Source organism: Motacilla alba, chromosome 2, assembly GCF_015832195.1.
Source record: "Motacilla alba alba isolate MOTALB_02 chromosome 2, Motacilla_alba_V1.0_pri, whole genome shotgun sequence".
NCBI lineage: Eukaryota > Metazoa > Chordata > Aves > Passeriformes > Motacillidae > Motacilla > Motacilla alba.
This window is the reverse complement of record NC_052017.1, coordinates 56829253-56891994: the sequence shown is the minus strand read 5'-3', so window position 1 is coordinate 56891994 and position 62742 is coordinate 56829253. Positions and strand designations below refer to the sequence as shown.

Here is a 62742-nt window from a genome sequence, read left to right as displayed (position 1 = left end):
GATGAAAGTGTTCAAATTGTAGGTATTGAGCAAAGGCCTCTATACTAAAGTAAGCAGATGTTAAAGTAGCTGTAATCCTGTTAGAAGTTTGAACAGAGAAGGAGAGAAGAGTGATGAAGATCCTGTGACCCCAGGAAGAGAAGTTCTCTGTTCCTAGAGATGAAAATGATTTCAGAGATTGATAATGAGAACCTTTGCTTTTAAACAATTAATCTATAAAACTGTACCACATAAGCTGGCATGGCCCATAAACACAGCTGTGGGAGATGCTGTGAAAATAGGAGGGATTTCACAATTGCAGATTTCCTCAGGCAGTTGTTATTCATGGAAATTAAAAGCCATGAAAGAACTGTTTTATTGTGGAGAAGTCTCCATGACATTAATAAGAGGGACTTCTCTCCCTAAGTGAACTGAAGAAAGAGTATTCTAGAGGTGGTAAACTGACTGAAAATTTTAGGTTTTGTTTCTTGTCAGTGGGAAAGAAAAGGTTGTAGGGGGAGGAGAAGTGTTCTGAAGGTTGTGCTCTGATTCTTACAACTCTTTCTTTTAGTTGCTGTTAATAAATTTTTCTTTATATCCTTTTAAAGTTTTGACCCTGCTTTGCCTCTCTCCTAATCCTATCTCACAGCAAGAAATAAGTAAGTACATTCTAGTGAGTGCACTAATAATTGGTCAGGACTGAACCCACACTGATTAGTACATTAGCCAAGAAATCTCAAATTAGCAAACCAAAACCACTACAGATATTAAGCTTACAATTTAGAATTAGTTTCTTACCTAAAAAAAGATAATGAGGATATTCCACTGGTTATTTGGGGTTTTTAAAAACATATCCAGATAAGCAGTCTCAGTAGGAAATTATTTGGCAAGTTACTTGAATTTTTGGTAATTAGCGGATAAAAATGACTTTTACCCAAATGTATATAGAACTTTACATTCTGTGAGTCACTCCATATGACTTTAAAGAATAAGAATTTCGAAGTGAAGTCATTGACTAAGAATTATTGAGAAACTAATGGGAAAATCTTGCAGAAAAAGTAAACCTTGCCTGAGATTCATGTGACAAGTGGTTCAAGTTAGGAGTCAACAGTGGGAAAGCCTAAAAATTACCATCAAAAGTCTTCAGTAAACACAACTTTACATCATTAATGTTTTTAACATCCTTTCTCTTATCTGCTTGTGTTCTTTAAAGAAATGTCAGGGTCAGAGATGGAGATTGGTAGATGAGTTGTAGTATTACATCAGAGTCTACATAAACATGTACACTACTTTTACTTCATTGATGTCCCATGGCCTATACGAAAGCATTGTCTGGTTGATTGACACTGTCCTAAGTTATCATAACCTGTTCTAACATATGTTCATTACATAAATGAAATAGGAAGGGGCTGATTTTTATGGGTCTACCTTTTGTACAGAAGAACATCTCACAAAATCTGCTTTGGCAGATTTTTAGGTTTCCTCAATTGGATTTCACTAAAGATAGCGAGTGAAAAAAGGGCTGGGCCATGATTTCAAGTGCACCTGGAACCATGAAGGAAACAGACCAAAAACACTTTCAAAAACACTTTTCACTTTGTGGGGAGGAGTGTTGTTTATCTTTTGTTTCTCTTACTGACTACACTGAAAAAAATCTGACTTGTAAAAAGCTGTAAGTTCTTAGGAATTGCCTGAGCAGTTCAGATACTGCCAGCTGCCTGACAGCAAGGAAGAATGTGCCGAACACCTGAAAACATGATGGTGCATGGGAAGAATGAGATTTTTTTGAAAGTAACAGTAGTTTTTTTTTCTGTAGGCCTGTACTTCAGAAAAGCATGCTCTTCTTGCATTGTGTCTTTATCTCGTTACTTAAAAATTATGGTGATGAGTTAAAAAATCCTTTTTAAAAATCATTTCACTTATGTCATTAAAAGCTGTTTACTCTCAGTTCACCTCAGTTTTTTTAGACAGAAGAACTGCAGGCAGGACAGTGGCAGGCTGGAGTACAATAATTTCAGAGGCCAGTAGCTTATGTTAAGCAGTCAGTCAATGATCCTCAATTCAGTTCATAAAAAGCTGTCTAAACAGCAAAATCCATAGATAAGTCGATTAACACAAACATACACATATACAAATGCCTATGAGTTCTTTGGGTCTTTGTCATTTTACAACTTGGTCTACTTTCCATTCTTTTTTTTTTTTTCATGTTTCTTCATGAAAGAGACTTTGTTTTGCATCGTTTCCTTTTTCTCTTTGGGAGAGGAAATAGACATATTCCTGTATATTTTTCACTTCATTTTGAATGGTAAGAGAGTCGTAGTTTTTCAAGACAGATGCACAAGAAAAAGTAGAAATGAAAGTGGGAAAATAGTTTGAGAAGTCTAATTGCAATTGTTGTGCCCTACATTTTTAGCCAAAATTTACTCCCAGTCAGACATGAGAAGTCTGCCAAATTATTCTAAAATCTGTAAAATTAGGTTTCTTTAAAGTACTTTAAAATACTAATCAGTTTCAACTTTGGTGTATTGAGATAGAGATGCCTGAAAGTATATGAATTTTTAAAAAAAGTAGTTAAGTGAAAATGTTTCAAGTCTGTAATCAATGAGAATGCTTTTGAGAATTGACTCATGAATATAGAGGGGTAAGAAATCACTACATTATAAATAAAACCTTTGTCATCAATATTGGAGAACAGAGTGAATAACGACATTAAACATGCTCTGCAGTTCTGCTTCACTTTCTTTCACATAAATGATGCATTTACAAAAAAAGGAGAAATAAATGTGAAAAAAACCCCAAAAAATCAAGTAAACGAAAAATCATGCTGCATTACATGACTTTGCAGTGGAAGTACTATTTCAAGCTTGGTACATACTGTGAATACCAGGATAAAATAATCTGGTCAGCACAGTCATGTTTGAGTACTTTTACTAGAGTGGCAACTGTTGCAGGCAAAGCAGAAAAGGAAAGATTTCCCACCTATACCTCCCCTAGGTTATACATGAGGAGATGGAGAGCATTAAAAGGACAGACAGAAAAGCAGGTATCTAGTTTATTTATCTAGTTTATTTTTTAACTGTTTGACAAAATACTGGTTTCCCTGAAGTGCATGTTTTGGGGACTGATCCTTCTCTCACCCCAGTGGCAAAACTGAGCCCAGGCACACGAGATCCTGCTTCAGCTGTGTAGCTACCCCAGGAGGTTAATGCAAGGACTCCTTCGTGCAAGTGTGCAGTAGTTATGAGATCCTGATGGCTTTATTACCCTTGAGGCCTCCTCTTCGGTATGTCAGTGTACTCCTAACCTGCAGCCACATGATGAAAATTAAACAAGGTTTTGTTGCATTTATTGCTGTGGAAATATGAATTCAGTTGCTTCAGTTTCAATGGGATTTCCCTCCTCCCCCCACCCCTCCACCCTTGTTTTTTGAACATTTACATTTTTATGAAAGGTCAAGAACAGGAGACATTTGTGAGAAGCAAAAAGGGAGGGGATAGCCCCCACTCATCCATTCCCTTCTGCCAATTCTGTCTCCACCCCCTACCACATTTTTCCTCGTTAATTGTGTTGGGGCAAAGAGGTGGGAGTGAGGGAATAAAAGCATTCCTGCATATCTGGAGGAAAGAAAACAGATAAAGGAGGAAAGTGAAAGGGGAGGGGAACAGCGACCAGGGACTTGGACTGGCAGTGAAACGACGCTTCTCCGGCCCCCCTGTTCTGATAATAGTTAACTCGGGGTTAAAGATTAATACTCGGGCAAAGCACTGTATAAATGGCCTGGGCAAGCCGAATGTATGCGAGGTGCCTCCTGCTCTCCAGGCCGCCAAGCCACCCTCCCCCGGCCCCTGCTCAGCGGCATGAGCGGCCCGCGGTGCGCACTGTGCCGCGGCTGGCTCCCGGCGCTGCTGCTGCTGCCGGCGCTGCTGCCGGCCGCCTGCCCCGCCCGCGCCACGCAGCCCGTGCTCTGCGCCCCCTGCACGCCGGAGAGGCTCGCTCTGTGCCCGCCCGTCCCGCCCGACTGCCCGGAGGCTGCCCGGCAGCCCGGCTGCGGCTGCTGTCAGACCTGCGCCCTCGGGCCGGGGCAGCCCTGTGGTGTCTACACCGCCCGTTGCCGCCTGGGACTCCGCTGCCGCATCCCCGCAGGGGAGTCCCGGCCGCTCTCCGCCCTCATCCAGGGCCACGGGACGTGCTTGCCCGCCAGCGAGGTCGGAGGGATGCATACAGAAGAGCCGGCAGGTACCGCGCCATCGCGTCCCCGCTCCGCGCCGCCTCAGGGGCCCGGCCGGCAGCTGAGCGCCGGGCGCTGCGGCACAGCCCTCGCCGAGGGCGGCCGGAGGAATTGGCAGGCGCGAAGCGGGCTATGGGAGCCAGAAGCTGGGAACAATGAGCGAAGTTAGGGAGGCGTCTGAAATATAGGGAGGCTGGAATTCACTTTGCAGGGAAACGTGCTCTGACCTGTTCGAGGTGAGGTGCATCCTGGTGCCGGGCCTAAGATGTTCGCAGCAAGCTAATACACTACAGTCTGAAAGCACGAAAACCCTAAAGCATAGTGATGGAACAATGCAGAATAACTGCAATAAAGTATCTGGGAGGCTGCAGGCAGTTTTTCTTTAGTAGCAGACAGCTGGAGTAGGACAAATATTTTATAGCTTTGGTTATGTCCATGTCTAAAAGTCATGCTAGAGAATGAAAAGGCTTTGTGCCTGAGAATAAAATGTACCTGGAGCAGTGGAGTGCTAGCCAAATTATCTTGAGGCAAAAAGGCATCTCAAGCATCTTAGTCTATATGATGGGCAGGAACTTCTTCAGTGTTGTTTTGTTACTTTTCAATTGATTATTATTATGATTATTACTATTATTTTCATCATCACTACTGCTATGTCTATGAAATGGTTATTAAGGTAACTCAGTAGCATTACAAAAATAATCATCATTGACTCAAAATAACAGTAGCCATTAGTAGAACTAAGTGGAGTTTCTCTTGTAGTTGAGGGGGTGGGGACGGCAGAGAACAGTGACCAACCTGAGTGTTTAAGCTACCTGCATTAAATTTGATTTGATTTTTCCAGAGTTTGCTTGCTTCATTCCTTCGTTCCTTTGATTCTTCCTTTCCTTTCCTCCTCAATTTCTCACCTTCTTTTTTTTTTTTTTAACATTGTCAATCCATTGCCTGTTTACAGCCTTGATCCAGCAAGTAATTTAGACACATAAAAATTTTATCCTATGATGAATCGCCTGCAATTGCAAAGAGCTTCTCTTGCTTTCAGTGGAAGAGTTCACACATGCTTATTTAGGCACTGGTATGAAGGCCATGATCAGGCAGAAACAAATACTTTCTGCCAGTTCTTTGCTATTTGGTCTACTGCAGGTCAGCAGGAGCTACTTTTGGCCCCTGTGAATTGCTACCCCTTCTTATTTATGGGGCAAGAGCAAAGTACAGGATGAGGTCTTGACTATTTCCTCTCATGAATAAAACCAGAAATACATCACGCTGACAAAAAATCTAAATTCATTACAAGTTTAATTTCAATCTTTTCTTATTTAGCCAAGTGTCTATAACCCACTGTAGTCAAGAAGTTTTTTTTTCACTTCTAACAGATGGGCTGCAACTTCATCTTTGGGATTCGAGTAATTTTGAAGGATCATAAAATAATCAACTTGTTAGAGAATAGCTGCTGAGCCCTTTCTATGAATTTATTATCAAAGCATAATTTACCATGCTGCACATGTAATTTATTCCTACAAGATCTACTGTAATGGATGTCTTAGAAATTACATTTTATTTTCTGTTGGTTGATCTTTCTCTTCACCTTTTTAAACTTTGAGAAATAAATTCCAAATTTCACTGAAGATATTTATCTTAATATCATTCACTTCCAGATTCTATAGAACCTGATGATATGCCTCTGGAAAGCACTGAAATAACACAGGATCAGCTGCTGAACTATCAGTTGATGTTTCCCATAGGCCAGGATAAATCCATTCCCTGGAATTCTATCACTGCATATGAAAACATGAAAGCAAAGAGAATATCTGAACTTAAGAGATGGAAAGAGCAGGTGGGTTTTCTTTGTAAAACTTTCAGAGACCATTTCAGTAGAGCCTTGCTCTACTGAAATTTCTAGCAGCAACATTGAAATATCAGTATTTTGGGTAGCTGGCAAACCAGCTTTTGGAATGTTCTCATCAGATGCTTGAGGAACAGACAAAATCTCTGGAGCCATAATAACAGCCATGCATCAGTTATGCCCTAAACAGACTTCATGCAGTGGCTGAATGTTTCACCATATTTACAATAAGATTATAACCTGCCCCCTTAGTTTACAGGAATCTATATTAAATTCTTGGACTCCTTGTTAGTTTTAGTTTTAGTTAAGAAAAGGTATTTTTCACTGGTCCAACACATAGCAAAATAAAAGGGAGTCCTTCCATGAAGTTATTGATGAAACATCAATGCGAAACAAAATGTGATTCACTCTGATCACAAGGAAACACTATTAAGTGTATTCATGTAGAAAGAAAAAAACCTCGACAATTAAAGCGGGGCTCGAAACGGCAAAATCCTGGTGGGTAATGAGAATGTACGACCTTTGCAAGCAGGTTTGGGTTCCACTTGAGGGCACCAGAGAACCACGGTTAGACCCATCTCAGGCGGCAGCAGCACTCCTGCTTTATGGAGCTGGCTTAGTTGGGCAGCACAGAAGCTTTGGTTCGTAATGGCCACTGAAAAAATGGAAAAGAAGAAGAAAAAATATACTAATCACCACCCTACCTTAGGAAGCCTCATTCCATATCCAGAACAAGACTTAATCACTGATTTAGTTTGAACTGTTATGTACATGTGCTGTTAGCTGAAGTTCTGATTTTCAGGGCTTCTGCTTTTCTCATCCCAAGCCACAGATAAACCCACAGACTGGAATGTGACAGCTTATATGAGGGGCTGACATGGGGAGGTTTTGCAAAAGCAGAGGTTATGTTTTCACTCAAAAGTAGAAATATTTGTTCAGTTACTATTCCTTTCTTGTACTGATTCAAGTGTGTTAGGTACTATTGATGTACAGAAATTGTGACTTCAAAGAAGAGAAATTGTGAAAACAGTGAATATTGCAAACAATTCTTCATCCCCAATTCCAAGAACTTTGGGGTTTGTTCCCAGAGCTACAGAATGGCTCCATGTTGCTTTGGCAATGGTTCTGTCCTGTACAAAAGATAACAAACATTCAGATATTTGCTCTTGCACCATCTATGTATGTCTTGCACCTATCCTCCATATATCAACAGAGCACAAGCCATGGCAACCTGGAAAATGACCAATCTCATGTACCAGTCTTCTAACTTCCACCTCCCTATAAGAGGAGAGATTGTATCTTCTAAGCAGTAATGTGTTTACTTGGTCCAGGTTAAATTTTCTTGAGTGTCAATTTAAGGACTAAAATCCCCATGTTTATAGAACAGAAAAAACCTTGAATAAAAACAAAGGCCTGAATGCAACACCAGAGTTTTCTGGCTGTGCTTCTACTGAAAAAATTACATGCAGAACAGTCTGGTGTAGACTTTATGCCTAATAAGTATTTTCAGCTTTTTACTGTCTGTATTCTGATCACCTTTTCTGTAGCTGATTTACTTGTGATTTTGGTATTCACTACCCTGGTATTCTTGCAGGGTCCTTGTCAGAAGGAGCTCTTCAGAGCCCTGTATAAATTGGTGAAGGCTCAGCAGAGAAGCAGAGGGGAGATTTACAAATTTTACTTGCCCAACTGCAACAAGAATGGATTTTACCACAGCAAACAGGTGCGTGCCTTTTCTCCCCTCTCTGCTCACAGCAGTGCTGCAACTAGCCTGATACAGCCAACCCTTTCACAGCCCACTGCTCCCAAACTCACAAGTTTGCAGCAGGTTGTCAAAACAGGGATACTTAGAGCAGATGGTTTGTCCTTCTTTTCAAGGTGAGCTGCATGCTGGTGGATGTCAGCAATAGAGGTAGAAGTCTTTTCTCAAAACAGGTGCACTCAAAGCCTTTTCCAAAATATTTTAACCCTATCTGCTCCCATGTACCTGATTTGTTAGCATTCATTCAGTTGACATTAATTCGTAAGATCCGCCATACTACCAGCCAAAACCCATTGAATATATAATAATCACTATGTAAAATGAGGGCTCTCAGCTCACAGGCAGTGGAAAACCTACATAGGCAGTGAAAAAAAAACCAAAAACTCTTTAGAGCAAAATTAACCTTCTGAAAGCCTTAAAAAAATACTGATTTGTGTTGCCTGTGGATTAGATTATTTGCTCATTTCAATTATACCCTCAAAAATATTGCAAAGTACAGTGAGAGTAATCTGCAAAACTAACTAAAGCTCTGACCTCAAGCCACACCCTGTAACCACAGGTCATGCACACTAATTTAGTAGGTCTGCATAATTCTCTGTCACTAAGACTCCTTGGTTTTGGGCATGGCATCACAGTGTGACTAACAAACACTAACAAACACTGTGACCTGGGATCTAATCAAGCACAAACAGAAACCGATTTAAGCCCCTCCTCCAGGCTTCCCTCCTTGTGTGAAGAGACAGAAAATTCAATCACTGCTCTCACCCTATGAGATTGTATATTCTTCCATCCTTCCATTTGTCACACTGGCACTGGAAGATACTGCTTTTTTCTGCTGCTGTTTACCAAGGACTGGACAGTTTTAAATCTGAAGTTGCTCTTGTGATAGCTGAGCTTAGGTATTGGTTCCCTAACAAAGTGTGTTGTTGAGAGGCTCTGCAGACCACTGCATTCAAAACAAGCCTGTGCATGGCAGTTCCCCACCTTCTGACGCTAATCATATCCAACACCTCTATTGGCAGTACCTCACAGGTAATCTTAAACTTACTTATTGTGATTTTTTTTTTTTTTGCTAATAATATTCTAGTGTGAAACTTTGCTGGATGGAGAATCTGCTGAATGTTGGTGTGTCTATCCAAAGAATGGCAGAAGAATTCCTGGATCTCCAGCAATTAAAGGAGACCCAGAATGCCAACAGTATCTCAGCTCACAAGAATAAAACTAAATCCCAAGGTTTTTCACACCAAGTTTTCTGTGGGGCCTGTTAGAGTCAGAAACCATTCCAGTCAGGAGCCATTTCACTAAGGTAGTCTTGTGCACCTGATTTTGAGTGTTTGAGTAACCCCATAAAGTAACAATTTTACTGCACTGAGATTACCTACATGTTTAAGTGACGAATGTGAGCTACTGCAAGATCAAATCCTATAATCTTGTATATATTGTTTGTATAATATTATATTTACCCTCATATGTAAAGCTGATGAATTATTTATTTCACACTGCATGTATTTTTGTCTCTATGTGTTGTTACTAATTTATATTCTCAAACACTTCATAACTTTATATTTAAATACTTAATATTATTGCGCTTAAATATATGCATCATGGAGGAATGCTGCAACTTAAGCCTTCAAATGGCGTAGCTACTGGAGAAAATGGCTTGTAAATTTGCATTTTTGTACTACCTATTTATAGATGTAAAACTGAATTTTTAAAAACAGATTTCAGTAGAAAGCATGCTTAGAAACTTATTTAAAACATGTTTTGTGAACATATTATGTTACTTTTGCACCTCTGTTTCAATGCCAGTCTGTTTCTTAAAAAAAATATTACATACCGAAGCTCCTGATGGGACAGTATTTGTAAACATATGCACTGGATAAATGGCAAAACACAATATGATATGGACAGTATTTGTATATTTTTTAAACATATGCACTGGATAAATGGCAAAAAAATACGATATTCTGCACCACCTTTGACAAGTGTAAGTTGTTCACAATATTGGCAATATTATTTAAAATTAACTATTAAGTCTTCTGCTCTGCCCTTGTCTCTTGTTTTCTGCTTGTTTCCCTAAAACAGTCTGACCTCAGCAGGAAAACAGGCAAAAGTCTTGCAAATCTGCCTCCTGAATTCCACGCTCCTTTTACCTTTGATGAGTTTCTTTCTTTTGGTCTCCCTGCTCTGTTGCCCTAGTCCTGTCCTTTCCAGTCCCAGCTGTGCCATGCCAAGTCCCTGTCTTGGGCAAAACAGCAGCCTCCAAGGGAAGTTATTAAAAGATTTTCTGGATAGGAAATCTGGATGCCTTTCTCCACTCAAATGCCCAAGGCAGCAGTATTAGTACATTTAGAAGATAACATCAAGACTAGAAAGAACCATTTCCTGCGCAGAAAGAGGTTGTAAAAAGGAGGCTGGGAAAAAAAACAGCCTTACACTTTTTTCTGAAAGCAGAGAAGAGGGTGCTTCTGGCTTGGGATATAGTCCATTTCCCTCCCTTATATGTTCCTTTGACTTAGTGATTGCCGAGAAAAAGAGAATGCAAGTGACTGGCTTCAAGTTGATTTTGTTCATGGAGTAACAGGTGTGGGAGTAAGCAAGTCCCACAGGTGAAAACAGTCTGCACCAACCCTTCCTATGAAAACAGCCAGGGAAGATAGTGATCACGTTTTCTAAGAATCTGGCAGAAGTGAAAGCCTAGAATTCTCCTGCCATTTGGAGGCATTCTCCTGCTTGTTGGCACAAGCTCTGAGTTTTAAATGGGAGAGGGAAGCTGCTTGTTGAAACTGCAAGGTGAAAGTATGGAGATCTCTGCGCTCCCTGTCACATTTCTGTGGCTTCATACATTGCGCTTGCTGACTGTGTTGTGTCTGCATGCCAATGTCTGCTAATCCAGTGGGGGTTTATTAAACTGCTCTAGATTTGAAAGTGTAGATATACTACTGATTTCTTCTGTAAAGTCTTTTGAGATCTTCCAAAGGAAAGCACTGCAAAAAAGCAATCAATGGTATTGGTATTGTAAGTAACTAATGTCTTACATCCCTGTAATGGGCTACTGTGAGACCTGGCTAAAATTGTGTTACAACACCACATTCACTATGTCCAAATGCTTGGCACTCTCTGTATCAAAATAATGAAGAAGCAGCAAGTTTTGGAGTCCTTTTCAGGGAGTCTGCTCAGCACAGAATAATTGTCACGGCATTGCCAAGGCGAAATTGTGAAGAAAGTAGGGGAAATCATAGTCTCATAGCTGCAGCACACTCTTAAGAGTTCTGTGACTGTTCTTACCCCACAGACCGTGTGTAAAGGTTTATCTCTAAAGAGCAGAAATTGATTCTTTTTGTTGGGATAATTATATATAGGGGAAATGTTAATAGTTTATGTAGTAATAGTCTATTTGCAGAATAGCAAACCAGTGGACAGCTACTTCCAGTGTTTTGCAGGGTGGAAAGTTCCCATCCTCTCTGTAAGAAATTGGAGTTTTCAGTGGGGACAGGGGTTTAGGAGATACTCTTTCCTCTGATTGATAAGTACCAGAAGCAGAAGTTCCTTTGCATAACATTCAGGAATGATAGACCAATTTCTTAGAAGTGTTTAGCCCCTTCCCACTGAAAGAGGCAGGGGAGGAGTGCCTCCTTATCTGCAATCTGGCCTCCTATGATATCTCGCCAGGACTCACCAGGACAGATATCTGCTCAGCTGCTCTGGAATGAGCTGTTGGACTAGGACCAGACTCTTCCATATACTGGAATTAGGACTAATGCAAGGAGGCAAAGCAGGCAAATTTTATCTTCCTTATATAAATGCTGCCAGGAGCTTAGACTACATTTATACCATAGATGACACACACCTTGCTTTGTCCTAATTTTTATGATCATTTTCAAACATCAGGGTGAAAAATCAAAGGTCTTCAGTTTTTCTTAGTTTTATTATTTCTGTTTGTGAAGCACTTTGGTTTGTTGGTTTGTTGGTTGTTTGGTTGGTTGGTTTTGATTTTGTTTTGTTGGAGTTCTCCTCTCCTCTCCTCTCCTCTCCTCTCCTCTCCTCTCCTCTCCTCTCCTCTCCTCTCCTCTTTTTCTTTTCCATTTGTCAGCTGGCAGTGCTGGCTTCAGTGTGTGCCTGCTGCAATGGTTCCTCCTGTACTGGCAAACCAAGCCTGGTGGGAATGAGTGGGCAAACAAGGAAGGATACTCACCCAGCTCAAGTGTGTAGCTGAATGTGTAAAGGAGATGTACTGATCCTTGTTATTTCAGCTCCCTCCCTTCATATTCACTTGCATTTCTCCTACTCTACCTAAAAATAAATTAGCTGGTGGGAAGGTCTTAGATGAGCATCTGTGATGTTTGGTTCATGTTATCTGAGAACCCTACCTACCCAGTTCGTGTTTCTTCATGCCAAAACCATCAGGTTTGCTGCAGCAGGGTTTTTTCCAGCCATGCCTCCTCCTGCCCATGGCTTACTGCCAGCTGCAAAATGTTCATAGCACAGAAATGAGGTCACTGCCTTGTGCATTTCATTTTATACCCATCATTTCCCCTAAAGCTGTCCAAAGACAACCAAAAATCATCTGGTATTGGGCTCTGCTTATACTGAGTCAGTTCTGCTCATTGCTTTGGTGTACAGCAGAGACACATTTGTATCAGCTAGAGTTGGCAGAAAGTGAGGGGAGAGAAAGGAGTAGAGAAATGGTGGTGAAGGGTAGCCAACCCTAACAATGAAAGCTCATCAGCATCTCTGTCACTTCTCTACCATAAGAACACATGCTTTGAAAAGAAAAACTTGGGGAACAACTTCCTGCAGACCCAGTCCAAAATGCATATTAAGATATTTAGCACATGAAAATTTAGCCACTTACTTTACAAACAAACATATTCCTTTGATCTTGCACTTGCTAATGTGAGTCTTAAACACAGAAAAAAATTAAAAGGTAAATGAAAAATGCATCATATATAGCTTTTTCCCTCAGGGAGAAGAAAAGTGGGATGGAAAGGAATGGCACATGGCAGAGATTTGTCACAGGATTTACTGCCTTTCTGGAAAGCACTCAGCTCCCATAGCACAAGATACTGCAAGGGAGCCCTAAAAAATGCTAAAACAGAGCAGGCTGTTTTTTCTGCAAAGTCAGAAGTAAAGATGCTTGTTCTTTACCAGCAGTTTAGCAGCACTGATTTTTCAGAATTATGTTTCTACACACATCATTGCTTTGCTATTGCAGAACAACACCGATGTCTAACCCCTGCTCAACCCATAATAATAATTATTATTAACAATAATAATACACTAAAAATTAGATAATAAAGAAAAAATGCCTTTGAAAAAAAAAAAGATCCAAACTACTCACTCCAAGCTAGAGTCTCTCATCATGCTGCAAAGTGAGTAGTCAAGTTCTATATGTATCTGTAGACAACACTTTTGAAGTTGGTCTACAACTGTCTATAGCTGTCACTCCACTGATAATCCACTAGCCTAAACAGTCTCCCCAGGCTACACTGAAGACAGGGCTCATGTTTTCTGTTTCCCAACACATTTTGCATTTATGGACCAATTGTTGTACATTGCATTGAGAATTGGGCAGGTATCCAGACTGCACAGGAAAGTGGGGTATGAGCATCTTAGCAAACACCTAAATGTGTTTATTTGACTCTGAGATTCAGGTAGATGGTATATATTGAGTAACAGTAGCAGAGTTGGTGTGAGTGGAAGGTTTCTCTTACTGACATTCCACCCTATATTACCTAGCCATTTTTAAGTTAAAGGTGGGAGGGAACAAAGAAGGAGAGGATCTGTTTGGAATACAGCCACTTAGTTCCGTATTACCAGTAAGTAACAAAAAACCAGCAGTGGAGCAGGAGCCCAAACATACCAGCACTTGCACTCTCAGTAATGAAAATAGCTCTGATGATAGCTCTGCCAACAAACAAAGGCTTTATTTTATTTTCCCTCCTTTTCCCCTCCCTTGACTTACGGCCACCCCCATAGAGCAAAGTTCATGCAAAGAAGCTGCTATGAGGGCGCAGGGAGAGAGGTAGCATCCCATGAGAAAGATGTGGGAGCAAGGGTGCTCTTGGATGTTGCGGTAAGGTTAAATGAATAAATTTAAATGTAGTCCATTCCAGATCATGGCTGTTTCATTTTGAAAAAGTTTCTGCTCATCTTTTCAGACGCCCTCTTGGATTATGAAGTCTGAGTGGCAGCATGGGCAGCCCAGCAGAGACAAGGGTACACAAGGGAAGGCAGGGGCTGTGCACATGCTTGACTCCTTGCTGCTTCCTTACTAGCCACATTTTCCATTGGGGGAGTGCCTGACCGACAGACACAGCTCTTCTAGCAGAGCCTTTGTGCTACAGTTCTGCTATGCTGAGTACAGCATAGGCAGTCTTCCTCTCGCTCTCAGTCTCCTCCAACCTAGACATAAGCTAACAAAAAGCAGCCTATTTTGTGTCTGTACTGAAGCTTTTAACTGCATAGTCATGCAAATGGTGACAGGTGATTTTTTCTCTCTCTCACTGAGAGCTTTGTGGTGAATGCACCAGGCTGATGTGGAGATGCTGAGGTTCTTTGGGACAGCATCTTAGTGTGGGATGTCTGTGGAGGCCTAGAGCAAATGGTTGTTATAATAGTCATCATCTTTCATGTTTTTTCTTTGCTTGCAGTTTCTGTTTATTGCTGCTTTGGCAGCTAAAGTATTACCATTTAGCCCCAGCAAGGGAACAGAAAAAGGAAATCAGCAACATATTATTGGTAGTTTGGTAATAGCAGCTGTAGAAATGTATGGCAGCATCTGAAGGCTGAAGGTTGCGTGCAGCACCCCTGTGATAAAACAATAATCAACTTTACAAGCTCAGGTCTATTTTACTGAGTGCAAATTACATGATACGTAGCAGACATAGGACACTAGTTTCACCTTAAATATTCTCGATATGGCATAAGCAGGCAAAAATAGCCTCTGCTCTCCAGTTGTAAGAAGTGAGGGAAATGCACTCTCAACCTGGCTCCTGTAAACAAGTCCTTCCACTTTTGGAAGGTATTAACCACAAATGGCTATGGGAAGCAGTCCTTCTCAGTGACATTTTCTTCAGAGCTTTTCAGATTAGGCAATTTTTCTGCATGAAACCTCAGCTTTGTTCTGCAGACATAATTTTGCTACCTTTCATTCTATCCCCACTCATGGGAGGAACAGTGGGGTAAAATTAGCCTTGACAGAGAAAGGCTCTTAAGGAATTTGGATAGGTCAGCAGAAGTAGAAAGCCAGGATGCATACAGCAGCAGGACATGAATTCTGCAAGGATAAACTGAGATTTGCAGCATTACCCTCTGCTTTTTCTAATACCTGGTCTCCATTTTTTTTCAGCAGCAACATTCTGCCTTGAAGTTATTTGCATTTTCTAACACGTACAGGGTAAAAGCAAGAAGACAGTTTTTTTCAATGGGATTTTCTCTAAGGCTGGTATATATGCTTCTACTTCTGCAAAATCTAAACTGGAAGAAGTAAATAAAATGCAGAGTTTTAAGACTAAAGCTTGTTCTGATGAACAACAAATTTGTACTACTTGCCATTTTACCAGAAAATTTTCTTTTGGGCAAAAAATGTTGTAACATCTTCTCAATCAATATATTGCATAATGCAGACAATCTCACGTGCTGGAACTTGGGACGCCAAACTGCTACTGATAGGCTCACGGGCCCATAGGCTCAAAGGATGCTTTAGGTTGAAAGGAATCTCTGGAAGTGACCTGGTACACCCCTCCCTGCTCAAGCAGGGCCACCAGGGAATGATTGCCTGGCACTGTGTCCAGATGGCTTTTGAGTATCTCTAAGGATAGACTCCAAGATACCAGGTCCACTGGACATACCAAACGACTTCTTTTCTAAAGGCCTTGAACCTATTTTGCATGCTAGCAGATGAAGCCATTACTGGTACTGATCACAGAAATCTTGTCCTTGGAATACTGCGGTATCCTTTTTGGATCTTATTTTTGGATCTCTCAGAAAAAAAAAAAAAAAAAAAAAAAAAAAAAAAAGTGGGAGTTGGGAAAGAAAAAAAGGAGTCCTTTGTAATGAGGAAGCAAGCATATTCTTCTGGTAGGAATCAATAGAATTGAAGGATTTCTAAAGGCACAGCAGGACCACAGAGAAAACAGCTACATATATAAACATTTAATTTTGTGTACTAATTTGCTTTCGCCTCCAGGAAAACTGCTCAGTACTTTTCACACTTTAAATAAAATTCCTATTGCTAATACGTGAAATCTCTGTGGAGCCATCCTTGCTTACACAGTTTTAGAGTGACTAGAGATATACAAAGATGATTTCCCAAATAGTTTGAAACGCCACTACTTAAATTTAGGGTTCAGTTCAATAAGGAATTAGACTGTGTAGGGTTTCTATGGAATTTAGTCAAAAAAAGTTCAGACTGTACTAAAAATGAATTAATTCCATGGTTTTGGTATTCAATGAAGCCTCCTTCCTTCGTGCACAAATAGCTAACACTATGCCCTGAAAGGCAGGCATGCCAGAGAGGTGGAAAAGGATATTCTGGGCTCCAAAAACTATAGCAGAGTAGATGTATTAAAAAAGGGAACTTTCTCAGAGTTTGTAAGATAATAAAGCTCTCTGCTGGCAGCTTTAACTTGTATTCTGGTCAATTATAAGGATTTATGCAGCTATTTATCACACATGCTAAAATAAATACTTATAATATTCATCTGGGCTACATATGGTACCCATGTACTATCTGTACAGATACAGTAGTTTTGTCTCTACAGTAGTTTTGTAGAGACAAAACATGCTCAAGAAGAAATCAGCAAGTTTCACAATACATATTTTGATCTTTTATAATGCCTTGCCATGCAAATACTTGAGGTGCAAATAATGTTATAATTTTTTTTCTGAGGCTTCTTAATATTAACTCAGATCACCTTAATTTTTTGAAAGAGCTTATTAAAAACTAGGAAAAAACTGACTTTCACTTAATAAAATACTGAAGTTGAAGACAATGAAGGCACCAAGACATAAGGGATTTTCGCATTGGTTTAATTTCTGTCATCAAATCCAAAGTTCTCCACTCACTGCAGCTCTTAGCAGGAATAATTTCTAACCTATACCTGGAGGTAACTCGTCTTCCTCTGAACTGATACTGACCCATACATTTACTTTGTGCGGCCCACATTCTGCTGCTTAGGTGTGGACCACAAATACATATGTTTGTTTGAATTGCAGCCTTTAGCCATGAGAAAAATCTTTCAATGACTTTCTTGTCTATTGAATCGGACCTTTGTCTTCACAGAAATAGGAATGCTAAAAAAAATAGAAAAAAAGAAAAAGCCACCACTGATTCTTTCATGTTAAAAAAGTTATCTCTTTGGAGACAGATAATAATGTTATTTTGCATTTCATACCAGTGTCAACTGACAGGGACATGAGATTGACAATGGCAAGTATCCAATACTAGTGCAAGCAACTGTGCTTGTAAAAAATATTTAAAAGGCAACTTCTGAAAAGGATGCAGCTTTAAAAGACAGGTGCAACTTCATTTTTGGGGCTATTTTTAAACACAGTTTCTCTTCTAAAGATGTCTGTTGGAAGCAAAATAAAACTGATTTACAGACATCTTTTTCTATTTCCCCTTATGGCTGTATGTTTCCTCTGTTACATAACTAGACTGTTAGTACTAATAAAGGAGCTGAATGCCATTTCCTAAATATTCATGTGACAAAATGCATGCTTAAATCAGGTTTAGCTCCTTGAGATGTAGTTTGTTGGGGTTTTTTTCATCATATATGATTTAATGACCTCTACTAGCCAGCTTCTTCTATATTTATTTGTTTTTAATTGTAGGATAAAACATAAAAAATTAAAATATTTGACAAAATACCTGAATCATAAAGCCTGTCACAGGCTGTTAAAACACCTTACATACTTGCAACATGTGCCTTGCAAAGCATCTATCACTTTTGACAAGAAACCGATTTTTGTTTTCAGAAGGCTCACAGATAGTTATTTAAAAAAATTGAGGCAAAATATTAACTCACTTCAATGAATCAAGCCCTTATTTTCTTATCTATGATTATATGCCCAAATATTGCTATATATACAACTTTCTTCTCTCTGTGAAATTATTTGAAAAGAAATGGTTTACAACACTGGAAAAAAAAATCCCAGCATTTATTATTTTGCCAACAAATCTTTGCAGGCATTAGATCTGCTTTAGCAATAAAAATACTGCAATAAATCTTCACCTCACTAAGCTTTCTGTAACCTTGTGTCAGGAAACCTGTATTAGCCTGGAGTAAGCATCACTTCATGTACAATTTTTTTCTTACTGTGAGATTATAAAATTTCAATTTTAATGATGACATGAACTCATTTCATTAGGCAGAAATTGGAAAGATGTGGAGAACACTCATAGTGCTGTTCAGCTAATACATTTCAGAGTAAGGCTTTAAACATCTGAGTTGTAGTGATAGGATGCCGCAATCCTGGCAAGCTGCATGTCCAAATCCTTCCATGTCAGAGTTTCTAGACATTTGCCTTTGCTGGCAGGAACAAGCATAGTTGTAATTCAGGTGGTGGGAGAGGAATGGGCTCCTCAGCACCACAGCCTCTCCTCCATCAACACAATACCTAGCCACAGCAGGTGAAAACCCAATGTCCGTAGTCTTCACGGAGTTCCCAACCCAACAAGGAATTACAGTGTTGATGGCTTCTTTTTTCTACAGTGACATCAAACATTTATAGTGAGACATATAAGAATATATATTTATATAAATATATAAAATATTTATATAAAATATATAAATAAATACATATACAAAATATGGCATTATTTTCCAGAGATGATACATTTCACAGGCCACCTTTCCTTATCCAGATTTCATTGTCATACAAAATTTTTCACAAAGTACATTAGACAATCAGCCCAAAAAAAAAAAAGTTGCCAAAGCCTTCCTTATGTGAAAGCATCACATACCACAACAAAACCAAATCGCTTCTCTTCCAATTAAAAAGACATATAACACCATAACAGACACTGAATTTAACTATTTAAACCCAATGGTTCTTTTTCTATGCTTAGATGCAGGCGAATGATTTCTACCATAGTCAAAGCAAGCAACAATTGTGTGTCGCATAAATGAAACGCATGGGTCTCAACACCCAGGGTCCACAATCCCCCCATCTTGTTGACATTGTTTTCAACAGGAGTTCCTCATACAGAGTAAGTGCTTTGGTAGCATGTACCAAGACACCACAGAACAGATACACCTTTTCAAAATAAATAAGCAAATACAAAGAGTAGTACTGTAATGGCAATTTTTTGTCCATGACTATTCTGTATTAGTGTGAGCAGTAAATGGAGGAAATGTAAGCCCTGTTGCACAAACTGAAGCAACGTACAGACAGAAGAAAGCTTTACCAAGAGCTTCAGTGCGACTGTTATCCTTTTCAGTGGCATAATTCAGTGATGGGTACATTAGAATTATCAATAAAATAATTAAAAAAAATATTATCTTGGCATTTGTAGTTATATCAAATAATAAAACTCAATCCCTTCTGGAAACACTTCCTTTGCTCCAAAAATTCATTTCTCTTACCTAGAACAGGTCAGGTAATGTGCATGCATAGAGACTTAAACGTATTTGTAAATCATTCCATAACCTTACTTTCTCTTTGCATACAGATGTATACACTAGAATTACTGTGTAATATTTGGTATTCACATATTACATTTAAATAAAGTTTATTAAAAACAATTATCTTAAATACAGACTAACAGAATATTCATAATATATTTTACAGAAAAAAATAGCCATGTCTTTATCTTAGAAATACATTTCTTTAAAAAGTTCTTTTGAGATTTTTATAAAACTTTTTACCCGTGAAGACAAGTTTCCCATCAGACCTGTAAAAAAAGCTTTACCTTTCAATCCTTGCGGGTTTTCTAGTTTTGTTTTTCTTTTTAATACTTTTACAAGCTTAACGGCTATAAATTCTTTAAAATAAAAAACTCAGTATCTTTTGGGATCAAATTGGTCACAGGCCATTCTTTAAAAAGTCAGTGGAGACTCCCTGATTCCATTCTGAAGTGCCTTTTTTTTTCTCTCTCTGGGTATCAATAGTGCAGGTTTACATAGGAGTTCAGAGCTCCCTATACATCCCATAGGAAGCTCGATGTGTGTTGGTGGCAGGGTGCAGCTGCAGCAGCATCCACAGCGACTGCAACTCCCCATCTGCTGCAGGAAGCAGAGCTTGTTACTCCACAGACAGTGTAGTCCCACAGTGTTTGCCCCGCCCCTCCAAGGTCTCTGTGAGGTCCAGTGGCCATGCACAGATGCCAGAAGAGCGGGCACTCAGCCCTCATTTGCTTTCCAAGTTATAGCAGTGGACATCTCCTTTTCCCTTCCCATCATACCCAGGAAGTGGCTGTCCATATTTGTCCACACACCAGCAATAACCTCTTTTTCGGCCTTTGGATGGGCGACACTGAAACATAATAAAAGACCCAGTTAGCATGAATTTTGTTTTCTCCACTTGTTGTATTAGACAGCAGGGATTCCTGCTCCTTTCATACCTGCACTGCAGTATCCTGACCATATCTGACAGAATCAAACAGAATATTTGTTACCACTACAGAGTATTTCAATAAAAACTTACCTTCTCTCTCCATCAATCCCTCTGGGTCTAATATAATAAAGAACTGAGAACACAGAACTACCAGAAAACAGACTTATGAATTGCTCCCTATCATATTTGGCAGCACAGCTGCCCCCTTTGAATACAATACAACAGCATGGGCTAGTGACTGGGACCCATCTTTAGAAAAAAAATTTAGCAGATATGTTCTACACTAAAGCACAGGTCTGGCAAAGACAAACACTGCAGCAAGAAACACACTTGGTTTGCATCTGTTTACTGGAAGAAATTCAAAAGTGTAGCTGACGCTTATTAACAGATACATAATCCTTCCACAGTGTAGTTATTGCAAAACCTGCTAAGTGGACTACAACTTTACATGTGTATTTTCCTGTTAAAAAATTTGTGTATCTACTAGTCTATAACACGTTAGCTTTAAGTTAGCTGCTGGAGTTTGCCAGCAATGCTGACCAACCTGAAACTACCACAGGCAGTAAAACACTGATCCTCTTTAGAAGCAGTAATGCAGTAAATATGTATTATAAAGTCTACTACATACTAAGTAAGCAATGCTCCTCCCAAGGAACCAAGAATGGCAAAAAGTAGACTAAAGGAGATTATAAGCTGCATGCTGCATTCAGTTTGCAACCCTGGACACAGTTACATTACCATGAACCACTAAGACCTTGCAAGGGTTTTACCCATTCGTAAGATATATCGAGAATCTTACTAGGTTTGCAATGGTCAGCCTCACTGTCAAGACACAGCCTCCCTGTCAGCTCATGTTTTGAGATTTGGTGATTCAGAATTTGCTTCAAATGCAAACAAAGGTGGCTGTTTACTCAGGATGTATTCACAAAAGAGGCAGTGACACAAGCACACCAAATTAATTTCCTGTGGTTTTGTCTGTTGCATTGCCAATATGAAGGAAGATTGGCTGGACTGGTGCTACTTATGTCCCTCAACATTGTCAATTCAAGCAGAGCAATTGTTGCCTCTGAGGTCACATTCAGAGTAATTGAAGTTTTCAGAAGTTCAGGCTGATACAATCTGGTAAATGTCACCACTATCCCTCTACTTGTTCTCCGGCAGCTCATAGGCATGGCCCAGTATCTCAGGAGGCTATGGCAGTGGCTCACAGAAGAGCCTTTTCCATGTGCAGGTACACAAGAAAACATGAAGCAAGTGCTGGGCTTCACATGCTGCTTGTAGTGACTGATCCTTTCCATGTCTAGTTTAGTATCCCAGGTGACGGTGCTATCTTGGACAGAATTGGAGAGTTCTGGAATACAGAACACTTTGGAACAGCCTGCACCAGCACAGTGGCCTATGAGATAATTTGTGGCAGCATGGAGTAGGGTAGAGAGTGTTCACTAAGACCTTGTGAAAGAGATGGAAGCAGGTCACACATTAGGTACAAATTTTTTCAAACAAGTCATTATCTTGTTTATTTTATTTTACTGTAAATTAAGTAATCAAGCATAACTGCAAATTAAACCACCCTTCTGATATATTATTGAGCAAAAAAGCCCAATGCAGAAATAATGCAATGTCTTCTTTTCTACAAATCTGCAGTCCTTCTGCATTAGCCCTATGAAAATGGACAGCAGCAGGATGACAAGGTCCAACTTAACATACATATCAGCTTAGTTTTAGAAGAGGGTAAAGAAGTTCAAACCTGCTGAGAGAACAGGTTAATAATAATTCACTACATTAATAATTCACTAAATTAAATGGTTACCTGCAGTTCAGTTCTTATCTGTTACTAAATCTTTAAACATAAGTCCTAAAACTTATATCTATTGTCTCAAAAGCCTGACTAGAATTTACACGTATTCTCCAGGATTTCCACGGATGACTGCTCAACGTCCACTGATGTCAAAGGAAATTTTTCTTCAGTTTTGGTGGTGAATGGACTGGACTCCAGCTTAAGTATTATTAACATTTAATGACTTAAATTCTTCATGCTCAAAACAGAGGAATTAATAACAGCATTTGCACAATTTAATTTTACAAAAAGGAAACTGAGCCAGCACTTCTAGAGTTGTTTTCCCAACAAAGTAGGCACAGATGGAGCCCAAAGACCATAGGGCTTCTGGCTGCCAGGCTGGTGCTCTGGCAATGAAACTACATTTCTGCTAATAATAGTAACATAGCCTCCCCTTTTAGAAGTACTATATAAAGTATATTACACAACTCTCACTGATTCGTAGGCTTGCATCATTCTCAAAACAAATGATCAATTAAAGTTCTCATTTTGTTGGAGGCTTTGATTGCTTTTAACAGTTGCACCAAGTAATTACTACATGAAGTTGATCTGCAGAAACACCTTTCCTACTACTATTTTTTTACTTCCTCTAGATAATCCATTTGAAAAGCAAAACCCTTGAATCATTCTACAGCTGAAATAACACTCTATGAGAAAATAACTTATCTTTTCCAAGTGTTTTTTCCTACCCACTCAGCCATGCTGTCAATAGTAAAGCACTTCTGATTAAAAAGCACTTCTGATTTAAAAGCTCTTACCCCGAAACAGCCAACACTCTCCACAGAAGTGGTAAACAGGTCATATGGAAAAACATATATGTTGTGATGCACTGTATAGGTATTTAGATGTTCTGCACTGGGTGTTATGTTATACAAATGTTTCCCCCCTTTTTCTCAAATGGTGTATCCCTCAGATACACCTGAGGTCTGTACCTGTGGTCTTGTCCCCTGAAGCCCCTCCCTTTGCCCCTCCCCACTGGTGTGGCCTTCCGTCCCCGCCTCCCATTCTGCGGGTATAATTGTCCCTTGAGTTGGGCTTCGGCCTCTCTCCTTCACCTGGAAACCCTACGATGCAGATGTCCCCTTCCAGCTAATAAACAGGACATCAGAACCACGTGGAGAGAGAGCGCTTCTCGTCCTTTACTTCGTCCATGTAGGATCCATGCGGGCATAAATCCTAAGCTAGCCGGGGGGATTTAACAACCCGAAACCCACGGGTTCCTTCAGGTGGTGCCCAACGTGTTTTCGACTCCCACTTCGGTCAGAGACAGCACGCAGGAGCTGCTAATTCACACTCGTGGATTATATTAGCTTTTTGGACTTTCACCTTCCTCTGCCTTTCTTCGTCGCGTTTTTGTCGGCAAGGACGTCAGAGGGTGAAATCGGGACCCTGTCGCAACCCACGACAGGCCGATTTCGGACGGAGACTTCTTTCTAGCTATCCTAGCCATCCACTGTCCCCAGGAGGGGTGAGTATATCCCCTTGCGTAATAGGGGGACCCCGGGAGAGCCCTCAAGAGTGTGGGGGTGAGCTCCCGGTGCAGGGAAGGGTCCGGCCCCGATAGCCGGGGTTTGTGAGTGTCCCGCGGGTCTCTCCTCGCGGGCAGAGCGGCTCCGGCACTGCGGCAGGGTCCGTGCGTGGTCCCGGGAGCTGCGTGCTTCCATCGGTCGGGTCCCCGCGGCGCGCGGCTCTGAGAAGCGGCGCGGGCGGGTTTCGGCACGGCAGCGGCGCGGGCGTCGGCGGGGTAGGCTCGTGTTTCTCCCAGGCAGCGGAGGGACCCGGCGAGCGGGGGAGGCAGCTCCGAGCTCCCGCGTGGCAGCCACGTGGCAGCCGTGCAGCCGGCAGCTGCCGCCCGCGGCTTTAAACCCGCGCGGTTCGCACGCAAGCAGCTCGTCTGTCCCCCAGAGAGAAGGGGGGGGAGGCTGCCCGGATTCTTTCTCGGATTGGCTGTGGACTCAGTGCTTTCAATTCTTGTTAGCGCTTGCTTTTTAGAAGGTGGATTACAGTGTTGCAGAAACCAGTTAACATCAGAATGGGTGCTAAGCTTTCCGCAATGCAGAGAAGCATTTATTCCCTAGTTTTAGATACCCTAAGTAGTGGAAACGTTAAAGTTTCAAAAGCAGTCTTAAGACGGTTTGTTCGCTGGATTTCTTTTCATTTCCCTCAGTTTTCCCAGCAAAATATCAACTCCGTCTCTACCTGGGACAAAATTGGAGCCTTGTTAACTGTAAAAGCTGAACAGGGTGATACAACTGTGTCTAAATTTTTTCCTGTGTTCCTCTTAATTCGGAAAGAAATCTTAAACAGGGATTTGAAAGGACAGCCCGAACAAATCTCCCCTCCCGCAGCTTCCCCTACCCTTCCTCCCAAACCCTCTGCCCCCGAACTGAGAGGGTCGAGCGAGGCATGCCGGCAAACACAGGGTACCTGGCACTGCCACTGTTCCCCTGGCCTCCCTCGCCCCCCTCAGTACCCTGGCTCTGGCAGCTGTGCGCAGGCTGACAGAGCACCTTTCCCGCACCCCTCCAACCTGATTCCTGTTACCCCAACCTCGCATGCTGACCCCCCCCATTCCCAAAATGGCTACGACCACATGGTTGGCATTCCAGACACTGCCGACCGCGTGGTCAAAGCCCAAAATGGCGGCATCCACGTGTTTGAGCCTTCAGGCTATCTTTCCTCTTCCCACAATCCCTTTCGCCCACCTGTCCCCTCCCCCAACCCCTTCCGGTCTCACAACCCCTTCCTCCCCTCAGACGCTCCTCCCCCTCCCTCCCTGCCCCCGCCCCTCATGACGTCACTCTGTAACCCCGCCCCTAGTTCCCACAGTTACCCCGCCCCCCTCCCTGTTCCTGGTTCCCACGCCCCCGTGCCCGGGTCCCGAGACAGTGGGGCCGAGGGATGGGGGGGTGGGGCTAGGGGCTGGGGGGGTGGGTCCGTGCCTGGCCCCCATGGGGGTGGGGCAGGGGGAGGGCACGTCCCTCCTTCCGGTTACCAGGGTGCCGGGGTGGGTGGGGTAGGGGGTGTACCCCTTACCAGTCCCCAAGGGAGTGGGGTGGGGAGTGAACCCCTGCCTGCTTCCCAGGGCGGTGCGGCTGGGGGGAGAGCTAGTCCCTCATCTGGTCCCCATGAAGGTGTAGCCGAATCAAAAAAACCTGTCATTCAAACCCAGGAAGAAGTGATTCCTTTAGTAGCTCCGGTCCAATACAATGGTGGTAGGGTTGGTCCTAGGACCTACCAACCCTTCTCATACCAAACAAAACGTGAACTATGTAAAACCCAATCAGAATTTGGGAGACATAGTGAAATCTTTAAAAGTACGATGAAAGCTACATTAACATCCCTCGAATTTGTCCCTACCGATCTCCTAGATCTTTTCCGGTGCTTGCTTACCCAGTCAGAGTTTGATCTATGGGAATGCTCCTGGAAGAGATCTTTAAGGGATCTTTTGGAGGAACTTAAACAAAACCCACAGGATGCCAAAGATTTAGAAAATAATCCCCTCACCTTTGAACATCTGTGTGGCGAGGGGGATTGGTCTAAGCCCGAGGATCAAGCTCGGGTGTTGTCAAAATCCATTCTAGATAAGATTTCAAAGGCTGCAGGTAAAGCTTTTAACCAGTTACCAACCGTTGAATCTAAAGGTAGTTTTCTTGATATTAAACAATCTCCTTCAGAAAGTTTCTTGCAGTTTGTCGACCGACTTCGTGCTCAGGTTGAAAGACAAGTTCAGGACCCCAAAACACAAGCAGAAATGGTGAAAAGAGCTGGCACAGAGGAATGCCAATGAGGTCTGCAGCAGGGTGCTCCTAGGACTGCCTCTCAACCCTCCACCTACACTGGCAGAGATGATTGAAGCATGTGCCAGGAAAGCGGAACTGTTTGCTGCACGAGAGCCGTGGTCCAAGCCTGCAATCCCAGAGACTGTGGCACCTGTTTCTCCAGAAGTCATGAGGACACAGATGTCACCAGAGCAACTTCAACACATCATCTGCTTCATATGCAAAAAACCTGGACACTTTGCCCAAAATTGCCCACAAAACCAGCAACAAAAGACACCATTTACTCCAAAAAACCAGGACACCAGCGCGGCTCCCCTGCCCCGCGCTACGACATAAATGCAGCACGCTTCCCTGAGGGAAAAACCTCCCCCAAAGCAAAAAAGGTGGAGGCAGGGAAGCGGGATGCAGGGAAACTAAATAACAGTGTACAGGATAAAATCTATCAGCCTCACAAGCATTTCAAGCTTGTGACCACCAAAGCTTTTGTTTTCAGGTCTACCCAGTGGACGGTCATTGGAGTGGACCTGCCAGAGGACTTGCCAGACTTGACAAAAGATCGCCCGAGACTGGACAGTGAGTACTTTGTTATTGGGGACACAACACACACACCCATGGAGATTGAGGTGGCTCCCATGACCATCAAGGGGGACATACCTACATGGATGATGTGCTTGTGTGTGCCCCCGATGACATAATACTCCAAGACACACTTGACCTAGTGGTTAATGTTTTAACCTCTGCTGGATTCCAACTGCAGGAAAGCAAGGTTCAGAGGATGCCACCTTGGAAGTACCTGGGCCTGACAATGGCCCAGCGTATGCCTCCAAGGAGTTCCTAGAGTTTGTCCAGCAGTGGGGAGTGGAGCATAAGACAGGCATTCCCCACTCCCCCACAGGTCAAGCTGTGATCGAGCGTGCCCACCAGACGCTCAAACAAGTCCTGGCTCGGCAGGGCAGTTCTGCAGTGTGGATGACTCCACAACAAAAACTCTGCAAAGCGCTTTTTACAATCAATTTCTTAAACTGTTCATTTGAAAACATGAATCCTCCAGTAGTATGTCATTTCAATAATAACAATCGGTTCAAGTTGTCACAGCGTCCACCAGTTCTCATTAAGGACCCAGAAACCTGGGAAGTCAAGGGTCCTTATGAGCTCATCACCTGGGGGCGTGGTTACGCATGCGTGTCCACCCCCTCAGGCCCCCGATGGATACCCCAGAAGTGGGTAAAACCTTTCATTCCCAAAAATCCAGCTCCAGCAGACACCGAGGAGAAACAAGCAGCTGTCGCCTCCAAGAGAAGACGCCGCCGGAAAGAGAAAGAAATTTCCTGAAAGAACTGCCTACATTCCGGTAGACCCATGAACTTAAAGACACTCTTGAAAAATAAATGTATTTTTTTTCCTTCCTAGAAGAAGAGAATCTACCTCCCACCTATCCTCGCGATGAACCCTGTCCAAGTTGTCATCCTGCTGGACTGTTCAAAGATTGGGGACTCTCGGGGCTTGGGGTGGTGGACTTCTATAATTAGGTCAATTCTGTTTTGTTAGTTTGTTTTTTTTTTTTTAACAGAAAAGGGTGAGGTGTTGTGATGCACTGTATAGGTATTTAGATGTTCTGCACTGGGTGTTATGTTATACAAATGTTTCCCCCCTTTTTCTCAAATGGTGTATCCCTCAGATACACCTGAGGTCTGTACCTGTGGTCTTGTCCCCTGAAGCCCCTCCCTTTGCCCCTCCCCACTGGTGTGGCCTTCCGTCCCCGCCTCCCATTCTGCGGGTATAATTGTCCCTTGAGTTGGGCTTCGGCCTCTCTCCTTCACCTGGAAACCCTACGATGCAGATGTCCCCTTCCAGCTAATAAACAGGACATCAGAACCACGTGGAGAGAGAGCGCTTCTCGTCCTTTACTTCGTCTATGTAGGATCCGTGCGGGCATAAATCCTAAGCTAGCCGGGGGGATTTAACAACCTGAAACCCACGGGTTCCTTCACATATATATCTAAATATTTGCTCTTATGAATTTTGTATTCCACATACATTTCTAGGCTCTGTCCAGCTACTCTGTATGACTTCATAAGTTTAAAAAGTTGGAAAACTGCCCAAGCAGTGGAGATCAATTACTTCTGATAGAAACACCAGCTGCCATTTCCATGTCACCTGCTCCTCTCCCTTGCACAAAGAAATACTGTAGATGCATTAATGGGGCACAGCAAAGCATATGGTATCCCACTGAATTCCTGGTCAGTCCAGAGGGCTCCATGGAGCTACAACCATGGTCTTCAGGAACAGACTGCAGACAACATTGACATGTACCTCAGGCCATTTTGGCTCCTGACAAGTGCAGCTCTGTTTTCAGTGGAACGATGCCAGCTCACATTTAGGTGAGTATCTGGCTCCAGTATACAAACATGGGGCTCTTCTAGTAATTGCCCCATATAATAATTCTAATTTCATCAAAACATTTTTCCCATGCTTGGGGTAGGTATGTGCCTGTATCAACTAATTATGCACAAATATACCTATGCAGCACAATTGGATAGTACAACCTTACATGTGGGATTAAGACAAAGAATTATAAATTTTAACAGGTTTGATTTTAAAGTTTATATATAAACAAAAGGTATGAACTATTTTTCATATTATAACCTGACACATAAATTTATCTTCTTAGAAGTGTTTCACAGACGCAAGTTATTCTTCATGGTTGTTCATGAAAAGTCAATTTCTAGATATCCACAAATGTCATGAAAAATAAGTGCTTTCAACTTGGCTAGCAGACCAGATAACCAGGAAGGCAGAATATGAAAGTGCTTCCTGAATGAGTTTTAATGATGCCAGCATGATCATAATTTATCAGGTTCCTACAATCCCAAACCTACTACAGTCTCATCCTAGACAGTGGTTTTGGTAACTGTTTCTAGAATTCAAAATGCTAGCTTGCAGTCATTTTTAATGGATTTATTGTCTACTTCCTAACCTACTATTCTGAATTTTGTGACAATAGAATGTAATTCAATTACAGATTGAACATGGCGAATAATGGCATGAAGGGAATTAATAAAACAGCACAGAATTCTGTTAATGAGATTAGATACCTGCTCACAGTATCTAAAATATCAGACCTACATGTTGATGCCTCAAAAAAAAAACAAAACAACAAAAAACCAAACACAATTGTCACAATTCCTCGCAGACAAGTTAATTTGATCTGGACAGGACTCACACACTTCTCAAACTGATGGTTTTTTCCTAGGAGTTAATTCTATGAGGGCAACTATTATTTTTGGTTTGTATTTTGCTGGTGAGAGAAGCAGGCTGCCTCTGTAAGTTCCATCTCTGAGGGCTTGTTCCTAGGAATGATCAAGGTTCTTTTACAGAATCAGCAACCCATGTGAATATAATGTAGAATGTTTACTCATGTGAGCTCCCTTTGTGGGCATCTCCTGCAAGACCTTGAGTCATCTCAAACTACCGTTGAAACTACTGGACCTGTGTAAATTGGCATAGTGCTTGTCAAGGCTACCTAGGCATGAAAGTGTCCCTTCATTCTCTGTGTATGCTGACCAGATGGGCTATTGCACATAGTGCAGGAATCTTTCCTAAACAAATTTTAAAAGTTTCCAGGCAGCACAGACAATACACAGAGGACAAAAGTGTCTATTTGCTTTGTACCAACACATTATTCTCATAAATCAGCTTCTAGGAACAAATACTAGGTAAGATTTTTATCTATCTTTCCTATTTTTTTCTTTGTATTTCCTTTTTTTGCCTTGGTGATAGAACTATGACTGTACTTTAAAGTACAGTCCTCATTTCAAGTAAGCTACTTTAATACATGCTTACTGCGGATCCAATTTATTACACGCAATGCCAGAGATTACTTGCAAACCACCACATTTTTACAGACAAAGCAAAAACCTTAGAGTCTGAAGAAAGATGAAAGGAAGATCTACTGAACAAAGTAAATACCAGTCTTCAGTCTTCTATAATACACAGAGAAGGAAAAGGGCTATGGCACACTTGAGTGCCTTGAATATAGTCAAATAATTTGCTGTTCTAAAGCAGCTAAGAAAATACTTCTATGACACAGGCACAAAACACAGTCCTAGTCTCACTCTGCATAGAAGCCCAATGCATTTTCTGAAAACAAGCAGCTTGAGATGTGAGCATTGTTCTCTGCTACTTTGCACACAGCACAACATGGCTGACGCAGGCTTCTCAAAGCTCCAGGCAACAAAAAGAAAGTCCCTGCTTGGGAGTTGCCACCACCTGCTCAGAAAAAGCTGGGGAGCATAGAAAAGCTCAGCAGCATGTACCAAAGGTCAAACAGCACTGTCAGTGCTGGACTGATGGCAAAAAGGAAGGCTGGAAATCTCATCCCTGTTATAAATGCCCCACCTGACACTGACTGCTTATTGCAGAGCTCCACGGAATACTAGAAAGGGAAAGACTGTTTCTAAGAAAGCTGAAAGAAAAAAATGGAGAGATACCATTCCCAAAATAAGGTTGCCTAGTCAGAGGTTGATCTCTCACTTCCAACCAATGAAGCACATTAGCTAGCAACAGAGAGTCAACCACTCCTTTGGTTACCAGAGATAGAGAGGCTGATTCGTGTAAACCTGAGGGGAAAGACATGATGGTCCACAAGCAAAATCTGTCCTTGAGAAAAGTCTTAAAGAAACCTTTGAATTCAGGAAATTTTGGAATTATACCAAGGAATATATATTTGGAGGCAGGCCACTAACTAAACACTGAAATTAAATAGGATGTGCATACTAAACAAAGAACCTGACACATCTTGTACTTCCCCAAGTTCTGAACGAGCTTCAATGGCAGCACTGAATGGAGAATGCTGCTGTAGCTCAATCCAGTACAACTAAAACATAAATACCCACAATTTTGGTTGGCATTTGTAAAGAAAGGTCACAACTCCAAAACCAGAAAAGGCTTAGAAGCCGTCCTTGCTGCAGAGTAACTACCAGAAGTATCATTTTCACGGTAACATGACTTGGATTTTGGAAGCGATCTGTGTAGCACATAAAGGACAGATACATAGCTTTCTCAAGTTGCTTTATGTAATATGATCCAGTGTAGGTCTTCTAGGAACTCTCAAGCAGCTATTTACAATTCAAAGCATTGATCTATTGCAGTCATATGGTGACTGCAACATTAGCTCTGTGGGTTACTGTAGAGGCAGTGCTTTTTTTAAACCAAATGGCATTAGTATCCAGGACACCAGTCAACCCATGTGTGATTAGGTATGCAGTTTCTCAAATGAATCTGTTGTCATGATCAACAAAAAATAAAAATATTATCCCCACTTGACAAGGTTCAGCAGTATTGGATCAGGTCCTAAAAGTTGAAATTAACTAGTTCCTCTGCGAAATTAAATATAATGCACCTTGCTGGCAAGATCCTTCAACAAAGATGCAGAAAAGGTGAAATGCATTAATTAAAATGATAAAAACTCTGTACTTACTTGCTTTTTCTTGTAGAATCCCTTCTTGTCACAATTTGGAATATGAAAGCCCCTGGGACTCAAGACATTCAGGATCTTTAGGTGGTTTAAAGTGTCTTCCATTTCTCTACGACATGGACCCTGTTAACAAGCATGTTTTAGAAAACCCAGTTGGAACTTCACTCCCAAATTCCATTTTTCACTCAAGAGTTAATAAATCTTTAAAGGGCAAAAGAAAGCACAAAGAAAGCACAAATCCAAACAAATCAATTAAAACAAAGAGATGGCTGAATATGTCAAAAGCAGATCATTAAAAAAAAATCTGACTTTCTGCTCTATTCAAGATAAACTGATTTCTAAAGATTGAAGGCCTTATGCTATGCTGAGGCACATACTGGCAGTTGAAATCGCAGTCACAAATACCTTTGGGAAGGCTTAACCGGTATGTAAATCAGTCACATAGAACATAATTTAAGTTTGGAAAAGCTGGCCTTGCACCACGTGGGAAAAGAAGAAAGTAGGCCACTGGAAATACATTATGGGATAAGCCTTCCCCAATGACATTTGATTTTTTGTGATTCTGCTGGATTTGAAAGCTTAAATTAAATTGATTCAATCGAAAATAAGTGGTTTGGCATAATGTATATATAAAATACCTCAACTTGGACAACAATTCCCAATTTCAACTGAATCAAATAGATGCAGTCATACAGGGGATCAGTTGCACACAGCAGTCTCATTAGATAAGTACATCACTTTTTTTCCTTTCTTTCTTCATCTGAAAAAGGCTGACAACAAGGTAGTGAGGATTAGCTCTAGAACAATGAGCCAAAAAGAGCTTCCAGAAGCACTTCTAAGAGCACGTCTCAAACACCAACTAATTTTATCTCAAGGCAGCCCTTCAGGGTAGGGAGAATAAAGCATGACGAGCCACACTTTGAAGTTAGAAAATCAAGAGCAGAGAGCTTCACATTTTGCCAGAGGCCAAGAAGGCAGTCAGTGTCAGCAGTGGGATCAGGATTCAAGAGTCACAGCCTACAAACTGTGCTTAGCTACACTCCTATCAGGAGTATATCACTGACTTGCACCACCAGCCCACTTCTTCAGCAGAGACATGAAAAAATTTCTTTGCATGGTTTCATGGTTTAAAAATATTTAAGTTGCTACACTGACACAAAGACTAATTTGGTGCTGTTTTTAATTAGTGAAGTAATGACATTCATACTTTCAAGTGGTAGTATTAATAGTTTGTTCATGTAAAGGACCTTTTAATGTGAGTGTCTGAAAGCACATAATCGCCATAGTTCTATTGGAGATTAAAATGGAGATTTTTGGCCAGTAAAGACCTTCCTTGTTGCCTTCACATTTTCCTTCAGAACTGGTCTCACAGGTTATAAGCATGGGCTTTAAATGGCTTCTCTTACTGCTCAAATGTACTGACTGCAAGTGACAGATATTCAAAGATTTGATCCCAAATCAGGCCTACAAAAAGATCAACAGATTTAAAAAATTTTTATTTTGAAGCAAGCTTCCAAAGTCAGCCAGACCAGTATCAAAAGCTACCATGCAGACACAGCTAGAAGAGCACTTGCTGACAAAGGCACCTGTCCCTGATGGACTTATTTCAAGATCTTAAAGACACCAGCAGCCTTGGTATACTGGTATACCTTTGCCCATGGACCCAACTATCACTACTCATCCTAGTAAAGAATCTATTTCCTCAAGCAACCAACCTTCATTCTTTTAGTGATGGCACTTTTACTTCACATTTTTGGGAGGAGGACACACTGGAAGGCAGATACTGAAGTAATATAACTAGATGGCTGGACATTGGCGGCAAACTAAAAATGAAGCTACTCTTGGAAGCCACACTCTCTTCAGGCAGATGTTTTCACCTCATACAATTTTCAAAACCTTCTTTTGAGGATGAGAAGCCACGTCTGCTTTTACCATGCATGTTTTGATAAAATGCCAAAGCATATCCAGATGCACTTTTCAAGCCATCTGGCCTAAGGCACAGATTATCATCTGGATGTCCAGGAAGAGAATTATTCTTACCTTCAGATTAACCACACTCTGACTGCCCTGCAAATTCACTGGGCACAGTCAGTAGGAAGCAATGGCAGCTCATGTGACCACGAGACTTTGTGTTTAGGCAGTAGCACCTACAGCAAGTGGAGGTGATGCTCAGCATGTTATACAGTGACTGACTAGTCAAGACCCTAATCCTCAGCCTAAGTTTATCTCCCTTGATTAGCACCAGGCAATGTGTGAAACACAGTGCCACTACACTCAATGTGAAACATCTTTTTTCCCTTATTGCAACCCAATTACACTGTTTGCAACCAAGTTTAATGATGACACTCCAAGTCCACTCACACGAATGTGTGACAATTACAGGGAGGACCAAGAACTTTCAGCCTCTAAGAAACTTCAGTAGAAGTCATGCTTGTATTGATGTAAACATCATTACATTACTCCTATGTGTTTCCTGAGCACAGTCTTCTTGGTCTACTGATTGTGTATGCATTTGCAGAGTGAATAGATTTACCAGTTAAAATACCAGAATGTCCTAAAAGGCAGCAACAATTACCACTCTTTAGCTATTTAGTGTAATTATTTATCTTTTCATATGCACAACATGCATGTGTATATACACACACACACACATTCACAGGCTAGCAAATGCCCTCCTATTTACAAAAAATACTTACATATTCAGTCTCTTGTTTGGATTCAGAAGAGAAATTCAATGTATCCATACTCTGCGAATCATATTCAACCTTATAGCGTTGTGTATCTTTGGCTTGCACTTTCCTTATGATATCTATTTTGATGTGTGGTGGATGTGACTTGGAATCCGGCACCCTGTGAGAGTTTGGAATGGCCTGATTTTCTACGCTGCTGGTACTCCTGTCTTCTTCTGAATCACTGAAATTTCCTTAAAAAAGAACAAATGCAGAAGAAACAATGTTATGTGGCTGCCAGCTGTGTTTTGCAAGGGCATAGAAACACAGAATCACAGAATATCCTGAGATGGAAGAGACCCACAAGGCTCCTCAAGTCCAACTCCTGGCCCTGCAAAGGACAGCACCAAGAATCAAACTGCCTGACAGTATTGTCCAAATGTTTTTTAAATGCTGTCAGTCTTGCTGGTGAGACCACTTCCCTGCAGAGCCCACCCACCCTCTGAGTGAAGAACCTTTTCTTACTATCTAACCTTTACCTCCCCTGACATAGCTTCATGCCATTCCCTCAGATTCTATCACTGCTCACAAGCAAAAAACGATTAGTGTTTTATCATGATTTATTTATTAAATTATTAAATAAATGATAAATTATTAAATTTATTATAAATTATTAGTCACAAGCAAGAAATTATTAGATTTCCTCTTGTAAGGAAGCTGTAGAGCACAATGAGGTCTCTTCTCAATCAACAAGCCACTAGATTAGGCTAGGTATTTAATTTTCCTTTTTACAAAACAGCAATATACAAAAATATACAAAAAAGATGAACTATGTAGTATTCTGCATGTGTCAGCACCTTTGTTGCCACGCCGTAAGTTTTGTAACTAAAGCATTGCCATATGCTCAGCGCGGCCTCGCGAAGTGCCCAGCTGCACAGCCTGTGCGCGCTCTGCCCAAGGCCGGGAAGCCAGCCACGGGCGCTGTCCCAAGCCACAGGCGCTGTCCCAGAGGCACGGCCGCGCAGGCCACGGGCCCTAGCCGCCTGCCGCAGTGCCGCCCGCCGGCGGCAAGGGGCAGGCCTGCACCGCGCAGGATCCCTCCTCTCCGCCGCTGCTGACTTCATCACCTCCCGATAAACGCGGCTGGCTTCGCGCAATTACGGGCTGCAGTGTGGCTCGGCCTGGCCCAGGGCCGTAATTTTTTTTTTAAGACGTTAATACTATCAACTCTAGCTCGCTGAGTTTCCTGGTTCTAATTAGCTGCTTTTTTTTTTTTCCTTGCTTTATTCAACACACAGAACGTGGAAGAAAAAGAACAGCACACTTTCATTTCTCTGCTATTAAAATAAAAAAAATCTTAGTGTACAAAACACATTTTAAAGATAATGGACAAAACCCACCATTCATTCTGTAGTGGTTCCAAGGACAAACACTGTTTTCATCTTGAGCTTCAAAAATATTTTCTCTTTAAACTACTATCCACAAAAAGTCAACAGAAGCACATTTTTCTAACATACTCCATAAGTTCAGTGTTCCTGTACCTTCTAAGGTATTTGTTTATGCTGCATTTCTCTCTGTTAGGAGACTCCTGCAGTGCAACTGTAACTACTTGCATTTCCTCCAGAGAATTTTTCCAGTTAAGGTGTTCCTAACAGCTAAGTAATAGCTGTACCCCACTAGTTGCTGTCTTAGCTGCTGACCACCTATTTTTTTTAAGGAAATCCTATTGGGAGTGCACAATGATAACATCCAGTAAAATTATAAATTATACTAAAATTATACTTGATGACTCACTAAAAAAAAACAAAAACAAACCTCACAAAAGCTAAGAAATTCAGTACTAAAAGTTCGTGTTCACATGGGTTGTTAATGCAAAATATTTCTACACAGGGAGTACAGTGGCACTGCCAATACACAGGAACAGGAGAAGGAACATAAGAGGAAGAGGGTTCTGAGTTAATATTTTGGTACTGGTGGTTTTAGCGCAGCCACTGCTGGCAATGGACATAATTGACCAGGAAAATCCAAATCACAGTGCAAATGGATTAGAAAGTTTAAGTCCTAAGTCCAAATTCCCTGTTTTTTGTGGGTTTAACTCAGACTCTCCGTGGTATTTGAACATATTTTTGGTGGTTTAGTGTCCTGTTCTGAAACAGTAGTATTTTCCCCCCACATTCTCAATGAAATTTGCAAGAAATGAGCCACTAAAATGTTATAAACCTGAATCTAGGTTTTCTGCAATCAGTCCAGTTCATTAGTTTTTCTCTTCTACCAAAAAATAAGTAGAAAATATTCTTAACATGCATTGAGTATCCATGACCATGTCTGGTCATTTCAGTTCAGAAAGGCCACCATAGTTCAATAGTACTTCTCACACTTCAGATTAAAATGGTCATATTGCCACATTTAAACTGTAAAACATATTTTAATAACTCAGTTTCACAAAACTTGGTGCCATGCTAGCTTTACATCCTCATAAGAGAAACAGAATTGCCATGAGAGTTACCCATTCTTTTTAAGAGACTAAAAGGGTTGCAAATGCACACTAATATTTAACATTTTTGTGTCCAAAAAACCAACTGGAAAGTCAGTGGCCTACTGCAGTTTCTGTTATATATGCTACTGTAATATACTCTACCCTATACAAACTTCTAGCAATTTCTGTGAACTAGGAAGGACCAGCAGAATAGCACGTGATGCAGGACCTAGCTGCATGTAAAGGAAATTATGCGATCCTGCTCAGAGAGGTGTATACCAGGGAGTGTTGGCTTGAGAGCTGGGAGTGGAGTGGTCCTCATGAGGAAGCAGGCACTGTGTGTCATATAGTTTGTGGGTACTTCTTCCTTCTTGCACACCAGGTTTGCAAGCTTCACTCCTTGAATGTGAACTGTAAGGGTCCTACTATGCACTTTTTAAGGAATCAAAAGTTCCTACTGATTTCAAAATGAGAATTCTCCCTCAGCCAAGAATACAGAAATAAGAATTCAGCTGAAAATTGAAAGATTTTCAGCTGAGTACAATTCTGTCTTTCCCTTTCTCTTTCTCTAACAGTCACTGTTGAAAGCATTGCCCCTAGATCAAATGCCACCAACTCCAACACCATACTCCAAGTACCAAGGATGCTTCTTATTTCCAGTGTTACTCCAAAGATGAACAGGATGAGCAAAGCTCCTATGATGAAGGAAACTACTAGATGTTCCAAGGAGATTAAAAATTTCAGTTAATACCTCCAAACTCTCATTCAATTGTCACAGCTTGGAAGCAGCACGTAAATAATTATTATAAGGCATCTCCTATTAGTCTAACAGGCAGTTAACTGGAGCATTGGTGCCACTTTCTCAGCTAAGGAATGGCTAGTCAAGGAGTCCCTACAACCTGGCAGAAAATCTTCTGGCTTTTTAAAAATACAAACAGTGGAAAGACTTTTGACACACTTTTCTATTAAATAAATGTTAACTCGCTGTTGGTTAGCAAAGAGTTTAATTAAATGCTTGCATAGAGCGACTGTGTTCTCTCGATTTGAATCCCAAGCTTCCCTGTCTTTTAAGTTTAAAAATGTGCATGCTAACAGAACTTTTTTCAACCATCCCTTTCTTTTCAAACAAAATCCATTCTGTGAACATCTCACTTACAAGACATGGAAGAAGTACAGGAAATCTTCGTTTGACCAAGGATTTATTTGCAGTACAGACAAAAAAACTAACTGTGCACTGTGGTGCAAATGCTTTGTTCTGAATAACCACTTGTCCAGGCCAAAGGGATACTTAAATTTGTCTTTTGTTTTTTTGTCTTTTCCTCTCTGTGCTTAGACTTCCCTGACTAACCCACGCTGCAGTGGAGCAGTTAGACCCCACTCTCTCGAGTTTTTTGCTCACTCTTTTTCCAGGTACACCGGGGACAAACGGCGAAGATTACACCCGCTCTCTCTCCATCCAGGCTCTGTAGCCAGCCAGTCCCATGCACCGCAGAAGGCACATACAATCCCTCCCCCACTCTTTTTTTTTTTATTAAAAAAAAAAAAAAAAAAAGGCAGCTCTGTCTCTTTTGAGGAGCTACTTCTCAGGATCGGTGTTGAAGAAAACTGGTATATGCATAAATGAGGTAGAAGAGGTAAATTGTCCTTTCCTTCGGCCAAAGCACGCCTCCTTCAAAACGATCCCTAGCTCGACTACGTGGCTCCCAGCAGAGCCCCCCGCCCCCGGGCCGGCAGCAGGCGGGCAGCGAGCGAGGGCTGTTTCCGGAGACAGCTCTGCCGCGAGCTCCCCCGCGCCTGTCCACTCAAGCTGCTCCCTTTTTTAACTTAAAACAAAAGAAAACGACACACACACACTAAACAAAAACCAAAACAAAAACGCACACACAAAAGAAAAAAAAACAGCCCAGCAAGAAAGCAGCTAAGAGGGAGAGCGGCGCGCAGGAAAGCCACCCCTTCGCTTCCCCACCCCGGCCACAGCCCCTTACCTGCAGCGTGTAGTCCCGGCAGCAGGAAGGCCCGTAGCTTGCTGCCCGCCGTAGCGTTGGTGCAGAGCCCTCGGCCCTCGAGCAGCGCCTGCAGCGGCCGCGCCTCTTCCCGCCGCGGCTGGCAGCTAAGCCCCGCGCCGCAGCGTTCTGTGTAGATGCCGCAGGGCTGCCCCGGGAGCAGGGCGCAGGTGAGGCAGCAGCCGCAACCCGGCTCCCGCACCCGTTCGGCGCAGTCGGGCTGCAGGGGCTTGCACTGCTGCAGCGCCCGCGCGTCGCAAGGCTCGCAGCGGACCACCGGCCCCGCCAGCGCCGCCGCCGCCCGCCGGACCAGCAGCGCCAGCGCCGCCGCCGCAACTGCCCACAGCACGCCGGGCCGCGGCACCATGGCAACCGGCGGAGGGGCCGCCGGGAGCCGCCCCCGCGCGGGCCCGGGACGGGAGAACGCCGCGCGGGCTCACACGCCGCCGAGGGAGCGGAGTGGCGCAGCCCGAGCCGCCTCCGAGGGGGAGCGGAGCCGCCGACCGCTCGCAAGCCTCCCGGCGTGAGGAGGCGGGAAGCCGCGCTGCCGGGAATAGCACGCCGGCCCTGTCTGCAGTCGCTTGCCCGTAGTCACATCAAGGCAGCAAAAGCTCACTAGCAACAAAAGCAACTTTTTCCTACTTTTCTCCCCCCTCCCCCCTCCTCCCTGCAGAGCGCCTGAATTACTTGGCTCGACAGTAACTTTTCTCTTTTTTTGCCACACACAACATTCAGGAAGAAAAACAAAACAAAACTAACAAAAACTAAAAAAAAAAAAAAAACAAACCACCACCCTTTGCAAAAGTTAAATTAAAAACAAAAACAAAAAAAAAAAAAAAAAAAAAAGAAAAAAAAAAAAAGCGAAGCCCAGACGGTCAGAAGAAAATGTAGTCCAAAAACATTTCAGAAAAGAAGATAGTACCGAGAAGGGAAAAAATGGGATGGGGGAAAGAAAAAGCGAGGTTCCCTTCGTTTTATTCCCCGTGCTGCCTGCCAGCCGCGCTGCCCTACTTCACTGCCCGCCACTCGGCACCCAGCTGTCCCCCGTACTGTCCGTACGCTCTATATAGTGCTGCGGTCGCCGGCCCGCCCCGCGCCGTGAATAACGCGCGGCGCGGCACGGCAGGAAGAGCCGGCCCTCGGCGGAGCCAGGGCTCGGTCACGCAGGGCTGTGAGGGCGGTGCAGTGCGGGGGGAGTAGACGGGGGACGCCGCGATGCCGGGGGTTTATGGGCACTTCTTAGAAATCAGCTGTGAGGGGTACGGCTCTGGCGAGAAGGCCACGTCGTGTGTCTTTAGTTTCAAGAAAAAGTGGTCTCTCTGTGCGTGTGCGCTTCCCCGTGACCGTGCGTGTTTCCCTGGCACCGAGAGAGGCGAGAGAAGCTCGCGGAGAGTGCCCCTTTTTTAGACTCCTATCTACAATCCTGTCCGCTTTGGGGCTAAGAGCCGACGCCCTGGCGAAGGTGCGCATGTGCTCGCACTGCGCATGTGCCCCGCAGGTTCGGGGCATACCTTGAGACCGGCTTACAGCTCGCATGACAGCTGCGTTTCCACGGAAAACTGGGGGGAAATGTATGTCCATGACCACACCCACACACTCAGGCACCCCAGGCACGTTTGAGAAGATGTTGCTCTCTGGCCTCCCTTATTTTTTTTTTTTTAAGTGTTCTCTGAACTCTTGAAACTTTTCCTTCCTTACATAAGAAAACTGTTTCCATCGCAATGTCCTCACAAATGTAGGATAAAAAAGATAAACAACCCAACCCCCCACACTCCCAACACTGAAATTCTACATTAATTTTTGCACAATGCATGTATTTGTCTTCAGGCCATTGCAAATTCTCTTTCCAGTTTGCTGGGCATATTTTGCTCCCCCTGTTGACTTCGCTTAACTTTGATTGAGAAAATCTGAATTGGCAGTGCCAAATTTTGTGACCATTCTTTCTGAAGCTCTACTGCACTCTCACGAGGAAGAGGGTGGTGAGGTGTATATATAGAAAAATATATGGTGTTTCAGTCAGAGAAGCTTGCCTCAGGAAAAATAAAAACAGCAATGCCCACAGATACTGATTTATACAAATGTGTTCTGCTGTGGGAATTACGAGCAAGACTACTGTTCTATTTCCAACCCCTTCATCAATAACACTGAAGCTCATCTTTCAGTAATCCATCAGCTGTTAAAATGTGTCAAAATTCAAGTGGAAGAGAGAAGTATATATAATTATTGCTCAAGGTACTGGCCACAATACTGTTAATCTTGAAAGCTGCACTTTTTACAAGACATGTTATTTAGATAATTAGAATTGCCTTCTCAGTTTTCCCTATTCTTAATTCAGTACTTATACCTCGCAAAAAACATCTTGAAAGTGGCATCGTACTCAGCAGGATAAAAAAGATCTGGTATTATTTGTGAATAATATGGTGCAAGAGTAAACACTTTTCCTTGGGAAATTAAAGATGCTTTAGAAGAGAGATCAGCCTTGCCTAAGTCCCTGATGTGTGACTACCAAGGCTTTTCAGTATTCTTTTGTCCTTCTGCTCATTTTGTTAATTGACCAAAAGAGGTCGCCGGTTGTCCAGGATTGAATTACAGATTCCCTGTCTGCACGAGCCCATGTACAAAGGGGGAATTGATCAAGCCCAATATCTTGCATGTTTGGTTTCTCAGTAGGTTTCCTCTCTTTGGTTTTTTTCTTTGGATGGTTGATTGGTTTGGGGTTTTCTGTTTTGATTTTGTTTGTTTGGGTTTTTTAGATTTCATTTCGGATTGGTTTTTCAGATTGGTTTGGTTTTTCCCCAGACTATTGCAGGAAAACTTGCTGCTACTTTTTTGTAAATTTTGGTTTTAATAACTGTTTGTAGGCGATGAAGTCCAAAATTCCTTGGGGTTGTTTGACAGCATGTATCAGATTAGATCTAGCAGGAAGAGGAGGCCTTCTTCATTCACAATGTATGTGTACAGGTATCTTTTCAGTTGGGGATGAGCTTTTATAGCAGGCTGCTTTCAAAACTGAAACAAAAATGCATAGGAAATGCTGAGGGAACCTAAGTAAAATGGGGCAAAGGGGATGGGAGGAATGAAAGAGAACAAGCTTTTCTTTCACCAGAGTTGTACACCTCTCACACACTATTATCAGTGTAACTTGTATTTCAGACTGTGGCAAGAGCATTTTCAACAAGCTGAATTTTTATTCTCACAGTCAGAAAGGAAAAAAAGTCTCTCTTCTTTCTTTTATGATGTTACACAAGCTGCAGTGCGCCATTTTGAAGTCCTGTTAATCCAAAGAGATATCTTCAATGTCACAAAATAAGAGAAAATGCCTTTTTTTAAATACACAATTGTTGAACTTAGTATATATTTTTAAATAGCATTAATCAAGATTAATGTAGCATCAAGGCACTTTGACCAAAAGAACTGTAAATGAAAAATTAACACCAACAAATATGTAGCTGGATCACCTTTGGAAGGAGAAAGCCAGTGATGTGTCAGAGGTCAGGTCAGGCTTTTTCAGCTTCTGCTAAAAACACAGTGGTTTGCACTGTCTTAACCAATGGGCACTGCATGAGAATACAGTTACATGAATGACAGAATTTGGTTCAGAGCTGTACTTAGAAATCAAAAGATGGATACCAATGTATCTGGAAAGCCAGATTAGAAATTTATATTAAAAAAACCCTAAAAACCTGAATGTGCACCTATAGCTAAAAACCCCAATATGCACCTATGGCTAACAGCTGAATTACACTTACATACCAAACTTTGGGATTATTGATGGAACCATTTTACTTGAACAAGACCAAGCTCTAAATATGCAAAGTAGCGATGTTTATAAAGCTGTACTGAATCTGAATATTCACATTTACATGTACTCTTTATTCTAGAGGCTTTACATTTTTTTTTCCTTGTTTATTCAGTTTTACTGGGAGGAGAGGGAGAGACAAAAGTCATGTGCTGAATCTCTACGGTCAATTCTAAACAACAGAAAGCAGAGAAATACCTGAGAGGCACTGCTTCAACAAATCCCATGTCCTCCCATATTATGGAAGCACAAAAAGAACATATTTTATTTCCCCCCCACACTTCATCCTCACACCTTCTTCCTATTCAGCTCTCTTCTCTAGTACCTTAGCTGAATTCAAACCTTTTGGTATATTTTTGTGGTGTCTGTATTTGTTACAGGGATAAATAATGGAAAATAGAATTGTGGTTGAAGTAGCTCTACTTTCAGCTTCATGGTCACTTTATGGAGCAATCCCAACTTTTTAGTGTAATTCCTTGTAGTACATGTGGTTATAGCACCCAAAATGTAACTGTCAAGAATGTGAACTTCCCTTATAATGCCATTTAAAAACATTTGTTACTTAGCAACCCTTTTCCTTTTTCAGAAAAAGAAACAAAAACAAACAAAAAAAATCAAAACAAAGAACCAAACCAACCAACCAACACACACAATGACAAAAACCAAAAGAAACAAACAAAGAAAAACAAAAACAAACCAAAACCAACCAAATTAAAAAACCTTCAGAGAAATCTAGAAATACATGGCTCATTTTGGATTGAGGGCTAAATCCTCATTTAAAAAGCATCTCTTAATTTTGGTATCTCTGCTCTTCTTTTTGCCAACCTTGAAATTTTATGTACAATAAGCTTCTGAAGTAAAGAGAAAGTAGAATTTCCTAAATATGTTCCTGTTCTTCAGAGGAAGAATACTGAGATTCATAATGAAGTCAGTTGATATAATACTTAATTGAAAAGTCACTTTGCAAATCACTGTTTTCTCAAAGGCAAGGAGTAAAATCTCAGCATTATTTGTCAGCTGTCTGTAAAAACATAGTTTAATGAAAATTTCCTGCAGACCTCCTTCTGGTTTGGGGCTGGACATGAACACTTCAGGCGTTTTCCAGCTCTTTAGACTTGTATGCCAGGTGTGCAGGCTTACAACGAACAAATTCTAATGGATTCCTCAGAAATGCTACCAGGGTAGCCAGCAGGGTACTGTGCTTGTACAAGGTACTACCTTGTCTGAATATGGCAATCTGAATTGAGCATGATGGAACAAACTGAATTTGAAAGTAGGAAACCAAAGGAGAAATAATGAATGTTTTGATGGGAAGTCAAGTGAATTGAGCCATTTCTTTGCTATTAGAGACCTACATAATGAAAGAATATATATTGATGGTATTACAGAAACAGTTACCAACCACTTCCCTTTTCTAAGTAAGACATCTTGTTAAACATAAATAGAGGAAGAGTAAATAGCTAATAGGTTTCCTTTTACAAAGCTCTTACCCAGAGCTGCGTTCATATCTTTTATGTACTAGTTAGACATTATATAGTGATCTGGCAATAAAAATCTTACAGAATTTAAAGAGAACAGTGGGATAAGAGGGAGAAGGAAATGAAGGAAAATATCTAGCTTGCAGGACTTCTTCATAAAAACAGAAGAGATTGCTGCTTGACCAGATGTTCGCCACACTTACACTGCAGTCAGCAATCTGGGTATTGTGCACGTTCCAAAATGCAGATGTCATAAGAGAATAAAGGAGAAATGCTGCTGCTTCTAAGTGTACAGTCTGCTGGAGATTGACTTACTGACACTGTTGAACTTTTATCCACAAGTAAAAAAACCAAAACAAACACAAAACAAACAAAAACAAAAAACCAAAACAAAACAACAAAAAACCCAATAGCAATTGTGATAAAAATCATATCCTACCTTAAAATCTCAGTGACATGTTGAAGTGAAAATACTTTAGATTACCAGAAGAAGAATACAGCTAAGACTGTGAATGGAGAGCTGACCTTTATGCATATTTGATTTTGAATAAATAGGTTATGTTTTAGGCCATTCTAAAAATTAGCAGGACATGAACATACTTCATGTTAAGATACATTTACATACAATCAAGGTCAGAAGACAAAAAGTGTAAAAAAATACGTGATAAATTATTTTAGCACAAGTTGATTCTTTTCTCTATTCAGTCTCACAGCTTGATGACACTAAGTTATAGTAGAAGAATAACTCATTATTTTTATAAAATGTCACCTATATATTATAGAAAAAAGCAGTAGTTTTAATACCTGTAAATCTAGATGCTATGTTACCAGGTGGCCTTCAGAATAAGACAAAAAAACACTCTTAAAAACATCACAGGATGTAAGTCAAGCAAGAAAAATACCAAGTTGTAAAAATCATCTATCACAGACTGCTGTTATAGCTAAAAGCCTATACTATGAGTTGGGTTCAGAAGTTTCCTCCGACAAAAAACATTAACTGTTCTGGGACAATCTGTGTGCAAAAAATGAAAGATAGTTTGAAGTCCATGTTATTAATTACACATGTTCAAATCACATATGTCAACCATTTCCAGGTGAGAATGGTATCTCTAACATCCTATATATTGCCCCAGCTAATAAATTATTGATTGTAAATTGTCAATATTTGTCATACCTTCTTCTCTTTTCAACTCTACTTTTTTGTTTTATCTTGGATGTCAGACTATGCATCTTAGTCCAGCATTGAATACCTAAAGCCTCTCTGGTCTCACGGGTGCTAAGGTCCATCCTTCTGTTAATTACAAAGAGCAAGTCTCAGGTCCATCTGTGTAGTTATCTTATTGCAAAAGTTCCATAACTTCTTGGTGATTTTTCAGAGGCAGCTCCTCACAGCACTAACTCCTTTTTCAGTACAGCCGACAAACTCCAGCTCCCTTCTCTTTTTTAGCACTCATCCTCATTGGACACAGCTGTGGCCTGTTAAGGGCAGGCCTGTTCCTAATCTTTGGTAATTAGTACAGCTGCAACTCCTCAGGGGTGAGATTACCTTCTGCACTATCTTTATTTTTTTACAATCTATCCTCCCACACATCTGAATGTCTACTGTTATGCATCTCAACCCTCTGGCTGCTAATGCCTAAGAAAGGTATAATCTTTAGATTAGCCTGAGAAGGTTACAATCTTTAAATAACCAATTATTACACCTAATTTTTATAAGTAACTGAGATACGCCGCTAATACCAGGAAACCCACTCACATTATTTGCCATCAGTCCCCATGTTGCTTCAATTTACTTCCCTATCGAATTTCTTCAACTAGGATTTTAATCTGTAGGAAGACAGTAGTAGTCATACTTTCAATTTTATAAGCCATTCATAATTTTGAGCACCTCTACTAATTAATTAAATAATATTGATGTCCATCATGGATACACTGACAGAGAACAAGTATACATAATTTCTGATTAACAAACCCCTTTTAAAATGGCTCAAATATTAATTCTAAATTGTCTTCTTTTTCTTTTTCTTCCACAATGTAGGCCCATATTTTTAAGAAGACTTCAGAAATAGTATTGTTCTCTTGGATGTGCAGGGCATAATTTCAACAAAATATATTAATTTGTGTATACAGAAGCTTTATGCATTTCACCATGTATATTACACAATATGTGCCCAACCAGCCTGTTAGGTTTTCAGTCTATTTTCTTTACAATGGCATGCAAAAAGAGTTGTGCAGAACCATGCACAGAATTATAAAGGAGCAAAATCAGAGTACAAAAACTGTAGCTTCACGTAGAAGATTAAGTTTTCTGCATTTATTAGGATTAGTGTAGACACTTTAAAATATAAGAGAAATTCTTATGGGTCAGTGTTTCTTAATTGCTTGTCTCACAAGCAGGTTTTTGTTCGATAGATGGTTTGCTGTTTTGCAAATACATCTTTGGTTGACATTTCTACCTAGTCCCAAAGCAGAACAGGAATAAAAAAATCAAACCACAGGCAACAATACTTGCCGGAAAATTCAAATTATTTCATAACAGTGCAATATCTCTTGATGACAGAAGATTGGCACAATGCAGTGGTGCCACTGTGAGCAATCTGATCCTAAATCCATCAAGTATAATGGGAATCTCTGTCCTTTTAGAAGTCATTAGTTAGAGTCTCTAGCTGGAGCATAGTTTCAGGCACGAATTTCACCTCTGGATGTGGAAACTGCAGAAAAATATCCTAATATTTGCTATAGACTGAAAGGAAGAATTTCACAGTAAAATGACAGAAAAATACTTTGTTCCAGAAAACTCATACCTAGAAAGAGAACAGAAACACATATGATGTATTTGCTAATGCATGGTTAATATCACCTGCTGTCTAATGCTTCTTCTTGTTTTTCTGTTTTTCAAAATTCCATCTCCCTGAGGGTTAGTTAGAAGTTTAGTGTGCCTTTTTAAACAGATCTTAGATAAGGCTGGTTACAAATTTCAACACAGTTATCATTGCACAAAGCCTGTCTCTGCAATTCACGAGTGTTGTTTATTTTGGTTTTGGCTCTGAGTCACAAACTCAGTCAGTTCTTAGGAGAATCTTGAAAGTCAAATCATAGCATACAAACAAACATACTGCTTATTCTGTGTGAAGTAGTTTCTCAGAAGGATAAATGTCACAAATGATGCTGGAAAGATATGTGCATCTCCTTGTTATACACATGGGTGTGACCAGAAAACAAGGGGGCTAAATCAAATCCCTTTCTTGCTGCTGAAGTCATTGACAGTATTCCTGATGACCTGGAAGCATTTGAGTCTGGACAAATGAGTGGCCCTTTGACATTAGATTTAGCAGACTAGTACAAAATAAGAGTTTTGAAGTGCACCCAGTGCAGAAACAGGAGCTTCTGTACTCACTGTTTCAACTTACTGATCTGATATCCCTTCAACAAATTACTTGATCATGTAGATTTTTAAAGGCACCTAGAGTAACAACACCATTCCTGTAAATTTTATGTTGTTGACTAGAAGAAAAGGACTGAGGTCTATTTACTATTGACCATCATATTGAAAGTAATTTAAAAATGAGGGCATTTGAGGTTCACCTCAAAATTTAGGATGAGAGGACAAGGCCACAAGTTGTGCTAGAGATTTAAATTTGATATTAAGAAAATTATTTTCACCAAAAGGGTTCTCAAGTACTGGAACAGGCTGTTGAAGGAAGAGATTAAGTCACCATGGAAGCATTTAAAAAAGGTGTAGATGTAGCACTTAGAGACATGGTTTAGTAGTATTAGGCAGTATTAGGTTTATGGTTGGAGTCAATGACCTTAAGGGTCTTTTCCAACCTAAATGATTCTATCATTCTATGATATCTGAACAGAAGTAATTGTGGAGAATGTCTACAAGAAACACTACTTGCTTTCTGTTAAACAAAATATTCTCTCATGGGGAGTTACTTTTAGGAAGGTAGTCTGTGACAGTCCCATAACTTGTGGAATCCATTTCACCTTGTGCTCCCACTGGTTTGATTGTCCTTTCATAGTATTGATAAGAATTAATGGAGCTAGAATTTTGAAAATTGGCAGGAGGGGAAAGAGAATGAAGTCCTGCATATCATAACTCACTTGGCAGTAAATCTTGACACATAACTCTTCACTAGGAGATTAAAGGAATGAATACATCTTTCCTCCTACTATCTACAAAATGTAAAGGACATTAGGCATTATTGTTATTATATGTTGGTATTCAAAGTTTAACCTGTTGAAGAACATGTTATGTATGGGATGCTGGGTTTGAAACCGGAATTCAATTCTGATGGAAAACTTCTGAAGTCTGAAGAAAACTTAGAAAACTTCTAAATTATGGATAAAAACTGACAGAATCTGATGTAACTTCTTACATTGCACAGCAGTTCCTCACCCCCCAAAAAAAGAAAAATTTCCCACACTTGCAGAAAGATGAGTCTATTGATGAGTCTGTCCTTATTGGCTTCTATATCTTAGTCTACACTTAAGACTATTTCTGCACTAAAAATCTTCTTTGAATTCAGCCAGATTGGTCAGAAGTATGATGATTGCAGCAGTTTTTACTGATATATATATATATATATATATATATATATATATATATATATATATACTTTTAAATACCCATATATAGTTTTATTATCACAGTAGAACATGGAAAAGGTTGTACTGACAAAGGTAATAGTCCTATTTCTGCAGCTGTGTCCCTCCTAAGTGCATTTTTACAGTGTACAACTGTTTCAACCTGCTAGAAAAGTGATTTCAAGCACGTGCTTCCTGAACTTTCTGGCCTCATCTACAATCAAATTTCCTAGCAAGAATTTTTATTATTCTAGACAGTAGCTAAAGATAAAGGCTGTCTCATTTCGTGTTCCCATTTAAAATGTTACTCTTAATTTTAACCAAGTAATTAATTTCCTTAAATTCCTTCTAGTTCATAAATTACTCTAAAAGGAAAGTACAGCATGAAAATTGTCTTCAGTGGACCACATATACAATTGCAGTGTTTTATAATTAAACAATGTTAATTGTTTATTGAAAGACAAGGTCTCTCTAATAATGAGAATAATAAGTTCAAGAAAAAGTCGACTGCAGTCTTGCTGTTAATAACATATTCCAACATAGCTTAAGACTTTCACTAACACCACCAGTTTCATTCAGCATATACTCTCATGTAAATATTCATTGCTCCTCTTAATTCTTAGCATGGCACAAAATCATCTCATCTGAATGAGGTGCATGACTTTAATTTTTCTTCTTTACAACGGACTTTTTTAAAATTAAATCTGCTTAAGGACTGAAATGCCTTATAATTATCTACACTGAGAATTTGCTTAGATACAATTATAAGTCACTTTGGAGACAGACTACATTCTAAGGTTTTTTAAGCCTGGTTACCTCTATAAATCTAAGGACTTGAGACACAAAATATTTATTATTATTGGAATAACATATTATCATATATAATACAAAAATGACGAAATACGATAGAACAATCCACATTGAAAAATCTATGCAAGTATAGACACATATATTAAACTTTTCAGAAAGTGTGAGTCACACAGCAAGTCCCACATCTACATGTTTGACCAAAAGGAGAAACTCAATGGAATGCTATTAAAAACTATTTTTTCCATTATTCTCTGTTAGAGGTAAGCAAAAAGTAAAAGTGTGCCTCAACAAAATGGAGCAGTTCTGCTTTAATAACTTAACCAGAGGTCCAAATCATCTTTGACTGAAAAAGATTAATAATAGCCATTTGATTTTTTTCCCAGACAACTGAACAGACTAGCAGCTTAGAAATCTGGAAATTATTAAACATTTAAATACCACTCAGCTCCCTCCTTTGGATGTTAAAAATATTAAAAACAATAGAGAACCATTTGAGCTAAGTCATCTGTTGTCCTATGTTGTGGGATCTACAAGATGTGGCAATAACAGACAAAGTAACACAACATTCTTAGAAGAAATCTACATTTGGAAATAATTTGTTAAACTGTGAATTTTGTACTTTCAAAAGCAACAGTACCATGATTTTCTACTATGTATCAAAAATATGCTAGTAGTAGTAAGATGAAGGCAATATTTTATGTCTTCTGGAGGCATTAATATTTCTATATGGTGCAATACCTTTCACACAATTATGATATACTGTAATACTGATTGCTACAGTAATTGTGCCTTCCTTGATTTATTGTATTATAGCCCTAATAGTAATATACCACTTCAAATAGCAAAGATTAGATACTATAAATACTGTTTATACTCTGCAATAGTTCAGTACAGAATAAAGAGGTTTATAGTACTCCAAACAGATGGGAGCTGGATTAAACTTTTAGTATCATTTAATTCCATTGTTATAAAAGACCAACAACAAGCTGAAGCATTAGAAATCAAATAATCCTTGCATTACTTGCAATGGAAAATACTGTTAACACTGAATGAAATGTAGCTAAAGCTGCTGAGTGCAGCAGTTACCCTTCATCAGGGTGCACACCAGGAGCAGTTAAATGCCCTTATTCCACAAAACTGTTGGAGTAATAGGGAGCCACCGCCCAAAACACGGGCCACATGCATGGCTGGTCAGATGCTTAGCTGTGTGGGTGGAGGGATTTATCTGGGAGCTTAACACAAACAAATGGGTTGGGCATTGCTGGAATAGGGTTGTGCATGTGCTTAGAAGCAAAACGAGCAGCCTAAATGACAGAAAACTGTGCTGTATGGAAACTGGGTACAGTGAGTGGAAGGACAGATTCTTTCAAAATTGTATTTTCTGCTTCTTTTCAGGAGTGTATGCAAAAACTCCAAAAGAATAAAATATTTACTTCCATGGGCCTCATAAATAAAAATGAGGAGCCAGCCAAAAAACCACTAGCCCACAAATCCAATTAACCTTCTACCAAATAATCAGCTACTCAAGAGTGACTAATTTTCATGTCTTGAAAATTGTATGCTATTTTTCCTAGAGCCCATTAACTTCTTTTATGAAATCAGCCCCCTCCCTGCCGCAATGCATCAGTACTTAAACATTTGTTTTATGGGGGATCAGGCTTTTCTAGGTTAGTGCTAAGCTGTGCCTTTCCCTTTTCTCTTAGTCAAAGAAAACTGATAGTTCTGAGCCCATGGCAATGTTTCTAAATACAGAGTTATATTTAGAAGGACTTTTGATCAAATTGACACAGGTCTGTAATTCATGCGAGTTATTTATTTTAGACTGGGTAATAACAGAAGAATATGGCATAAATAGAGATGAGTGGACAATTTTGTGGCTACATTACATAAATTTAAACAAATATCACCCTGAGTTGGCCCACTAAGGTCCAGTTTTAAACAATCTCTCTGTGGCTTAAGCCTATAAATAGCTGAAAATATATAGAATTCTTTAGAAATTCTTTAATGTTAAGGTCACTTGTTTCATATATTTTGGATTTGATGATGGCTATTGAAATTTGGACATGACTGCATGTGACATTTTTGGATAGAATAACAATATTTTGTTAAGAAAAAAAACACATGAACTTCTAACTCAATGTGCAGATGAAATTGGTTAGTAACCGCCATCACCTACATTGTGTTTGAAACTACTATACCATAAAAAAAAAAAGGTGTTAATAGTCAGCATTAGCTGTTTAGACCAGCTTATTTGTGATCAATGTAATTAAGATGAAACTGTCAGTGTTTCTTGTCCATGGATTCTTTAAAATAGGATAAATAAAATGTCATTTGCAGAACTACCTTCTTCATGCTTTATTGTTGCTGCTGCCACGAGCTCCAGAGCTCCTGCCCACAAACATCATTAGAAAAAGACAATTGACTCCACAGACAGTATTTATGCACCATTTTGTTTTCATACTTGTACCAAAATTTGGGCCCTTGGATCTTTTATTCACAAATTGCATAAACTTAAATATAAGATTATTTTAACAAGAGTCAGTCATGACTTCCATGTAAACAAGAGAGAGATTTAAAAGGAAGGCAATTTGCTCAACCTAATCTTATCATCCCAGGTACATGATATTGTAACAGTGGCTTCATAATTATTCCCATAACAATAACAGTGAGTTCTGAAATTGAACAAAGCAGCCTGGTTTTGTTGGGTGCATGTATAAACATAAGAAAAGAGACAATCTTTGCCATGGGCTTATTACAAATAGCAGAAGGAAGAAAAATTAAAGAGGTTGCCTGTGGTACACTATTTTAAGAGTCCTCCAAACTCTTAATCAGAGGGTAAATTTTTTGTACAGTTGTACAAAGGTTTTCTTCCTTATATGAAAATTGACCTATTTCTCAGCATGGCATTGTTTCTATATGAGCAGAGTGGTTTGTCAGTAGGTCACAGATGCAATTGTTTGTTCACACTACAAAATTGTTTAGTGAAATTATCTTGCTCGACTAGATTGGGGGCATTAGACTGTCTAGGCACTCAGCTTCAGTCAAAGCAGCTGTACCATTTACATGGTGGGCTGCCATCATTTTCAACAGCACAGCTGTGAGGGGAAACAAACTGCTGTGGGTGCTGGGGTAGGAACTTCATAAAGAGGTTTTGTTCCCAGGGGGACTGCAATGTTAAACTACATCTTCAGTTTATACATATATAAATATAGGTAGGTAGGTAGATAGCTGTATATATATATACATATATATATATATATATGTATTTTTTAAAACGCCTCAACCAAGAACAGAATTTTTTTGCTAGTGTAATTACACCAGTTCTCTCAAAGACTTAACCTGATTTGACAAAAGCTGCCTTCTGTCAGCATGGCTGTGATGAGAGCAGGGGTTCTCTTTAGCAAAACTGTATTGGCCACAATGTGTGAAATTTTTTTATTAAACAAAAATACTGTCTTCTTTCATTTAGCACAGTGTCATAGTCTGACTTCTGTTTGCACAGTCTTTCACTGACAGGCATAAAGCTACAGTACTGGATGGCAGCATGAAGCCAGATGGGGTATGAGCTTCTGCTCAACAAGGTTCAGATTTTAGTTAAGAAACACCTATGTAGCAAAAAACTGGCAGGCATCTTTGTTGGCATATTGTAACATTGAACGGACACTGCATGCATACAGTGAGGTTTTTACTCATTCTTGATGTGATCTCATGTTAAAGAAAAAAAACATTTAGTAAAGCAGAGATGCTACCATATGTGGTACTTGCCCTGTGCCCAGGATCCCAGGTTTCTACAGGATACTTCCTGTACCACCCAGGCCAATTGCTGTGATGGTTCCTTTCTTTTGTAAATGTAAGAGTCTCCACCAATAGTCTCAATCTCTCCAAAGTATGAAGTAGGGCTATGTATTTTAATAACATTTGGTTAATAAAACAATAAAAAACTGCAACAGGAAAGCTGAGTGATTGCTTCTCCAACACCCCTATTTGGGGACCCACACAGTACTATTGCAAGGAGAAACACCAACAAAGCTGAGCAGGATATCTCACTAATTCCTTGCATTAGAGCCCCTGACAATTTCATTTCATTACTTCACAGGAAGGGTTTGTTACTAAGATTAAGAAATTATTCTTATTTGCCTTAAAGAATCAAGAGAACTGGTTTCCGGGATATAGTGAAAACTGGGATGCTTGTAACACATATGTTCTTTCAAGACAAGATATCCTGCTTCTGGCTCTAGGGCAAGAGAGTTTCTAAGCACCTTTGTGGCCCAAAAGATGATGCCAGTCTCTAGCTACACCAATGCTAGAAAGTGAAACCATACTCTGGCCCTGGGGTTAACTAGTATGACAAGATTTACGTCTGCAGTGCTAAGCTTTCCTATAATCTCAAGCAGAGCAGCCACATCCAAACTGCTGAATATATCTCCTTCAGATCACAATGTAACCACAGAGCCTCGTTGAAATTACAGTTTCAGGAGTGGTCCCAGTGGTCCCACGTGCCTTGCTGCCCCAGACAGGAGGGAGACCAGTGAGTGTTCTGTGTGCTGATGTTTTGGACTACCTAGTCTTTGGGCAGAGAAATTATCACCTTGTGCCACAGCCCTTACCAACAATTTGACAGTATCAAGAACCACAGGACAAGGCTTGGACTTGTGAACTGGCACTGTTTAGTTTAATAGTATAAACACAGACTTAGACTTTTCTGCATGCAAAAGGGTTACACGAGTTCAAGGACAGATTGGACAAGCACTTGGAAGTTAGGTCTACTGAGGGCTGCTGAATAGCCAAACCACATGGGCTAGAGAAAATCCCCTGAGCTAAAAACAGACAGAGATCAGAACAGTCAGAAGATGTGTCATATACAGTTGTTCTGTTCTTACTCTTTCCTGGGAATCAACTCAATTGCTAGTCTTAGAAACCACACAGACAAATCTTTGGTCCTCACCAGTAAAGATATTCTCAAGCTCTCAGGACTCACAGAAGCTATGAGACCTGCACTGAGCTCAGTTGTCTGAGACTTCATCTTTTCACATACATGTAGAAACATACAAATGCATTTGCTTTGAGGTTTTGGGGGGTTTTTTGAAGATCTTATCCTCCGCACTAATGATACCATGAAATGTCAGGAGTGCTATGCTGTCACTGAGGCCTCAGCTGCAGGTGGTCTCAAAGGAAGATACCAGAGCAGACATTTTGTACTCAGCTGCAGCCTGGAGTCCGAAATTCGAGCCTGAGTTCCCTACACATAAATTAAATAAATTAGAGAGTACATCAGGGTGTTTCACTTCTTTGCAATACAAGCTTTAGTTTGCAGGGTGCCTGATAAAATAACTTGAAATTGAGATTAAGATAGGGAATTACATGTTTTGGTAACACTGAGAAATATAGTATGAGAGTGGAGACAGCAGAAGAATGAGGATCCACTTGAAAAATTTAATGGTTTAGGAGTTAAATTTGTCAAAATGCTATTCTTCCAGTCATCTCCCAAAGAAAAACCCCATCTGATAATACAGGGTTCATGCACCTTTTCCACTTTTGATACCACGTAGGAGTTTTCAGAGATCCTTTCTCCCTGAAGAGGGAAAATCACTCTCAGGGAAAAGAACAGCAGCCGTATTGCCAGGTGCCAGGTGCTTTCTCTCCCAGCAGTGACAGTGCAAGGGAGAGGGCCCATTTGGGGAGGCAGCACCGCAGGCAGGGAGGATGCGTGTTCGGAGCAGTCGTGCCGAGCAGTGCTGCGCCGAGATGGGCAGCGCCGGCAGTGTGTGCCCGGCTGCGGGCGGGCAGCGGGGAGCAATGGCAGCCCACGGCAAGCCCGCCCTTCTCCTCCTTCTTCATCTCATCCTCCTGCTGGCCGGATGCCGGAGGTTGCCGGGGAAGCGCGGGGGTGTCCGGTTGCCGTCCGGCCCGGGCGGAGGGCACAGAGGGCTCCAGCGGCCCGTGGCCAGCACTCACCGTGCTCGCTGGTGTCCCTTGGGGTCCTACCCTGCCCGTTCCTACTGTTCCAGTTGGACCATAAACCTGGAGTCCCCGCCACCGAAGTGACCAATAATTAAGTAGACCCAGTGAAGAGCAATCAGTGCATGGCTTCCTATATGCATGTTATAAATAAAGTTGGCTTTCTTAGGAGGGGTTATGAATTGTTAGTAATGTAATTTTATTCTGAATTGTTAATTAATGCAATAGATTGTTACACTTAATTTATGTAGTAAGTTATGAAGTAATACATTCTGGAGTTAAATGTACTGTAATATGAGTGTGCACCCACTAGAGTGAGGGCGGTGAGGTCTGGGTGAGGGAATTTTCTAGAAAGTTACCTCATAAGATGATAACATTGATATGGACTGTGATTGGAAGACTTGCCAGCCAGTGAGGCCTCAGAATTCCAGAATGATTGGCCAAGGATGCCCCATCTTATGGACCAACTAGCAACCACAAAAAGGGCCAGTCAACAAGTGGATTGAAAACGCACCAATCCTGTACCTTTAAGAGACTTTAAAACCCCTGGTGCCCTGCTCCTGATGTCTTTCTAAGGTACTTTGTGTCCAGAGAAAAGCCTTGTTGCACAAAACTGTTAGTGTTACCTCTGGCTTGTTGCATAGGCCTTAAGCTTACCTTGGGGCCTCGTCCTCTGTTGGTCTTGGTTCTAGTAAACAGGCACTTTTTCTTTTAAAAATCATCAGCCTCCTTTAATTTCTTTTTGCCTGTTTACCACAATGCACAACTTATGTTGCTCTGATTTGGAGTCTTGACATAGAAAGGGCAACTTTTGTCAGGAAACATGTTGCATCTTTCCAGACTTTTACCTTTGGTGCAATCTTGATGACAAGCCACGTGATTTTTCAGGATGTGTTTTACAGTCCAAAAGGTCCTGGTTATTCTTATATTTACAATACTGGAAGCCTTTTGCTCTGAATGCAGCTACTGTGGTTTAATTTAAAATGTGCCCTAGGATAGAGAGGAGCAAGGCCACATACTGCCTTTCTGCATGAGGTTCTGTGGCCAGCGTGCTGTGTAGATGCAGCATGAGTTCACCTGCAGGCTGGATCAAACATGTGCCTTTTATTTCTCCATGGCTACTAAACAATGTGCACCTTTTATTTCTTTAATTATGGCCACTGAACTAACTGAATGGTAATTAAAAAGCAAGTCTGAGTCTTGTGGGTAGGATTTTGTTCTTCAAGGCACTGCTACACGATGATTGGCAATCCTAAAAGTATTAATACCTGTCCTATATGTTAGTACTTACCTGTACATGGAATGAATTGCATGATGGTCACATGTATTTGACTGGCCACAGAAAGCTGAAGGTCTGAGTCCATCTCACAGTCTGGAACCTCTGTGTCCAGAGAGTCAATGTATTTTTAGCCTGAAATTTATCCCATGTAGGCAGTCTTTCTTAAAGATAGGAGTAATAAAACTAATAACAAAATCCTTGTAAAAGATCAATTACACTATGTACAGTGGGTTCTGGAAACTTGTCTGGGCTTGTTAATCAGGTTTCTGAGAACAACATTAATGCAGGAGCTAGAAAAATTGTGGTACCATTTAATTATTTTTAATTAATTATTTCCATTATTATATTTTAATTAATTTAATTATTAATAATTCAATTTCTGCCTCTGAAAAATTGCTCTGAAGGTAAGGGCTAGAGATTTCTTAATGATGCTAGAGCTTAATACAATTAACACACATGGGTGAGGAATGTCCTCACAGAGCTCTATTTCCCCTTAGCTACAAAAGTACTTTGTGAAAGATAAAGTAAATATTATTTCAATGAAATAGTTACATCGACTATTAAATGAAACGAGTTCCCAAACTTCTTCTGAGATACTGAGATGGGGCCTGACTTCTGCTTTATGTAGATGGGCAGTTCACTTCGTTATTTGATTAGTACAATGTCCCCAACCATGTAAAAGTTTTTATGTTGCTGCCTCCCTGACCTGACTATACTTCTCATTGGCAGGACCAGAATGCAGATGGTCTTCATCTTCTCAAACTTTTTGTGATGCTTCTGCTGACAACAAGGTAACAACAATAAAATAATAACTGTACATATTTGTCTGCTATGGTGTGGAGAAAGAAATTGAACAAGATCAAAAAAATAACAAATAACTTTCATAATATCAATATTTTCATTTAAAAATACTGAAAAACATTAAAGACTTGCAAGACACAAAAATATTAATATTTATCTTTCGGAAGTTAGATCTATCATTGTTTTATTTTAATAGATTGTAGTTGACAAAGGTTCACATTCTGTCTCATATTTTAATGTGCATGCTTAAGTAACAGCTTTTGCAGGATTTGCAGAAATTGTTTTCTTTTGTTTAAAGTCCATGTACATCCCTTTCATGTGAACAATATTCTTACTCTTCAGTGAAAGAACAATTTCAAAGCTACAAAGAACTGCCCAGTATCATAGAAAGACAATCCCCAGCCAGGGAATAATGTGCTCTGACTCCAATGATTTCAGAAGGCTGAACAATTGCCTTATTAAGCTATACTATATAACACTAATACTGTACTATATTAAAGAGATACTACACTAAAGACATACTCAAGAAAACCCTGTGATCCTTTCCAACAGTCACAACACAGCTTTGACCTAATTGGTCAATCAGTCCAAACAACCATCACCAGAGTCCAATTAACAAATCCCTTCTTTGGTAACCAATCTCCATAACACATTCCACATGTGCCAAACAACAGGAGTAGCAAATAGAGATAAGAATTGTTTTCATTGTCCTTCTCTGAGCTTTCTCACTGCCTTCCCAAGGAAAAATCCTTGGGAAGGTTGTGCCTGCTTCTCTCTGTGATGAGAGCTGTGGCTACAGCCTAGCAGCCAGATCTCAAGTTGTTTTCTGAGCATCCTTCCCCCCCAGCTTGCTGACCTGATAAGGAGGGCTTTAAACCAGCAATGATGTGGAGGGAGAAAATTACCAGAAGCCCTAGAGGAAGTGATGGAAAGGTCTGGAGTGATGCGACAGAAAGAGATCACAGAATCAGGAAAACAGTGCTGAAGGAAGGCCACCTCTAGTGCTTGCATAGAAAGAAGGAAGTGTCTAAAAGGCACCATTTTCGGGAAGTTCCCAAAATTCTTTCTGGGAAATCAATTTAGGTTGCTCATGCTGGAGTGCCTCTCTAAAGCACCTATGCACTCATATACATAGCATGGGTAGTAATAAACAAAATAAATTCTAGATCTCTGTGCAGCTGCAGGACCTTAATATTCTTGGGATCATAGAGATATGGTAGGATGGCTCCCATGACTGAAGTGTTGCAGTGAAGGAATACAAACTTCCTGGAGGCCAGGAAGATGAGGAAGGGGAGATTTCCCTTCATGTGAGAGACCATCTGGAGGGCATAGAGCTTTTCCTGGAGATGGATGCTGAACAAAGTGAAAGCTTCTGAGTAAGGATTTAAAAACAGACTAGCATTAGTGGCATTGTAGTGGGTATCTGCTATGGGCAGATATACTAATGGGAAAGGAGAGGTTCCTTGTGGATGTGAAGGTTGACAGGAGTGTTGAATGCGGTGACCATGAGATGTTGGAGATCAGACCCTGAGAAAAGGAAACTGGGAAAAAAAATCAAGATCCCAGTGCTGGATTTCAAGAGAGCAGACTTTGGCTTCTTTAGGGATCTACTTGGTACAGTCCTGCAGGATAAGAGCTTGGGGAGAGAAGAGGACCAAGAAGGCTGCTTTATAGTCAAGAGTCTCCTTGTCCAAGTTCAATAGCAGTCCATCTTAGCAATGGACAACATGCTCCTGACAACACAAAAGAGAAAAAAAAATTATGGAAAACCTCAGAAGGTGAAAGCAGGGGCAGGTAGCCTGGGAATAATACAGTTGTTGTCTAAGCATACAGAAATGTGGCTAGGAAAGTCAAAGCCAAAGTGAGATTGTATCTGGCCAGGGATGTCAAAGGCAGCAAGAAGGGATTTTGTAAGCACATAGATGACAAAATGAAGATTTGGGAAAATGTGGGCACACTGATGAATAGGACAGAGGTCCTGATTACACAGGCACTCCATGCATTCTTCATCTCCATCTTTATTAGGAAGATCGATCTTCAGGGATCCCAGGCCCCAGAGAACAAAGAAGAGTGGAGCAAGAAAAATGTACTTTTAGTGAAAGAGTAATATCAGAGAATAGAATGAGACCTACAAAATCCCATGGATTGTGGTGGGATGCACCTACAAGCACTGAGGGAGCTGGCTGTCATTGTGAGGCCACTTGCGATAATCTTTGATTGATTGTGGTAACTATGAGCACTGAGGAAAACAGCAAATATCACTCCTATCTTCAAGAACAAGCAAGAAGACCCAGGGAACTGCCGGCCATTCTTACTTTGAGCCTTGGAATGGTTATTGAGCAGCTAATCCTGGAAACAATTTCCAGGCCCATGAAGGACAAGACAGTTGTCAGGAGTAGTCAGTATGGCTTCACCAAAGAAAAGTCGTGCTTGTTCAACCTGACAACCTTCTACATTAAAATGAGTGGTCTTGTAAGTGAGGAGAAAACCATGGATGTTTCTTACCTGGATTTAGCAAGACTTCTGGTTGAATGTCTCCCATAAGATCGGTATACAGAAGATGTTAAGTAGGGGTTGGATAGGAAGATGGTGAGGAAGATTGGAAACTGGCTGAATGTCTGTGCCCTGAGCATGGTAATTAGTGTTACGAGCCTGAGTGGGGGGCCAGTAACTAGCAGCGTACCTCAGACATCTGTACTGGATCCAATCTTGTTTAACATCTTTATTAATAACCTGTCTGATGGGGCAGAGCATAGTCTCACCAAGTTTGCTGGTGACACAAAAGTGGGAGGAATAGCTGATAGACCCGAAGGTTTTGCTGCTATGTGCAGGGAACTTGACAGGCTGGATAGATGGGCTGACCTCATGAAATTCAACAATAGGAAATGCAAAGTCCTGCATCTGGCAGAAAACAACCCCTTACGGCAGTACGTGCTGGTGGGAATGTGGGATTCACATTCTCTGAACCTGAGAGAAGCAGTGAGAGAAGCATAGGAAAGAATGATCAAAACAATTCTTATCTCATTTGCTGTGCCTGTGTTGTGCCAAAGTAGAATGCAATATGGAGATTGTTTACCCAGAGTGATGGTGGTTTGTTTCCTTGGCCTGTTAGGGACAAGTGTGTGTGTCAGGACTGTCGGCTGACAGTCATGAGATTCTGGGCAGTTGAATGCAGTTGGGTGCTTGTGCAGTTTCAGTTTAGATGTAGTGCAATATAATACAGAATAATGTAGTGTAATAAAGTAATTAATTAGCCTTCTGATATCAGTGGAGTCAGATGCATCATTCTCTCCCCCTTTTCGGGGTTGCCCTACTTTTACTATAACCAGATGAAAGGAATTGGCAAAAAAGGACTTAGCGGTCCTGATGGACACCATATTGGACATGAGCCAATGGTGTACCCTTGTGGCAAAGAAGGCTAATGGTATCCTCATCTGCCTAGGCCAAGAAATGCCAGCAAATTGAGGGAGGTGCTCCTTCCCCTTTACTGAGCACTGCTAAGACCGCATCTGGATTACTGTGTTCAGTTCTGGACTTCAGGCTGCAGAGATTCCAGTAAAGGGCCTTAGATATGATTAAGGGCCTGAAGAATCTCTCCTATGAAGAAAAGGATGAAAGAGATGAGACTGTTCAGCCTGGAGAAAAGAAGGCTCAGAGAGAATTTTATGAATATATATAAATACCTGAAGGGAGAGTGCAAAGATGTTAGAGTCAGGCTCAGTTGTGCCCACTGACAGGACCATAGGCAATGAGCACAAAGTGGAACAAAAGAAGTTCCCTCTGAACATCAGGAAGCACTTTTTGACTGTGAGCATTGCCACAGGCTGCTCAGGGAGAATGTGGAGTCTCTGTTCCTGGAGATATTTAAAAGCGACATAGACTTGGTCCTGGTCAATCAGCTCTAGGTGGTCCTGCTTGAGCAGGAGGCTTGGACCAGATGACCTCCAGAAGTCCATTCCAACTTCAACCATTCTTTGATTCTGTTTGAGCCCTGTGAACTTCCTAGTCAACACTAGAGACAGATTTCTTCTGAAAATAAGAGATATTTTCCATATGAGCTTTTGGCCTTTACAGTCTATGGAAACAAAATCCTGTTTTATTTTTCATGTCTAGTAATGGTCAGAAGCATTTCTTTTTGCTTCCTCTGAACTTTTATTCTATAACAAATAGTTAAAAATTTTTCCCTTCATACGTCCTTAACCCTAGTGCCATCTGAACCTAAGTATTCACAGAATCCTGCACAGAACTCTTATGCCTATGCATTAAAGGTGTATGATTTACTAATATCCTAACTACTTCTTTTGTTAAATCTGAGTAAATTGATTCCAGCATAACTTTAACCCTTGCATTACACTTTCATCAAAACTAAAGACTGTCAACTGCAAGCAACACTTCTCATTTGTCACAGTTAATGAAACAATGGATTGTACTTTTATGAGCCAGAACACTATTCAATCACTCCAGAAAACAGTAAGTAAAACACCTTCAATAATTTTGAAGGCACGATGCTTAATTCATCTTTGAGTCACATCTGAGATTTATGGATTTCAAGATATTAAATAAAACTAAATACATACAAAACCTTGGCAGCTAATTTACTGATTTCATAACAGTAAGTCAGAGGGAAAAGGGAAAACAGATAAAGTATAACTGATAAATCCTAGCTCTTACAGCCCAGGAGATATGCAAAGCTGAGGGGTATTCAAGGAGACAACCAAAAAAAATTAAAGGAGAATGTGCCAAGATAATCTGATTGAAAGGTACATAAGTGCATATATTTTTATATACAACTTACATTCTGCCTTCTTTATGTGAAGGCTTTGAAATTGAATTGAAATTTGAGTTGAATTTAAATTTAGTGAAAGAGGAGGAACATTTCCATCTCTTTGAGGGATGGAACAGGAGAGACAAGAATATCTAATTTTTATCCACGCTTTAGCTGGCAGAAGAATGTAGACTTAATGGTTACAATCAAAACAGAAAAAAAAATAATTCTCTTTGCTCAGCTCCATTAGTTACATTTCCAACCCAACTGGCAGACTGGCAGATAATACTAAGGCACTTGTTATAAGCAGTTTTTTAATAAATTGCAATGCTTTAGTTGTCCAATAGGTTTTTAAGCCTAGTGAAACATTCCTGTAGTAATAAGGGGTATTACATACCAGTGTTCTAATTTTGCACCACTTTTATGTGGCAATGACTCCACTAACTCAACTGCCATATTTAGAAAGGACAGATTCAAAGGTGATTTTCTTGGAGAAAAAAAATATACTGCATATGATCCCAAATTCTATCAAGAGTATTTAATTTATAACAGTAATGTGGTATGCATTTGCCTTTTTTTTCTCTTAATTCTAAACTAATGGCATTTTTTGACACTTTGGCTCTCAATAGATATCCTTCTGGACATAACT

General features: G+C 40.7%; 2 protein-coding genes across 4 annotated transcripts; one reads left to right on the top strand and one right to left on the bottom strand.

Annotated features, from left to right (window-relative positions):
• Positions 1-3445: 3445 nt before the first annotated feature.
• On the top strand, positions 3446-23904 carry IGFBP1 (insulin like growth factor binding protein 1). 3 transcript variants are annotated; one of them, XM_038128140.1, is made up of 4 exons: positions 3446-4215; positions 5860-6038; positions 7642-7770; positions 15161-17469. In XM_038128140.1, the coding sequence occupies exons 1-4, from the start codon at positions 3774-3776 to the stop codon at positions 15299-15301; spliced, it is 891 nt and encodes a 296-aa protein (XP_037984068.1). In that variant the 5' UTR covers positions 3446-3773; the 3' UTR covers positions 15302-17469. The 3 variants fall into 3 exon arrangements, with proteins under 3 accessions (XP_037984068.1, XP_037984070.1, XP_037984069.1); XM_038128142.1 differs by lacking the exon at positions 15161-17469 and adding an exon at positions 22283-23904 and having other exon boundaries at positions 3451-4215; XM_038128141.1 differs by lacking the exon at positions 15161-17469 and adding an exon at positions 8897-10737 and having other exon boundaries at positions 3458-4215.
• On the bottom strand, positions 18632-40039 carry IGFBP3 (insulin like growth factor binding protein 3). Its single transcript, XM_038128143.1, has 4 exons — positions 38596-40039; positions 34162-34388; positions 31469-31588; positions 18632-20289 (listed from the first exon to the last, which is right to left on the bottom strand). Exons 1-4 carry the CDS (start codon positions 38978-38980, stop codon positions 20164-20166), a joined length of 858 nt encoding a protein of 285 aa, XP_037984071.1. The 5' UTR covers positions 38981-40039; the 3' UTR covers positions 18632-20163.
• Between the last annotated feature and the right edge of the window lie 22703 nt (positions 40040-62742).

Bases quoted from the DNA above. Each gene is read 5' to 3' on its own strand.
- IGFBP3 (XM_038128143.1), bottom strand. From the start codon at position 38,980: ATGGTGCCGCGGCCCGGCGTGCTGTGGGCAGTTGCGGCGGCGGCGCTG. The intron at 34,389-38,595 runs GTAAGGGGCTGT...TTCTTTTTTAAG, and splicing joins GCCGGGACTACACGCTGCAG to GAAATTTCAGTGATTCAGAA. The intron at 20,290-31,468 runs GTAAGTACAGAG...ATTATGTTTCAG, and splicing joins GATTCTACAAGAAAAAGCAA to TGTCGCCCATCCAAAGGCCG.
- IGFBP1 (XM_038128140.1), top strand. From the start codon at position 3,774: ATGCGAGGTGCCTCCTGCTCTCCAGGCCGCCAAGCCACCCTCCCCCGG. The intron at 6,039-7,641 runs GTGGGTTTTCTT...GTATTCTTGCAG, and splicing joins TTAAGAGATGGAAAGAGCAG to GGTCCTTGTCAGAAGGAGCT. The intron at 7,771-15,160 runs GTGCGTGCCTTT...ATTTTTTTTCAG, and splicing joins GATTTTACCACAGCAAACAG to CAGCAACATTCTGCCTTGAA.